Raw genomic sequence first — 60,948 nt, 5'->3', positions numbered from 1 at the left:
TCTTCCACATCATTAAATTAATAGGCATTTTGTTTGTCCAGTCCTTTGGTAAGTTGATCTCCACACTAAGAATTTGAAAGTCCTATATATTGAGTTTTTTCCCAATGCATCACTAATTACCCTGACAAAATAAAACAAATGAAACATTAAAGTAAGTAGGCAAGGTATGGGACAATAGGTGATATTTCTATTTGGCTTTTGGGAAGATTGGCCCAGGTGTGAGTGTGTGTATGTTTGTGTCTGTGTATCTTTCCTGAGTCCTGTCCAAGGTGTATCCTGCCTGTGTCTTTTGCTTGCTGAGTTAGGCTCCGGCTCCCCCTGAAACCCTGATTTGGATAAAGTGGTTAGAAAATGGATGGATAGATGCTTTAAAAGATAAGAGAGAAGATTTCCACTATTATCACTGCTAAAAAATGATTAATTATTACTTGAACATAAAGACACCCTTGTTTCTTTAAATACAGAGGTGTTTGTTTCAACCATGTATGTTCGGTTGTTTTATATTTAAATCATTGCATTTTTTTCTTGCAAAATGAAAAACCTTAAGCTGATTAATATGGAACAGTTGAAAAGTTCATGAAAGAACAGAAACAGAACTTATTTTTAGTAAATGCAGCAAAAGCAAGTGTGCATTATATCAGAAACACACACCATGTTTGTACTTTGTCGAACAGTATAATTTCAGAAGCTTAATTTTACAAAGCCTACCCTTTGCCATTTCTTCCTTCTTCCCTGCCTGACCTGCACTCTGAAACAGAGTTCACAGTCTCTCGGTAGCAGCTCTGACTTCTACCGCTGAAAAAGAGTGTAAGTGACACCAGCCTTATTAATTAATGGCCCCTGAGGGACGGGTCCTGGACCCTGCCCAGTGGAGTGGAAAGGTATTGCTCTGTAAGGGAAGGAAAGCAGTGCGACAGATGCAAGAGTGCTGTCAGCAGTTTGCTGACTATCAATCACCTGGACCATTGTGGTCCTCCCTTCACAGATTGCTAGAGGGGGAGCGGGAGAGGGGAGAGAAAAGAAGATGGCGTGGGATCTACACCCTTGCTCATTCATTTCGCTGCTCGGCTCTCTGTCTGTCCTGCTTTCCCTGTACATGTCGGTTGTGGTTCCACAGATCCCCGATCCTGAGGTAAGAATAGACTTATTGTCTTTCACAAAGGTGTCATCAGATTACAAGAAACATTGCAATGCCTGGGTTCATTACTTGGGTATTTAAGGTGGCACCTAGGGTCTTGTGTTGATGCACCATTGTGCTAAATAGCAAAATCTGAACAATGACCTTAAAAGACACAGGTCTTTTTGTTTGTTTGTTTTTGTCTATTCTGTTTTTTGTCTGTCTGTTCAACTATGGTTTTATGTTTTTTATTAAATACATAAAAAGCTCAAATTTATCCTTATTTTTGCTTTTATATAGGTATTTGCAATAACTTTAACAAATAATAAAGACCAAAACCATAGAGTTCAATTGTGATACAAGCAATCTTAATTTAAATGTTAAGTAATTACAGAAATGAAATGTATATGTCACCCTCATGGATACTGATGCTCAAAGTAAACAATAGAAGTTACCCAAAAAACCCTAAAATGTTTATTTCGTTCTTAGCTGCAATGGTATTGACCACAATAAAATAATGATGAGGTATTAATAAAAACCTTTAAATGCCTTGGAAAAGTAAAACAAAGTGAATAGACAGGCCTTGGACAATACCAAATGAACAGTTACGAAAATAAATTACTAGACACTTTTAAATTAAATCTAAAATTTTAATTTTTAAATTTAGTTGATTAGGAAACTTAAAAAATAATGGGCAATTATAAGATAAATCACACAAAAGACATGCATCGAGGTGCTTATTGAGGCAAAGTTCTTTTGATTTTGACACAGAATTAGATTAAGTTATATCCAGAACACTTATACTTGGTGTAGAACACTTAGTGTAGAAATTGTATCTTACCAGAAGCAACTGAATTCAAAGGAAATAGAAACAATAGGTTCATTTTGTTCAGTAAAAATGTGCAGTATAAGTTTTTATTGTCCAAAAAGTTTTTTCATTGAATATAAGATGAGAAATCTATTTTCAATTTTGTGTTTTCAAAAAAATAAATCGGATTTCCCAAAAAGAGATTATATACTCTTCATGAACAAAGCTGTTTTAAGACAATTCCACAGAATTGTAAAGATAGCAGAGACAGTAAACACAATCAGCAGCCTTGGTAATAACTAACAAAACATTTCTTGGTTCCACCAGGAATTAAAAGGTGTTAATAACCCACAATAACCTCTATATCTTGCAGGTATCTATTTTTTTATATTTTATTACATTAAAAATTAGGTCAAATTAAAGCATGTGATAAAATCATAATGACGGCAAAGCTTTAGTTGTTTTTGAATGTGCATTTAAGTTCATTTAAAGATATTCTTCCAAAGGTGTGTCTATGGTGACACCTAGAATTTACGTCAAGAAAATCAGAATAAATTGATATAAAAATGCATTAATTTTCTATCTATCATTGACCGTTAGAGCACAGTGTCTGTATTTTCTAGACGAGAGGTTACTAAGGAGTTGCAAGCACAATACAACAAATGAAATGCTGATACCTGACAAATGTAATTTAATGTAGAGGAGTACTAACACACAAATGCAGAGGCTAATGTGCAATCATCACTAAGCTAATAATGCAACTGTCACGGATGTTGGAAAGGACGAACCGTGGAATGACAGGAGAGTGAAAAGACCCTATTGCGTAGCGGCGAGACAGGGGTTAGCCCGAGCTCAGCTGTTCAGGGAATGCCGTATAGAAACCTATGCCCTCAGGTAGCGGACGTGGGGCGACCTGGTGCTAGGTGGGTTTCAGGACAACTGAATGTCAATGCTGAGCGAAGGCAGAGTGAAAGACCTGGAAATATATAGTCCCAGAGAGAGAGAAACACCGGAAAGACAGCAAAGAACCGGAAATGAGAGACAGGACAGAGAAGGAGCACCCTCTGGCTGCAGAGGGCATGACAGCAGTCTGTGAAAGAGACTTGGTAGTTTCATCGTTGTTCACTTCTAGGTAAGGATCAAAAGGAATGATAGGGTGTATAATTGAAATGTCGTGAATACTGAACATACATATACAGATGTGCAGATACTGTACATTAGTTAGACTTAATTGGAAGTTTTGGCTACAGCTTAATTCAGCACATTATGAAAAGGGTAATGTTGCCCCAGGATGAGTTTAAAAAGATAGCTTAAATAAAATGAATCTATTCAGCCTCGATCAGAGGTGATTCTGAATCCCAAAAAAGCATATGAAAAAATGTAATTATGATCGGCAATGAAGCAAGAACCCAGGGTTACAGATGGCTTTTACGATGAAAGTATAAAGAGAACTGAGAACAAGAAGCACTTCTTTTCAATTAATAGCGGTGATGCAGCAGCTCTAGATTCCCTCAAGAAAAGCCATACTATTTCCAGTTTCTGGAAAAAAGAGTAAAAGGGGTCAAATCACTTACTTCTTATGTTGTAAAGCATTCTACATCTGGAAGCAAGGGCTTATTTCCAACACAATTCATTTAATTTAATCTAATCAGGCTATATTCCTTGAGTCTACCAAGTAGCTTTTGTTACCTGCCTGAAAAAAAAAAATTCTGCTCTACAAGAAAATTAAGAAACATTCCATACAATGTGACTTTATTCAAGAACGTCTGGGGTAACAGACGTTTCACTTGCTGTACCTAGCCAACAATTAACCAATAAATCCACATCTACGGTATAGAGCAAGCAAGGTTATCGCTTTGAATCTGCTTTCTGTAATCACCTTTCAATGATAACAAATAAGTCTAAAAAAATACATTTTCTTTGTTAAGGAAACTTCTAATTCTTTTAATTCAAACTAATTGCTGTAGGCTTTGGAAAAAAACAACAACATGTTGACTGTTTTCAGTTCCTGTATTGCACCTGGTCTACCAATGTGCTATAACAGTATATCCATTTTGCCTTTGACTGACTGCAACATGTAATTCTATTGCTTTCTCTCAATTCTCTTTTTTTCAGCCCTCAACTGTTTTACTTACTCTTTCTGCTGGCCTTCAAAATACTGTACCATCGTTTCAATAGTCACTGAACATCACCTACTTATTGTGCTGTCATTTATTTTTACAGTTATTACTTGTTCAGCTGATCACCACTGTAAATTGTCTGGTGTCCATTTGAACTCCAAGCATTTAGATTCTTTCTTATGGCCACCCAAAAGACTGCCAACTTTAGTTAAAACATCGAGTGTGCCTTATTCATGGGAAAATGTCTAGGTCTTCTAGTAGTATCTACTAGTATCAAATTCTATCATCCTTCCTTCCACTTGGACAGTCTTAAAAAGCTCTGGGAAACAGCCCAAGATCATAATGCTACTACCTCCATACTTCCTATAGGCACAGTGTTGTTTTTAATGCTCTACTGATTGTATTAAAATAAACATATGCTTGATGATTGTTACCGTATAACTAAATATTGTTCATATGTGTCTTAGAATTAAGAATTAATATTAGAATTAATTAAATTTAGTTAACAAACTAAGACTAGACTTTATGGTGTCAAGATTTAATAATAGGTTTTGTCTTGCTACTCTGAAATGAAGCCCATTTTTGACTAAATGTCTCTGTGGGGCCGATGGACATGTATCCAGTCTGGACTGATCAGTTGATGTCACTTTCATGGGGAAAATATCTTCCAGGAGAGAGAAATATGGGAAATCTTCAGCATTCTAACATTCTCTGACCAATGTTTTAATATTTAGAAATACTTGCATCTGTTATGTATCTTGGTCTCTTATTATACCACATTACACATATTCTTCATTTGACAAGTCATGAGTGTGTACCATATTTTAGGCCTCTGTCTTGATCCTCCAATAGTTATTTTTCTAGCTGCCCTAAGTGATTTTTTATGTATTAAAATAATGACCATAGAATATAAAAATGTAGATTTTAAATGATGTTCTTTACAAATGAGATTGTTTTACCAAACCATTCTTTTGTATATGTATCTCCTGCCTTGTGCATGTTTATAGTTTAATGTCTGAGGTCATTTCACAATTCCTTTGACTTAAACACTGTGCTAACCTAGGTTATGAAGTCAGGATTATCCACCTCAAACAGGATCAAATAATAAGAATTAACATTTTACGAAGGACAGCAACGTCAAAGATTTGAATGCTTTGTGAATGTTTTGAAAACTCTGTGAGATACAGTTGTGAAAGAAAGTTTGTGAACCTTTATTAATTATATGGATTTCTGCATTAATGTGTCAAGTGTTGCAGCGGGTCTCCAAGTCAACTTCCTGTTTCTCCAATGTAGAGAGAAACTGGGCATTTACTGCAAGAGATACAGTAAATAAGGTTGCTGGAGGTACAAGATGCCATCTGGGTGATCCGGAATTGTCCTGAGGGGCCTTGAATGAGTGTGTTGTTGGATGTGTACCTGCAGGTGATACAGCGAGCTCTGTTGCAAGGGGAAGTACCTGGTGTGGATGGTTGCTGAGGGCAGTCAAGGGAGCTGTGAACAAGAAGGTTGTGCAGATTAGGTGATCGGCGATATGAGATGATGGGGTGGTCAGAAAAGAGGGCCCCAATGGAGGGATCATCCTGTAGGATGGAAAAGTTGTCATTAATAGTCCTGGGGATAGGAAGTGTGATAGGGTGGTAGGGAAGCACCAAAGGAATGCGGTTGTTACGGCAGGAGTACCTGATTGGGTTGATGGTCCGAGGGGTGTTTTTGGCTCGGGCAAGGGCCCTGTCAATAACACTGCTGGGGTATCCTCTGTTGATGAAAAAGGAGTACATTTTGAGGGTACAGTACATTACATATTTATTATATTATTATAATTAATAAAGTCTTATTTAACAAACAACACACCTGTTTTTTCATTTTACTGGTGTAGCACTGTGTAATAGTTAACAGTTCTCTTAAGTAACATTTTACATTGCCAAATCTTTACTAAACAACTAATTTAATCAATTTCATCAATTTCCCTATGGGATTAATAAAGTATTATCTATCTATCTAAACAATCAAGCTCATTGATGGAAAAAGTACAGTATGTGAACCCTTACAGTATATTTAGTAACTAGTGGAACCTCCTTTATTGGCAATAATCTCAACCAAATGCTTTATGTAACTGCTGATCAGACCTGCACAGTGGTTAGGAGGTATTTTTGCTCATTCCTCTATACACAACTGTTTCAGTTCATGGATATTTTTGGGATGTCTTGCTTGAACGGCCTGCTTCAGATCATGCCACAGCATTTCAATGGGATAAAGGTCAGAACTAAAATACGGAATTTCTCCTGTTTGAGCCATTCTGTTATTGCTTTACTCCTGTGTTTTGGTTCATTGTTGTGTTGCATGACCCAACTTCTTTTGTGATTTAGATCACAGACAGGCGCCCTGACATTCTGCTGTAGGATTTCCTGATACAACTTGGAATTAATTGGTTCCTCAATTTCTCCAAACATAACACTGTACATTTACCAAAAAGTTCAACTTTTGTCTAATCTATCCACAGAATATTGTTCCAGTAGTGCTATGGAACATCGAGGTGGTCTTTAGCAAACATGAGACAGGCAGCAATGTTTTTTTTTGGAGAGCAGTGGTTTCCTCCATGGAAATTTGTGATCATGATATTAACATGAATGCTAAATACAATGTATGTGTTATTTTTGGGTAATGTCAAGCATACATGGAATTGGCAAGCATAGCACATGTTCTCCCATTCAGCAGTGATACAGAATTGCCTTTTATATACTGAAATATTGTAAACTTCAAAACTTTGATAATTGGAGTGTGTATGCGTCTCAAATACTTCTCTGAATTGAAAGGTTCAGGCTGTTAATTGAGAGTGTATGACTATTATGAACATTTCAGCTCTATGATTTTAATATATTAGTATTATTTAAAATATACAAACAATACACCAATGTATTTGTATTAAATTAAATGGACTTAAGATGTATGGTTTTTATCCAGTTGACTTGAGGAGCAAGTCGTATTTGAGAGGCAGCCAAAATGCCATGTAAAAGGACCCAAAAGGTTTTGTATTGCCAGGAGCAGTGAGGATGGTGCTCTACTTCAGGGGGTAATTCAGAAAAGAATGATGGAAAGGAAGTCTGAAGTTCCATATTTGTACCCTAATGAAAAGGTGATTGGTACTGTAGTTTTGTAATTGTTTTTTTTTTCTCAGGAAATGTTATTACAAAATTAATGAAACTTTCAATGAAAAAGGGCTGAATGATTATGAACAAATTTAGATTTCTTAGATCTCTCTCAGTTCAATTTCATTGTTAGGTTAAAAATTATAGATTAAAAAAATAATCTACATAACATATTGTAATGCTTTACACTTTTTATCAGTCTACAGCTTTAATGGGAAAGCAGAATTAAACTGTACATTTTCTGGTCTGTACCACTATCATTGAATAAAAGCAAATATTGTATTTTGATAAAAGGAAATAGTGTGGTATCTGTTTCAGGTAAAACAGCATGGAAGCATTAAAACAAACTAAATTGTTGTCAGATTTAAAGATTAGATCATCTGTTCATATGATATGTGATTATATCTGAAAATGCATCAAATGGACCTTAATAACTGGATTTCCCTGCTGCAAGAAGGGAAATAATCTGTAGTATCGGTTTTATTCAAACTAGTTTGACAAAAAATTAAAAAGTCCAACTTTAAGAATGCAGATTTAAAAAACAATTATTCTTCACTTAGTATGCAATCATGCTTGTTGCTTGAAAAGTCTCCTAAAGTATTTTACTATTGTTAAAAGCTTAATCCAAAGGGCTCCTCCAGATAATTCTTAAAGGATCCAAAAGATTCAGCTTTACCATTGCAACAGGGGAGTTTCATTTAGACACCCACAGCTGCTTGTGTGAAAAACTATATTCTATTTTCATTTCTAACTGATTTTTATCTTGCTTTCCACTTCTTTCCCAGTGTCCTTGTATAATTAAGGACCTTGAAGACCAGTTTGTTGACTGTGTCAATACCTGTCAGGACTCTGAAATGTTCAGACCTGTTAATAATCTCCTTCTCTCAAGACTGAAGTGATTCAGTTTTTTAATCTGTAATTATACCATCCCATTTATCATTGTAAAATATGTTTCCAACATCATCAGCTGAATTTAATCTCTTAAGACATTGTATCTCATGTATTAAAACTTATACATGTATTAAAACTTAACTTAAAAACAAGTTTTTTTATCCAAAGGATTATGGGAGTATGGAAAAAGCTACCTAGCCACACTGTTGATGCCAGGACTCTTTTTAGAAACAGCTGGATGTACATTCTTGGATCAGCAACTACATTACCAAATAGGCTAGATGGACTGAATGGTCTCTTCTTGTTTGTGTCTGTTCTTATGCTCTTATTTTATATTTAGCATACAACTTTTATTTTTTATTCCTACATGTCAAATTTCGTTTACTAATGACATTGATAGAATTGAATGTATTTCTATCATGTATGTCATTATGGTATACTAGCTTTGTGATATTCTTCTTCATCAAAAATGATATTATATCATGTAATGGGTAGAGAAAATTGCATCCAGAGAAAGGATTACAAGTACAGTATGTAATTGATTTTCTGCCATACCAAATTAGATTTAGCCACTTTCTTCTGTGTCAATTGGATATCTGATAGCACTTTCCTTGTGCCTAGGGAAATATGACATTATCATTGCTTTGACCTGTGCTATCCAAAATTTATTTTAGAAATGAATGCATTGCACAGGTCATAGTCAGGTTCATTTCTCCAGTTTAAATAATTATGAAGGTTTGTGAAAGGTTTTATGAAAAACAAAGAGTGCACCTAGGCAAAAGAATTTTACTCTTAATGGGGTGTAAAAGATAAGAGAAAGTGATGATTCAATTTTTTTCATATACAGTACAGTGTTGTCAAAATCTTCCATATTCAAAAAAAAATCCAGCATAAAGACTTTGCTTTTTATGCAGATAAAAACTCAGCTCAATTCCAAGTGAAAAATAATAATGAAGGAATAAAGCAACTCTAGGCATTATCTTGCAATGTTTTAAGTGCTATTCAGTCGGCGTAAATGCTTAAAATAACATTTGTTTTTTTTTCTATAGAAAATACTTAGCTCTTAAATAGGACATGGAGTTACACAATAATTACAATGATTACAATAACATGCCTTTTTATTTCTTATATTTTATTCATAAGGTAATGTTAGGAAGAATGCCATTTCTTCCAATACAGTTGTACTGTGTTCAAATACAGTCAGTTTTGAAAAAAGGTCTCTAGTGAAAAGGCACATTTAGGAATACATATGAAAGAATTATTTTTTCTTTTGAAGTGAGTTCTCTTTCATGACATGCAAATTAAAAAGCAGAGAAATAATATAATGCCAGGAGCCTGGACCAGAATATGAACAGTTGCAAGAATCTAACTTGCACAGTATGTCATCCCACATAATCCTACCATATTGAGATACTGTAGTGTTGGTTACTACAGTATCTCCAGATGAAGGGCTGGAAGCATAGCAAATATTTTACCTACGGAAATGATGTAGTCCCAGAAACATCAATCTTTTTTTTATTTAGTTGATCGAGGTGGACATTTCATTTAATTTGGTTTACATTACTTTTTCATTGTGCATTACATTACAGTAGATCATGCAATAAACGTTATTCATAAGATTTAAAAAGATTTTTCCAGATTCTCATGGATTTCCTCTTTGGTTTTTCATTTTAGATTTGACCTTACATTTCATTTGAAAACAGTTTAAGAAAATCCCTTACACAAAAGTCTTACAAAAAATAAAACTTATTTATACATATATACCATATACAGTATACTTCCTAAAAGCCACAAATGTGGATTCCAGGCATGGAATTTAATACAAGACCCAACAAGTTTGAGACTTGTTATAGTGCTGTAACATCTTTATAATGCCATGACATAAAAATAAGCACATACTATACATGTTTTCTAAATTTAAAACTATAAATGTTTTTCCTTTCATTCATCTATACTGTTACCTCCACAATTGCTGACACCCTTGACAAAGATCAGAAAAAAAGCTGTATATAATAAAAAAAAACAGGTAATGAGCTATCAGATCCATAGGTAGCAACAGCAACAGCAACTGTTTTTTTGACTGTACTGTACAGTATGTTCCATATTAATAATGGAAGCCAGAGCCTATCCCAGCAAGCAATGGGTGCAAGTCAAGATACACCCAGGATGCCTGTCCATTGCAGGGCACACACAGACACAAACGTACGGTACATACACTCACACCAGGGTTAATTTTCCCTGAAACAAAATATAATGAATCTTCACTATTTCCTTTTACAGACAAATAGTGTACCATTTTCAGTTTTGAAGGCCTCCAGATCCTAGAGACCTAACCAGTTCTTGACGTCCAGATGATCATCTTAATAAGATAATTAGCTGTTTTTTTTTCTGATGGTGATTTCTCACTCACTTGAAAAAAAAGTTTAAGTAAAAATATTATCTTGCATGTATTTTCTTCTTAGGCGTGGTGGTTCTTGCAGCCCTAGCCTGTGTGGTCATATGGGATTAACAGTCTATAGTTACTGTAATATCTGTAGAAAAACACTATTCCTTCCTTCCTATTTTATATCTGAAGTTTAATATCTGATTAAAATAAATCTTAGTGTAATAGTAATATTTTATTTTTTAGCTTATTTATTAGTCAATAATGCTGCATTTTTCAGAAATTATGCATATGTTATAGAGTAATTTGTACAAAAAAGTTTATTAGTCCTACTGCTTCTAGGGTGAAATTGTTTGGACTTTGTGAGTTAATGCTGACAGTAATGGAGAACATAAGGCACTGAGAAAAAGATTACAGTGTAACAGCGTAAATCATTACAGATTACAGTGTACATTTTTTGCTTAAATAAAACATGCTCCATATTATTTGAACCCCTTATTATTTTAACCTAATTTCAACAAGTTTTTGAAATGTTTTTGCACTTTGTCTGTGCCCTAGGAATATGTTATGAATATAGTCAAGAAATCATGATAAGATTTTTTCCAGCCGTTACAGGAGAGTTACTTTAAAGTACTGTATGCATAAAATAGTCAATTGGACTCAAGTTATTCTTTTCATGAGTTTAAATACTTGGATCAAGTCTCTTTGGAATTTTCTCTGCTTGCTTTTGAAGAAATTCAGTTCCTACAGTACAGTACAGATACTGTATATCTGTGTACAACTTTACTTTTAACAGAATTATACTGGTTGCTCTGCTGCGTTGTGCTCTTCTTTTTAGGGCAGCAATGTTATTTTTTCACCAGGCCACCAGAACTCTGTGAATATTCTAAGAAAGATCTAACTTTCTAACACTGGACATTGCTAAGGCTAAGGTTGTCAAAACAACAGCCTGGAAAAATGCCACAGTGGTTAGCAATGCTGACTTGCAGCCCTGGGGCTCTGGGTTGAATTCTTGGAGTGCTATCTGCATGGAGTTTGTATGTGTCCTCCCTGTGTCTGCATGGATTTCCTCCCACAGTCCAAAGACAGATTGGTAAATTAATTCTGGGAAAACTGGCTCTGATGTGAACATGTGCCTTCTAATAGGCTAGAATACTATCCACAGTGTATCCTGACCATATCATCAAATATGAATGTGCTACATGTCTGGAAATTGCAACTTACTCACATATTAATTCATTAATATATACAGTACAGCATTCACAGTAAAAGTGAGCATACTCATTGAACATGTTTCTAGGGCATAAAATAATTTATATGTCCTTTTTCCACTTCTGACATCCACTTTTTAGATTTTCTTTACAATAGCCCCAATATGAATCTAGACATCATGTACAACTATATATTGCATTAAGAGATATGAAATATACTGAAGATATTTAGGTAGCTTATCAAAAAGTGAATTGCCATTGCTAATAATAATAATAATAATAATTGCTTACACTTATATAGCACTTTTCTGAACACTCCACTCAAAGCACTTTACAGGTAATGGGGACTCCCCTCCACCACCACCAAGGTGCAGCATCCACAAGTTGATAGTTCTGTACTATTAAAATGTTACTTATCCTAATATACTGTAACCGTTGTTTTTGTATAGTAAAACTCCACTTGGTGTTTGCCTTAAATCCTATGTGTCAGAAGATGTTCTTTGCTGAAAAGAAAACGCAACTAAGAAAAATATCTAGAGGTCACCACACAGATAAAGTAAGACAAGTCTCGACTGGTGTGTCAACCACATGCCGTGAACCCAGCAGGTTCTTAATTTGTGAATGATTCTAGCCCTGTCAGTGGATTGCTGGCAGATGACCTCCAGCCAGTTTACCACATCCTTGTTTGTGTCAGAATCCCAACGTGTTTTCCTTATCATAGACCCATTTTACCAGCATCCCTATGGAAAAAAAACTCACAGGAGCTTAACTGAACCAGGTCATTTTCAGTTTGAGGCAGAAGAATGACTCTTATACTCTTTCTGAGTGCTTTAATTAAATTACACAAGTGCTTTGCTGCCAGTGTCCTGTTTTGCACCCAGGTGAAATTGTGAAACTACCAAGCCAGCCCATGTTAAAGAGGGAAGTTGATGTGGATGTTGTGAGAGGTGTGTGAGTGAGAAGGAATGTAGTTAATAAGGGAAGCAAAGCATAAAGTGAAAGAGAAAGAAGCTGAAAAGGCAAAGGAAAAAAAAGAGAAGAGGGCAAATAAACAGTATAGTTGTGAACGTTAGGTAACAGAGAGCACAAACTGGAGATCAGCTTTGTTTCTGTGGTGTGGTCCTTGACTCAAATTATGTTCTTTGCTTTTAAAAATTCTTGGTCACTATAACAGTCAGGAGGGAGGGAAAATGTATAAATATAAATATAAGAAAAGATTCTGATGCTTCTACATTCACTTACAGCAAAGATGCTAAAGTACAAAGATGTAAAAAAGCAGAGCTACCACTATTTTAAGTGATGTCCGATATATACTATATGTGTTGCACTTGTTGATAGGGTCCCTATGGACTTTGTACACACTTTTCCTGCAGAAGATGCAATATTTTATAAGGTGGACATTCAGAACTGGTTTGAACTGGATTGGAATAATGCTGGAACAATGCTGGCTACTATGTAATTCTATACCATTATATAGGAATGTTTGCTATTAACCTAAGTGACCAATTATATTTAAAAAGGTATCTTTAGCAAATAGGAAGGTAGAACAGGGAAGCTTGTAAGCACAGGGAAGTATGATAGATAACAGAAAAATATTTAAGGACTGTTCTAGTTAAATCACCTAGAGAAAAATACACCATGCATCTCTGTGGTTTGCTCTCATGCGCATGAAATAAGAACTTCTTTTAACTTGTGAGACAGACTCCTGACTGTCTTCTAAGGGGAAACGGGGAAAAATTTCTCTAACACACTTATTCAGTACTGCCAGGCTAAGGTGCTTGGAGAGATTGTTACTTGCATGAAAGGACTGTTACTTATCTTAAGTCATACAAATTTAACAGAAACCTGTTGTAAAAACTGTGATTTCATCTAATTCAGTCTTTGAAAGATGAGTTCAATGAGTTCAAAAATCTCATTTTGAGAAAATACTAGTTCATGAACTTCAATACATACAGGACACTTTGGCCAAAAAACTGATTTGCCAAGAAAAGGGACATTTTGAAAGTGGACATTAAAATTGACAAAAGAATGGTTGATTGAACAGAAAATAAATGTACCTAACTGGTCATTTCAATCATCTCAATCTCCACATCTCAATACAATCAAACAATCTGTAGTTTAAAACAGGATGGCAGTTCATTTAGCAATTCTGCATGGTGAAATTGTCAAAAAGCTCCCTTCAGGAGTATCAGAACATCATAGCATTGAACAGTAGGTGTTTTATCAATATAATTCACACCATAGAAAGATTTATAAAATAGTAATTACACGTTTAAATAAATATGATCCTCATGTTTTCTTGACTTACAGTATATATACTGTATATAAGTTTAGGGATGATAAGGTAATACATTTTATAAAACATTTTTCTGATCTTTAGAATCGTCAAGAATGTGCCTTTTTAGATAATGTAAATCAAAATTTGTCACTTCAGTCATATGCTACAGTAGCTTAAGACACATAAAGACATACAGTATCCTTAGAGCCTCATGGGCAATTATGTCCTGCTAAGAGCAGTCCTCTATGCCAACCAGATGGTAGTCACTCACCGCTGACAATGTTTGACCTTTCTGTGCTCAGCCAGAGACAGGGGCTGTTATTGCATGACAACAGGACAGTCCTCTGGCCAATTGTGCCTTATCAACTCCCAGCACGACTTGGCTGTGTTTGTTACCATTAGTAAATTCTGGCTAGAAGTAGGCAAGTGGTTCATCTGGGGAATTGTACTCATTAAGCTTCTGGCCTCAGATTTGTAATTCCAGAGCTCAATATTTATTTTTCTGAGTCATATTTATTTTAATGTTAATACATAATGTTACATATTTTATACCAAAGGTACTTTTGGTTATTTATCAACTTTACTTGCAGATAGAAAGCAAATGTAATAATTGATCAAAGTGAGAGGCATTGGCTTTTTGCTGACAAAGTTTCTTTCAAGTTGTCCAGTGTCGCAATTGTATTCACATAAAAAAATGGGTCACAAATCATCTGTGAAGGAGGCTGTTGGCTATTAGTATCAGGTCATCCCTGAAGTACAGATGTAGAGACGTGTTAGGGGACACTGCTGATGCTTACTGACATCTTGCCAGACTGTTACTTCTCTTAGTCTCAGCTTACAGTTAGAGGGAAGAACTGTGAAAACAAAATGAACTCAGTTATGAGACAGAATAGAAAGAAGGTTCACTGCTGATATGATCATTAATAATAATAATAATAATAACAATAATAATAATAATAATAATAATAATAATAATAATAACAATAATAATAATTGCTTACACCTATATAGCGCTTTTCTGGACACTCCACTCAAAGCGCTTTACAGGTAATAGGGACTCTCCTCCACCACCACCAATGTGCAGCATCCACCTGGATGATGTGACGGCAGCCACACCACACATTAGCTATCAGTGGGGAGGAGAGAAATACCTTCAGACTGAGGCTGAGGTACTGTATTTTGGATTAGAGGTTGAGGGATATATACTGTATCTTGCAAAGTTTTGACAGGTTATTATTTGCAGTTTCAAATTGTAACTGCCTTATAATACAGAAATGGTAAGGTAGAGCTAGGTATAACATGCAATATAAACTGTTTGAAATAAAAAAATAAAACCAAAGATGATAATAATGAAATTATTTTATATTAGTCTTTGTTGATGCTTGTTGTTTTTGTATTGATGGGTTTTGTTAAGTTTATGAAGTGGCTGCTGTTTTTTTAACAAATAATTTGACTGCATTAAATACTATATATAGAGGAGCATGGAAAAATAAATAAATCGTGTTTTATTCTGTTGAACTATTATGCCATAAATAAATCATTTTTAAACTCCATTCTGAATTGTACTAGGAAATATGAACATAGCATCTTTCAGTCAGTGTATGATGAGATAGAGTAGCTCACTAGAAGACTCCTTGCTTAACAGCAGATGTATATTATAACATAACTATTATAACTTAATATGAAACTTATATGAATATATATGAACTACAAATTTCAAATAATATTTTCTATCTTTATCTTCCAAAAGTTGTGCCAACACAAAATTCAAGGCCAATAAAAAATGAAAACCCATGAAATTCTGGAAGTAATCTGATCTGATCTAGTTTATAAAATTATGGTACAGCACATGTATTGTATCAGTTATCATAGTGTCATATACAGTACAATGAAATGTCCAGGAGCTTTTTAAAACCATTGCTTATCCATATTCCTTATCTGTGGGTTCACTGGCAAAAGTGGAAGTTGTTTTTTCCCACTCACATCAGCATGTTGTAGGTTAATTCCCAGAACTATAAATCAGGTGCTCATTGCAGCAGAGTGAAATAAGGCAACAAGAACAAAAATAAATTGCCAAGATACTAATTTCCAGCCGAGTGCATTGAATGCTGAATGAAATTACTTCAGTCTCTAAACCTATGAGTAGTATCAAAATTTCAGTCTACTTTACCTCCTCTTAAACACAGATACAGTACAGTATGTGAGTTTCCATTTTATCAGCATTTTTGAGGTTGAGAATCTTTTCCCAGTTTCAGGATTTTTGCTGAAAGAGAACTAGTAATTGCACATTCATCTGTATGTATGAATGCAGCCTAAAGAAAATAAAAACAATATGCCTTTTATAATATACCTTGAAATATAATAGTAATGTTTTGAAAGTCTACCACAGTCTACAGTAAATCTACTGTATTAACAGTAAGTCTACAGTAAAATTACTGTATCGTCTTAGGATGTCAATCTATTTCCAGATCCTGAAAGGAATGCATCGCAGCAGCTTGGCTTTGACAATTGCCATAAGACTTTTGTCTTTACATTAATTAAATGCTTACAAATAATGCATATATTAATTCAAAAAACAAGTCTGTCGTTGAGAGAAGAGAGAAGGTGAGAACCAAGTTTCAGGATAATTTTGGTTTCTGATGTCTTTCTGCTAAAAGAGTTAAGAAATCCTTCTTTGAGAATGCAGACGGAGAGATCATTGTGATCATGGCTGTTTGAGGTGAAATGAGAAACTATGGGCTTGGAGAAATCTTTAATCTTTACAGCCCTAACATGTTTTCTGAAGTGGTCTCATAGTCTTCTTCTGGTTTCCCCAATGTAGATGGCTGGGCATTTTCTGCAAGAGATACAGTAAATAAGGTTGCTGGAGGTACAAGAAGTCATCGTAGTGCCTCTAGTACAATTTGATGTTTAAACTTTATTTTCTGATAAAATAGAACAAAAATATCAATAGAAACCAGAGTGTGATTTTACAAATTTGGAATAAACCACATTTTTAAATTATTTTTTCATAATGAATGTTTATTATATAGAAATGTCAATTCATTTTGTTTTACCTTTTTTTATTATGATAAAATTAAACTCTATAGTGTACTTTGCACTAATGTTCTGTATGAATTAATTCATTTTCAATGTACTGTAAAAAAGTAAGTACAATGAGACCAAAGATTGTTGTTCAAAATAATAATAACATAATGTATCATGGTTTGTTATTGATTTACAATGACATGCTTGGGCATAAGCATAATACAATGTTTTTTTCTTTATCTAGCTGTATTTTCCTATGATGTACTGTAATAAGGTATGCATGTGAGATATAATGACAAGACATATTAAAACAATGAATTGGTATTTAATGATGTTTACTATAGTTTACTCAGAACCCAACACAGTTTACAATTGTAAACCATTGTGCATTTGTAGGAGGAAAATGCTCAGAAAAAAAACTATAAGTTGGAATTTAAATAAGTTCAGAAAGACTCCATTAAACAAACTTGCATTCAACATGTTGCAACAATATGCAACAATTTACATGTATTTATAAGGAATGAACCCAAACTGTGGTCAGACAAAAATCTGTGGCAGTTGCAGTTCATTTTTACATGTTACATTTAAAATTGAAAATTCTCTCTCTGTTCATTTTCAGTTTGGTACAACGAGTCCTCCAAGGAAGAAACCAGATCCAGTGACATCAGAAACAGTTGTTTTTTGGGGGCTGCGGTTATGGCAAGTCATAGGAGTTTTTTCAATTTTCATTCTGGCAGTTAGTAAGTCAAATTTTAAGAAAACTTTCAACATAATGAATCTATGTAAACTTCATTTTAAGAACTCATTTGTTTGCCAATGATAACTCTGTCAACACACAAATATTTTGCAGACTAAATTTTCTAGCTTTTACACTGTCATTTACAGTAAATGTCACTATAAAAATGCACTGTTTTATAGTGAGGCTGGTGGTGCCAAATTGCTGTATCCAGTATATAAAATGCTTTGGGATCCTTTGGGATAAAAGTACTGTATAAATGCAAGTAATCCACATAATTATTATCGTATTTTTGTCCTGGGATTAAGAAATATAATTTAAAATACAATGAACTTTATATTATTATACTAATCTAATGATCTGTGGCTTTATACAACTTTATCCCTAACTTGCTGTGAAAGTTATTTGGTCTTCATGACTGATTTTTTATTTGTAATTCATTATGACTGAGGGACCATACAGAGATGCTGTAGGTGTTTTATTCTGAAAGCATGTGAACCACTATTGTTCCACACAGACAGAGGTTAATCTATTTTTAATCTATTATGTGGCCCCTTAAGGTACAGTAATTCTGTGCACCTAAGTTAATTTAGGTTTGCCACAGCAGAGGGTTTGAATGCTTATGCAATCATGATTTTCTATTTTTCTTTCAGATTAATCATCCACAGTATTTCTTTCTGTGTTTTGCTTTGTGAATGTGCGGAGTAGGTTGTGTATATACAGAAAATATTGATTGCTAATTCAAATTTTAAAGACTGCAAGCTTTAAAGCAACAAATGTGAAAACTGCAAAGGTCTGATTTTCTTTCATGGCACTGTATAATGGAAGCACAGAATTTAAATAGTTATTAAACTCCATAATACACTAGTAACACGTCATTTAGGGTATTATGTACAACTATTTAGACAGGTTCTTTATCAACTTATCTTGCCAAATTTAATTAAATTGCAATGCAAAGCACTTATTATTTTTATGGAATCCTGACTTTTGGGGTTTTTAGATCTCTTATGGAACATATGTCATCAAACAATTAACAGAACTGTCAATTAACTATTTAAAGTGTTCTGCATATGCTGTTAGCTATTGATGAAAAATGTAGAAAAGTGTTTTGTCAGTTCAAAACTTTGCTTTACATTCATAAGTTTGTATTTACATTTTTTACAGACATTGGTAATCTAATATAGAAGTAAACAAAGCCTCCTGCATTATTTTCAGATATAAAAACTAAATAGTCTAAATAATAAAGTGATAATTTTTATCCAATATTTAAAAGGTCACACATGTCTTACACAACATGAACAAATTCTCAGAATTTTCTCAATAACAAAAGTGTTACAATAACTACTGTATAAGTCACAGTTACTAAAATAAATTTGAATGTCAAGCTTTCATAAGTACAGTATAACTTTTAAAGAATATGGAACCCACTCTCCTCTAGTGGTTAAAATTCACTGTTGTATCACTGTACATTCTAATTAAATTCACTCAATACTGCAACATGTTTTAACCATAAACTTTTGGTCAGTACAAGACAAATTTTAAGTCTCCAACTACTTATGGTAGCATTATTTAAGACATTGAATTTAAAGACCTTAAAAGTCATATTGTTCTCTTAGAAAATATGAATATGTTAAATTAAGAGAAATAAGAGACAGAATGTATTAAAGCATAGTCTTTCCCATATTTGCTACTGAAAAGTAGCACCTCCACTGCAGTATCACTATCAATGCTGTCCTGTGTTCTGACTGCTCTCCCTACAGAACCCCACTGGTACTGCAGTTAGTGTATTGTGAATCCCAAATTGTAAGCTCAACTAACATTTCTTTTTTTGTTATATAAAACAAACGAAAAAGAGTACACCTGATAAAAAAGTTATATTTTGAACAAACACTTGAAAGTCTTTCAGGTTTTGGTTGTGAGAGAAGATTATGCAAACTGTTCATGCAAGATATTCCACAAATATCAATGAACTTGCCACGCCCCTCTGCAGCCAGAGGGCACTCCCACTCTGTCCTGTCCCTAGTTTCCTCTGCTTTGCTGTCCTTCCGGTGTCTCTCTCTCTGGGGCTATATATTTCCGGGTCCGCTCAGCATTGAAGTCCTGATGTCCTGAGACCCACCTAGCACCAGGTCACCTCACGTCGGCTGCCTGGGGGCATTGGTTTCTATTCGACTCCTGAACTGCTGAGCCTGGGCTAACCCCCATCCTGCCATTCCACGGGTCGTCTCTTCCGACATCCGTGACAGAACTGAAACAGTTCTGTAAAGAAGATTGGGCCAAAATACCCCCCAATCCAATGTGCAGGACTGATCAGCAGCTACAGGAAATGTTTGCTTGGGGTCACTGCAGCTGAAGGATTTTCCACCATTTACTAAATCTAAAGGTTCACATACTGTACTTTTTCCAGCATAAACAGTGAATGGTTCAACAATGTCTTATAGGCATGATAAATTACATAGGCATGATAAATTACAATTGTTTGTATGACATTTGTTTAATCACATTGTGTTTATCTATTATTATGACTTAGATGAAGATCAGATCACACTTTAGGAGCAATTAACGCAGGAACATAAACTTGTTCTCGCCAGTGTATTTTCCAAAATTTAAGAACATAACAAAGTATACAGACAACTGAAGTTGTCAAGGACAGGGGGAAGCAATTTATCCTTTACCTGTGATCACTGGTAGCAAATTGGCACAATTATGTTATTAAGTTATCTCTTGAAGGATCCTAGGATCATACTGAAAATGTTCTAAAGAGGATAATCTGAAAAACACATTTTAGAGGTCACAAGCCAGCTCTGTTGGCTCGTTCCAAAAATTAATTTCTTTTTCCAGTAGTGTAGGCCATTAATGACTATTAGGGGATTAGGGGAAATGTATTGATTTGTTGTAAAAATTGAATTGAACACTGTATTGATTTCTTAGCACAAAACTGTCTTTATTTACTTGATTATTTACTTGTTTATGCTGAACCTCTTGATAGATATCTTAAGTAAATACAATTCAAGTTGCCATGGGTTTTATATGCCACAGATATTCAAACCACATACAGTAGTACCAAGAACACTGCAAATGTATCACTTAGGCTTTTACTGCAACAAAACTGCAACACTAATTTTATCTTTTCTGTTGCACAGTCTAGACTTCCTACCCTTTTTAATTACAATAGGATCTCAATATCTGCAAATGTAACATTCACAAATTGGCTTTTTCGTGATTCAGTTTGGATGACAGGGTCTTGGATGGAAGAAGTGCCGAGTGGGATGAAACTATGACAAAGGATTTAAGCACAACTTTCAAATTGTCACGACCGCCAGCCAGCAGAGATCAACGTGTAAGCGAGCTAATCAGCACCAGCAGCGAGTTACTATTAACAAGCACCGCAGCACGAGTTAACACACCTGCAATTGCTCTACCGTGCGGCATGCCGGGTTATTTATACTATTCTAACCTGCTTCCCGTTGCTCGGTATTGAGTTCACTTCTTGTTGCTCTGCCTAGCATTTCTTTACCTTTTGCCTTCCTGGAATTCTGACTACACCTTTTGCCTTCGGACTTCGGATCTCGTCTCGCCCCTTGGATAGTTTGCTATCTGTGTCTATTTCGGACTTGACCCTGCCGCTCTCTTTTCGACCACGAGTCTGTCTCACGTTTTGGATTGTTCGCCACCAGTGCCTTTACCGGATCTCAACCTACCTTACGCCTTCGGACTACGACTCAGCTCCTGGTTTTGCTCTGTTCACTTACTTACCTCCCAACGACTCCTGCATCTGCATTGGATCTTTTTCACCTCTTCAGAGCAGCGTTACAGAAATTAGCTGTGCAATGGACTAGGATTGTTAAACAAACCTAACTAGGAACTGAACCTGTTCTTGCCTAAGTACCTACTACCCAGCATCTGTACCTTAATATGGTCTTGGTTTTGTATTGTAACAAATGTTCCCAGGTGTGTGTCAGTGGCACCAAATCCATGCGAATGTTTAGACCCTATTGTAGTATCAATTCAATTCAGTTTTATTTGTATAGCGCTTTTTACAATGGACATTGTCACAAAGCAGCTTTACAGATTTTCAGGCCTGAACCCCAAGTGAGCAAGCCTGAGGTGACATTGACAAGGAAAAACTCCCTTAGACTAAAGTAGGGGAAGAAACAAGTTTTGAAAGGGGGAGCCTATCCTTCTCCAGCTGGATTAATTAAAATGAACACATATGAGAGTCGTCCATATTCTATTACATGGTGGGAAAAGCACAATCATGTATGGTAATGTCCTACAGTGTCCAGAATGTTTAGTTAGTTTCCTTCAGTTGAGATTTCTTTGGGAAGGGCTTTGTAGACGATCGGCTGCTGATTTTCCGACTGGTAAAAGGAGCTGGATTCTGGACCTGGGCCTCCAAACAGTCCACCTCAGAATGGATGGATAGAAAAGAGATACAATATTAGTGAATTACAATGAAAACAGAAATTGGTATTTTGAATGTCTTGCGATTCCTAAGTATTTATCTAAAAGCATGACTAAACAAATATGTTTTACCTAGATTTGAACATTGAGAGTGTGTCTGAATCCCGCACATCTTTGGGGAGGCTTTTCCATAATTGGAGAGCTCTATAAGAAAATCCTTTGTTGCCAGCTGTGACTTTTTTAATTCTAGCAACAACTAGGTAACCTGCTCCTTGTGATCGAAGTGTACAAGAAGGATTATAAGGGACTAAAAGATCACTCAAATATTATGGGGCAAGACCACGCAGAGCTTTGTAAGTGAGCAACAGCAATTTATAATTAATGCGGAATTTAGCAGGAAGCCAATGCAGAGATGACAGAACAGGAGTAATATGTTCATATTTTCAAGTTCTTGTGAGTATTCTAGCTTTAGCTATAGCTTCGCATTCTGAACTAATGAGTCTATTTAGGGACACTGAAGAGCAACCAGAGAGCACAGCATTACAGTAATCCAACCTTGAAGTAATAAATGCATGGACTAATTTTTTGGCGTCATGGAGAAATTGCAGCCTCCTAAGCTTGGCAATGTTTCTTAAGTGGAAGAAGGCTAAACTAGAAAGATTTCTAATGTGAGTATCAAATGAAAAAGCACAATCTATAGTAATACCTAGGTCTTTAATTACTGTACTGGGAGCAACAGAGAAGCCATCAACAGTCAAGGTGCATTCAGCTAGCCTAGTTTTAACAGCCTTAGGACCAAGCACCAGCACTTCTGTTTTGTCAGAATTAAGCAGAAGGAAGTTGCAAGCCATCCAGCTTCTAATTTCTTTCAGACAGTTTTCTATCTTGGAAAATTTAGATACTTTGTCTGGTTTGACTGATATGTACAGCTGAGTATCATCTGCATAACAGTGGAAGTTAATGTCATGCTTACAAATTATATGACCGAGGAGTAACATATACAAGGAAAGCAGCAAAGGACCAAGCACTGAACCTTGATGGACTCCATATTTTACTCTGGTAAGCTCAGAGTATTCATTATTTACATGTACAAATTGATAGCGATTATTTAGGTAGGATCTGAACTAAGACAGTGCCTGTCCACTTATGCCAACAATGGTTTCAAGTCTGTTTAATAGAATGTTATGATCTACAGTATTAAATGCTGCGCTTAGATCTAATAACACAAGCATAGAAATGCAGCCACGGTCAGTGGAGAGATGTAGGTCATTCACTACTTTGACTAAAGCAGTCTCTGTACTGTGGTGCGTTCTAAAGCCTGATTGAAAAACTTCAAAGACTTTATTTCTTTGCAAAAATGTACATTACTGTTTTGCTACAGCTTTCTCCAGGACTTTAGAGATAAAAGCAAGATTAGAAATAGGTCTATAATTTGACAGGTCACTATGGTCAAGATTTGGATTCTTGATAAGAGGTTTAATGACAGCCACTTATAGAGATTTTGGTACATATCCAAGGTTTAGAGACGGATTTATAATATTTAAAAATGGTTTACCAATAGTGGGTAGAAGTTTTTTAATAAATTTTGTGGGGATAGGATAAAAAAATCAAGTAGTTGATCTAGAAGATGTCACTATAATGCACTCAATTCTGAATATTCAATTAGGGCAAAAGATCCTAATCGTTCAGGTAAACTCTGCAGCTAACTCATGTTGTTACCTCAGAGATTGAGGTAAGCGGTAGATTGTTATACTGTAGGCTGAGCTAGATGTTTGAATTTTGTCCCTTATTTTTATAATCTTCTCATTGAAAAGAATCATAAAGTTGTTACAGCTAAGCCCAATTGGGACCTGCAGGTCAGTTGTTTGATTTCTAGTTAGTTTAGAAACTGTATTAAATAGGAATCTGGGATTATTTCTATTGTTTTCTATCAGGCTGAAAAAATATGATGACCTAGCAGTAGTTAGAGCTTGCTTGTTATTTAAAAGGTTATCTTTCCAGGCTATTCGAAATACCTCTAAATTAGTAGAGCGTCACTTGCGTTTCAGTTTATGAGAGACTTGTTTGAGTGAACAAGTATAATTAGTGTACTCTAACTCTTTTCTTCTTAAGTGGTGTGACTATGTCAAGCATATCCTGTAGAGTAGTTTCTAAGCTTTCAGTAATCTGATCAAGTGTAACTGCATCAGCAGGCCAGTTAATACATGTAAGTGAGGCCGGGAACTTGTTTATAAAGTCTGTAGCAGTAGCAGAAGTAAAGACTGGACCTAAACGATAACCTGGAGAACGAACATTAGATTGGCTCAGCTGTAATTCATAGCAGACAGGAAAGTGATCTGATAGAAGAGGGTTCTGAGGGAGAATAGTTACATTTTCAACACAGATACCATGACTTACCACTATGTGTGGGTCTTACTACATTCTGAGTATCAGTTTCCACAGCATTCAATCTGAATGCAGAATGAACACTGTATAACAAAAGAAAAGGCATTAGATCAGTTAAAATGATGGTTAATAAAAATGAGATTTCAAGGAACAAGATTTTTTGAAAAATGATCGTTTATGTGATAGAAAATACAGCAAAATACAAAATACAGCATTTTTAAATACCACTGGGCAGAAATGTTTCATACTGTTAGTGTATGTCCTACACTGTTAGTGCAAGTGGTATGTCCTGTGGTAGTATGAGATTGTCATGGTGATATTACTCCACAGGTTCTATATATTGTAACATTAATTCCCTGTGCTGTTGGACTGTTTCCTATTTCATTGTGACATTGGTGTATGTTTGGGATATAGGTTTACCTGTGATAATGTGTTGAATTTGTGGGTCATCTTTGCACAACATATTCACATAAATACTATAGCATATATATATAATTTTCTAAATATGCTCAGTGTACTTTCATAATGTATTCTTCATGCCTCATTTTAACATGGTTTTCAAAAAGTACTAAGTATAAAGATAAAATATATTACTAAATGTGCAATGCAATGTTCCTATTTTTTATCTCCAAAGTTTGACTTTAAAGTCTAGCTAAAATTTCATATTTTAACCCTAGGGGAGATCTCTACAAGCGCTATATCTTCTTGTGGTAGAAAGAGTTCAAATTGTTTTTTTCTGTTTTGATATTGTAACAGAAATGTTCTCAGAAAAGCAATATAGTAGGTCTGTAAATGGTGTTGTTCCTGTGCAGGCTTATTGTTAGAGTAGCTATATTGTTATGTACACCTTCTGTTCAAGCACTGGTTCTTTACACAGCTTTTGAGCTGTCTAGAACTAAGTTGGCATAAAATGTCCTGACAATCCACTGAAATTACTAGTTTAATGTCAATTTGAAGAAAATTCTGAGCAGAAAACATTGAGATGTATCATTTGTTTGCCAAGACTGACTAAGATGAGAAAATGAATAATGTATAAATCTGGTTAAAACTGCTTTGCTGCCATGCCCCTAGGATATTGGACAAGTTAATGGGGGAAACATGATTTTTTATGGTATTTTTTATCGTATTTTTTAAGGTGCTATCTTTCAAGAGGCTGCTGTTTTCTTGCTACAAATGGAAAAATGAACAAAAGGCAAAATAAAATGCACATCAATCATCAGTGTTGTAATTATTTTCACTTAAGCAAAGATCTTGCACTGAATGCAACATGCTTAGGTATGATAGTGACTGGAGCAGTTGTCAGAATGGCAAGGGCAGATATGTTTTACGGTTTGCTTCAAGATAACAATCATCAGAGTGTATTAGGTGCTGTAAGCCAAGGGAGAAATGTCTGCCAACAGAGACAGTCGTGAATGAAAACTGTTAGTGACAGGCAAATGGATAGTACACCTAGAGAATCTTGCCAAATATGACTACTATTAAACATTAATTTAAATATATTCATTTACATCATTAAAAAACAGAGGACCACACTAATATGCACTTACCTGAATTCAGAAATTTTAATTAAGAGTCAATTAAACCTAGTTTTCAATAACATTAATTTTCTATACTGTGTATATTGTAGTACTGTATATGCGGGAAACACCATTTCTTTGTTTATGTCGTGTTGTGAAGCATCAGCATTTTGATCTCTGTATTTACATTATTCTTATTGTGATATTGGAATGTACTGGATTAATTTTCATTTTTCTGTTCTCTATTATTAGAAGATGTCTTAGATGTTTTTTGTATCTGCCATTTTTTTGTTTTAGAACTGTAAGTAAACCATTCATTATGTCCATCATGATGAACAGAGATTTGCAAACGTATTCAAACCTGTCCTATGGCATCACAATTTATAAAAACTACAAAATGATGCATAAAACTTTTTACGCTAAATTAAAAAAAAATCAGTTCTTTTAAAAAAAACCTGAAATCTCACACTAAAGACTTCTTAAGGTAAGAAAATAATAGTAAATGTCAGCAAAATGAAAAAAATGAAAAATGTTGATCACATAAATATGTGCAGGTGTGAACTTAGTTAGGTTGGGCTTGCATTAAATTTAATACTTTGTCTTTAGACTTAAAAGCTCTGGTATTGTCTTGTCTGCCCGTAAATACTTTGGCCATGTCTGCTGTATCACATAGGTGCTTTGTTGCAAAACAAATGTAGGATTTCAGATTATTTTATAACTGCAGACAAGCTTCTTTTGAGGACTGACCCATAGATATTCCCTCCCCTCTGAGCCACAGGACCCCCCCAGTGGCATCCTTAGCTAGTTTTCTCCTTGCCCAGCTGCTCAATGTGGAGGGATAGCCTGATTGTGGCATTATCTGGGTGTCTTACAATTCTTAATGATCCATTTCACCATGTCAAAAGAGGTATTAAAGGTCTTTGAAATGTTTGTATGCCCTGCTCCCAATCCATGCCTTCATTCATGTCAACTCCTAACATGATTTGAAAGATTCTTGGTCTTCATGGTGGAATCTTTGCTTGAAATTCAGTACTTGATTGAGGGACCATATAGATAGGTGTTTTTACTCTGAAATAATAAGAACCACTAGCATTGTACACACAGGCGGCTCATGTATTAGTGTAGCTCTTTAAAGAAATTGTGTGACCTCTGACTTTTCTACAACAAGATCACAGGCAAAGAGTTCACATATGGCTCACAGTTAATCTGAAATGCATATAAAAAGCTAATGTTTTAACAATGTTTTAATCTAAAATCACATTCAACTAGATGTATCCTGGAGGGGTTCATGGCATATTTGTCTTCAGGACAGAATCATGAATTCTAGAGTAACAAACATTTTAAATAATAGAAGGGTTCCAAGGTGACAAAGCCTTATTTCTGTCTTAATGTAAGTACAGGAATTTCTGTGTAATTTTTTTAAAGTGACCCAAGCTGTTAGTTTGTGGAAAAAAGAAAACAACTATCAATAAATTATGGACACCTGCTTTACATAACATGCAGCAATTCTAACGTTCTTTGGTGTATAAAACATCCATGCGATTTCTTCTATGAGACACTAGAGGGAGAAGTGTACGAAGTTATGAGGTGGACTGAATGGGTGTTTGTAATGCAAGTACTGTGTATAGCATTTTTAATCTTGTCTGTAGGATCAGTTACTTTTTAATTTGTATCAGTTAATTAGCATGATTCATTTAGTTTACTACTAATTGCAGAGATAATAAATAACCATGTTACAGAAGACCTGTAGCTTCAAAAGCAAAATAATGTTAACTGAAGTTTGCTTCATACTGGATTTCAAGCAAAAACCTAGGAAATTTGATGGACCACTGTTCCATTCAAATTGTAATCCTTTCTTTTACCTTATATTTCTGGGTAAGATTGTGAACTTTACCAGGAATTAGTGGCTAACTAATAATGGATAGATGTGTTTATGTAAATACATATATAATGTTTATTGTTAGTTAATTTAAGTTTGCATAAAAAGCAAAAAGCATAATATTCTAAAATTTGAGAGCTTAAATTAAAGGCTAACATTGTTTATTGTGCCTGGCTAACATACTGTGTACTGTAATAAGAAAACATAAGTAATTCAGAGGTCTTCCGTACTTACATTATTTTTCAACAAAACTGAGAAGCATATTCTATTATTTGTGTTTTATGACTTTACTCAAATTAAAAGACCTCTCTTGTGTAACACGTTTATTTGAACAGTCACTGTGACAATTTGAACACTTTTCTATTTTTGATTTTGAGAACAATGCCTTCTAGAATATTAGTATTTTTTTTCAACATTACACCATGACTGGGATGTGGGTGATTTCGTGAGATTCCTTCTTCGCTAGATAAGAAAGAGTTCAATAATGTTTGTGCAATGATCATTTGGGATAAAGTGCTTTCTACAACAAAACTGCTGGCCTATTAATACTTTTCAGATGTGAGTCATCAAAGCACAGTCATGTAACTTACCCATACTGCAAAACATCATGAATGCTTGTTTTGTACTGGAGCCACCAAATACACATACAATTTTCTTTCTAAAAATCAGCATTTTAAATATACAGTATACTGTTTACAACAGTGCAAAGTGAAAATGTATTAGATGTGATCTTTATTAGTCTTCTGATCAATCAATCAGATGTTGCCTGTATGTTCTTTCAGTTTTTTTTTTGCTAGTCTAGATATTTTGTAAATGTCAAAAATCATTGATATCTGTAGACATGTGTGGGCGACATTTTATTATTCCACAGGCTATGAGTATAGTATTTTATTATTTTTTTAATTGTGTGTTAGTGATTTCTTAAAACTTTTGTCTCTTAGGCAAATAACAACCAAAACAAAGAATATTTCTAGAAATTTGTATCATGAAGAAACATTTTACCTTTTGAAAAGGATATGTCTGTCCACCTTGCATTGTTTGCATGTTTTCTTACTATTTTCACATGTTTTGGTCGAATTAATATATATTTCTGATGTTATGTGTGAGTTAAATAAACTGAGTAGTATCTGTATCTATAAATATGAACAAAACAAGGCTGTGAGTCCAGATAGTTCCTTTGTTGTGCTTTTATACTGTACTCTTTCTGTCCTTTTTAAAAAATATGGATAGTTCTGTATTTTGAGTGCTATTCTTCACATGCATCTTTGTTGCTTTGCTCTTAATTGTTTTCAAGGAGTGTGTGGGATTGCCTGACAAAATTGCATTTCTGAAGTTTCTTTTTTTTACTTCTTTGTAGTAATAACTTTGTGCTGCATCTTCAAGTGTCGAATCCCAAGAACAAAAAAGGAGATTGAGGCACGACATGCACAAAGACAGGCAGCAAAGAAATATGCAAACACACTGGAAACGGTACCCCCTCTAAATGAACTCACTGAAATACCGGGAGGTAGGTAACAAAGTTATTGTACAAACAATAATGAAAAATTATTTAGTATCTAGTAGTTTTTTTTCTGTGAAGTTCTGTGTCTACACCCCTTTTCTTTCACTATGAAGGATTTGGGGTGTCAGCAAATCACCAGTACAAATGACCAGTATCCAGTTTGAATTTTTTATCTTCCCTTTATTCGATAAAATCAATTTCAGTAAAAGATTTATCAAGACAAAAAAACTGAATATGGAATAAAAATACAAAAGGAAAAAATAGAAGCAAGTTAATTACATATCCATGGGTGTTACCAGTGTCTCTCCTAACATCTCTGTATATTGTTTTAAAAAACTTGTTTCCACACCATTTTCAGATTTGTCTTCAGAGCCTGACTGCTGTGATCGTGGCTTATTTTGTCAATCTTCCTTAAGATTGTTAAAGCCTCAGTAAAACCTCAGTGCACCCTTTGCTCTAGGCTGAGATGACTCAGTTCTGTCAACCCAGTTGTGTAAATTCCAGACTATAGCCTAGGGATCTGTCTGACAAAAAACAGAAAAACATTTAACAAAATTAAATGTTCATGAAGAGCGAAGTTAAAGGTGAAAACCAAGAGAAAACAATGGGAACTCTACAATGAATGAAAATGTGTGTGGATCTTTATAAATATTTTGAAATGTTTGATTTTTAGTATGTTTCAGCAAGAATAAGTTTATTTATAAGCATCGTCAGAATAGAGCTGCATAGTTAAAATATACCTGAAGTACTTGTCTTTTTTATTAACTGGATATGATTTAAATGATCTTATCTTAAAATCATCGTGTCATGAAGCGTTCTTTCTGGACCCCATGCAGACGACACGATCCAGGGAAAAGTGAAGAAAACACGGGGAAAAAGTCATGCAGGATTCGGGAATGAAAACAGGGGATGCTGGTGGTCGGGGAAGGTGTGGCCGAGGCAAACAATCCGGGGATGAGTCAAAAGTGGAATCCAAAGACAGGGCAAAAGTCCAGAGCCAGGCGATCCATCCAGGACTGACGATTAAAAACCAGAGCCGGGTTGGGACCGGCAGGGGAAACAGGAACGGGAACAGAAACTAAAAGCATAACGGAGCCAGGCGCATCCAGGTCCCAAAACCAATGCAGAGCTTGATTAGCGTCAGTGTCTGGCTTTTAAGGGGGAACTGAAAAGGGGCTGAAACAAGGAACAGGTGCGGGGAATGAGGCAAACAAGGAAGGGCTGGAGCACCCTTAAGAGGATGGGTTTGCGATCGTGACAGTCGATCTATCACAACCTTCTTTAGAATACTGTATGAATGATACATTTTGTAGGTGAAACTACTAATACTAAATACATCATTTAGGGCACAATTGTGGTCACAAAAATACAAAACAGATATTCTTACTCTGGAACTGATCCGGTGAACATCTACCAGATACATTACTGGGCCTAAAGGAATATCCTACATTGGCAGATAATAGAAATAATAGAACACTTTCAGTCTTTTTGCACTGTGTTGGACTCTTGTCCCATCCAGAGTGTATCTTGCCTAGCACCCTTTTTTTTCTGGGATAGGTTCCGGCTCATATTGCAAAAATACAATATATTTTATTAAAAAAACTCAGAAGATGATCTAATGTACTTGGCATGTAAGGAGGGAGTGTATTTTTCAGACTTAAATATTAATTAAGTGTTAACAAGTCCTCAATTGATAATGAAACTTTGATTTGATTTGCTTCTATATTTGTGGCACCACAGGGGTCGTGGCCTCCATCCTGGACTCGAACAGGCATGTCCATCTCTTCTAATATGCCTATCAAAGACTATTTTTTGCACTCTTCTCTCCACTTAATATTCACTCTCCTCCAAGAGTGGTGCTGTATATGGCCATCTCATCAGTGCAACCAGGACATGTGGGCTCAGGATCTCTGAGCCCTCTGCTTGTGGAATTTCGGGCCCAGAGTCTCCAGTTTCCTCCAAGATCGTTACATAGGTCCCTTGCACCACCGAGTCCTTCACTCGTGGACTCCCGGGCTTGACATCTTCACTTTTAAAACCCGCCCTCTGGCTCATCCATTTCAGGGAATAGCAGTAGAAGGCCCTCGACTCAGTCATTCCTATTTGGCTGGACCCACTCTACTGCCTTCTTTACCTTACTTACTGGTGGGGTAACATGGCAACAACCAAGGCGGCTACTCTTCAAGGCCTTCCCTACACCTCGATGACACTACTCTCATATGGAGCCTGCCTCCCTGTTCCTAGCCACCACACAAGGAGCCTCCTGCTTCTTTACTCTAATCTGGATCCTCCTGCTCCCACATGATTTATGTAGCCTATTGTTCCAATGCAATCTGACAGAGCCTAGTGTTTCTACTTACTGTAACTCAGGAGCCTCCTGTTACCAAATGGCTTTCACTCCAAGACGGCTATTGGGTGTCTCACCACTAGTCAAGCCCTGGACTTCAAAGTCCATTTCCAGCCTTTGCTGTCCTTCCGATGCCACCAGCACGGGTCTCATACTCTCAATACACACCTTCAGTGTCTTACTCTCATACTCAGGCACAAGACACACAGTCTGCAATACCTCACACTTATGCTGAGACTCAACACACCCAAACCACACAGCCTCTCTGATACTTCACTCTCACATCCTTGCTGTGCACATGAAGCTGCCAGCACACCTTTCCCTGTGCCCAGTCACCATTGCCATTACTTACAGATCAGCATGGGTTTGCCCTCCATCTTGTCACCCCCCCATATGCCTATTCCAGAGATATGTGGCTAGATGAACTTTTCACTCTTCCCTGATAATTTGTATTCCCAGTGTGAGGGTCCCTCTAACACACTTCCCTCTCTGAAACATAATCTACTCACACTACACACTAACACTGTAACTCCAATCTCACTAAACTCACACTCGGCAGACTCACTGGATTGTCTTAATCACTCACTTCAAAACAGGTTTCCATCCCTTTAAATAAACAAAAATATTTTAAATAAAAATCTATTCCACAATCCTCTTCTCCACAGTCTCCTCCTAGAATTGTCTCTCTGCTTTCTTTCTCATATAAAGCAGATTTGCTCTTTGCTATTGAGGATACTAGCAGTGTCTCACACCTGCAACTAAGCCTTCTTTGGCCCAGCTCTCTCACTACCAAGTCTCAGGACATGGGAGACCTCATCTTGATCCTCTTCTGGTCTTCAGCTACGGCAGGACTAACATCCTGGTGGTTTCCCCTGAGGGACATACTCTGCCTTCTCTTAAATGTTTCTCATAGCTGTATCTCACTATTACTGTGACTCAGATCAGCTGCGGATACCTAGCGCCCCCCTCAGCAAATGGGCTCCACCTTAACCGTGCCACAACTTGGTCAGCATTATATCTTACGCTTCCAGAACACTGGCATTTTTTTTCATTTTAAATTAATCTTTCCACCTGAGCACTCTGAAAACAGCAATGTACCATATTTAGTCAAGTTTTATTCAAATTTTGTTTTAAAAATTTAATTTTCTCTTAGGTGTATTTTACAAGAAGATTATTATATCCCTGTACATGTACAACTACATTTTCTGCATTCATTATATATTTATTTTTGGAAGAGTTTACATTTATGACTTTTAATTTGTTGCAACCTACTTATTTAAATTCTATATATAATGACATATTTTAAATTTCACACTACTTTCAATAACTGATTTTTTTTAATTCTGGGTCACAGTGGAGCCTACATCACAAGCAACAGGTGCAAGGTGGAATACACCTTGGATGGGACTCCAGTCCATTGCAGAGTGCACACAGAAGCAAACATATACAGTACACACTCAAACCAGGGTAGTTTCTACAAAACCCTACTGTATTAACCTACTAGCATGCCTTTACTTTGGTCTGTGGGAGGAAACTGGAGCACCCAGAAGAAACCCACATGGACACCCAAGGAGAGAACATGAAAATTCCAATGCATCACCATGTCACCCCACTACTTTGAACCGATTCTGTTAATTAATGTTTCTGGTAATTTAACGTATAAAGAAGGAACTGACAGCTGCATGGACTATGTAAAATTGCCAAAGATGTAAAAACATAATAAAATACCTACACACGATTGAAATCACTATTAAAGTTAGAATCATGTAAACATTATTTTAAATTCAAATCACAGGAGTGTAAAGTAAAAAAAAGTAGTGTAAAACATTTTTAAGTACTACTATAGTACTGTACTACTAAACAAGCTTAAATAGTTTACAAGATAGCAGAGGTTCATACAAAAGAATTAAATAGAAAACTATGTGTGGGATGAATATTTATATTTTATTTTCCACAGGTGTTTACAACAGATTATTTCAATAACATGCCCCATACTACTGTATATAAATACATTTCTAATTAAGGGGTAATTTTAACATAGCTTACACTGAAGTTGTGCATGGGCTAGATTATCTCGAAACTACCACCGGGGCATGATGGTAATTTATTTTTTTTTTACTTAAGGAAGTCAGAAGTGTTATTTACAATAGCCAACCTAAGATATTTTAACTATCAGTTACAATGGGAGTCGTGTTCACAGATTGGATAACAGCAGATGCAACCACAGTTCATAGTAGGGAGGACAAAAGTGAATCAGAAAATTACAGTCTCACTTCTTTATCTGAAACGATCATGGCAATGATAGTTGGAACTAAATTTGAAGGACATTGTAATTGCTGTGTACTGTGGCCAGACTGTGTGGAACACAGAGATTCTGAGGCTTGACTGGCCATTTAGTTAGCATGCACAAGATACACAAAATGGGCTGTTTCTTTTCAGAAATAAAGGCAAATTATTAGGTAGTGGGAGCTAAGGTGTCTGACTTCTGCCCATGTATTTTTTTATTTTGTCCCCCTGAAAGTTTACAATAAGGGGACACCCCTTCACAGACAGTGGTTGTCTGTGAAATCTTGGTCTTGTTTATTCATGGAACAAGCAATCTCTGAATTAGGGTCTCCTGGAGGACCTACTGACCTCTGGTATTTGTTTCACCCATGTTCGCAGTTAGATAGTTGATCTAATCATTTACATACCAAATAATTATGACACTTGTAATTTCTCTGAAGCTCCAAGGTGTTTATAGGGACAGTAATTGTACATTTAATGAAGTGACTGTTTTCACTAACCTTAGACCTTATGTAAGTCTAAGCAAGACCATAATTAGAATCACTCTTTATTTGACAACTCAGAATAGGACAAATTCAAAAAGACAGAAAACCCTGCAGGAACTGATTCTGAGAATCCTTCTCAAAACCATATGATGTTTAGATTCCCAGGATGTATTTAATAAGGTCCTCCATAAGAGATATTTTTTTAAACAAAATGTCATGGAAATCTATGCAAATATGGAATATTCCATAGAAATATATGAAAATAATGTTATTGAATAAGAAATAGCAAGTCATATTAAAGGGCATGATATGCATTTTTAAGAATGATTGCTCTGCATTTTTATCAGTTCTTTACATTCTGGTATAGCTGGCAAATGAGTTAAATTTGCATAGAATATACTTTACACAGGGGAAGTGGCAAAGCACTAAAAGGACTGGGACAAAATCAAGGATTAGATAGACATTTGACAAGTGTAAAGCAATTCATTCAGGAATTAGACACATATTGTACATTATACATATTGCATGGATGATTCTGACCTGCAGGAAGCTGTGTATGAAAGGGATTGGATCATTTAAGTAGATTCCTCTAACAAACATGAAAAGCTGTTTTATTTCAGTTCTCTACAACAGAGGAGTGGTATGGCAAACTACAGTATATATTCATCTATTTGGGAACTGAAGTGCATTAACATTTAATTTATTTTAAGAATGAGAACTATCTCCATGCAGATTTTCAAATAAATAATGATAGCCTATATTAAATAAACCACAATACACCAATAAGTTAACAATAAACATAACTCTAGTTCAGATTCAGAGTCATAGCATGATGCATAATATTAGCCTTCAAATGCAATCATACACTGGATAAAGTGTAACTAAATTTGTTGATTTAGCAAATTCACATATACATTTAGTATTTGTGATTATAATTAATTTATAAATTATCAATGTGCTATGAGAAAATAATTTGTTTTTGTTTTGATTGACACAGGTGTGTGACATTCAATATTCTATATAAAAAACGTTATATTCTAAATGCACAATGTTTGGATGCTTAACTAATTTTGTTTACTTTAGTGCTTAACATTACAGTTTTTGCTTCCACTTTGGGAATCTGGAATTTTATTGGGAATCAGTCAGTAGACAGCAGCGTTATGTACTAGTAAACCTTATATTCAATCAGTTGCTAGTTCCAGGACACGAGAACCAGAAGATACAAGCTAAACCTAAAGCAGGACAGTTACTTTTTTTATTTCTTCAAATAAGTGATGGCATTATTTTCAAAATGACCTTCAGCATTCTGTGCTAATGGTACTCCCAGTGGGATTGTCCAACAACTCAATATGTGTTTCATCAAGAAAAAAAAAAGCTTAGCCTTTTTTATGCTGCCATGGAACTCTGCTGCAGACCCCAAATTATTGAATCCAACCTCAAATGACAGTCTTGGAGATCTGATGATACTACAGTTTTTTTTAAGTTTCCCAGTTGTTTTCCTTGGCTCCCAATCCTTTTTTCTGTCTGCCCATTTTGGTAAAAAGCTCTTATATTCTCTTATTGAAAGGATTGCAACCATTACTTTAGCCATGAGCGTTTTCGTTAGCTGAAATTGCAATGTCTAATGGAGTTTTTTACAGAGGTGTTAAGGTCTGTAATTTTTACCTGAAATCTTTGGACAACTCACCAACTTTGCTTATTTGTATGGTACTATTTTGTTTCTGTATTCAATCTCTTTTAATACCCAATTGCAATCAAGGTGACTTCTAGTAGTTTCTGTAAACTCTGAAACTTTGTCAAAATGTCATAAGACTAAGAAGCTGCTGTGGACTATATTTACATTACAAATCAATTTTTCACGTATTTACAGATGATGAATAAAGAGGAACATTGCACACTTCTAAATGTGTGTAATAAATTTATGTGATTGATATATCCCTCCTTATTTTCATACATTTTCCTAAGTCTTTGTCTCATAAATGTAGAAAAAGGGCATTTATCACTTTTTTGCTTACAGCTCTTGAGTCTTGGGTTCAATTGCTATGGAGTTTGCATGTTCTCTCCATGTTTTCTTTTACTCTAGGTGTTCCGTTTTCATGTCCGCTTCCAAAGACATGCTGAATATGTAGGCTGAGGACAGGAACTTTTGTGTGTTTATTGTGTGTGTGTTTCCTACAATAGCCTGACATCCCATCCAGCTTGTAGTCAAGGACAGACTCTTGGCTGCCGTAGCCTTACCAGGAATAAGTAGCTTTCTGATAATGTATGGATGAAAAATATGGATATGCAGTTGTACTTTTCTTCATTAAATCAGCTTCAAGGGAATGAATAAATCAGGAGGGTACTGCATAATATACAGATCTCCTGTGTATATATTTACATATAAAATATGTGTATGTAAAGCAGTGCAAAGAATTCTTTCATTCATGTAAAGAGTAAAGGGTTTTTCATGTTGCTATCCCCAATAAACCACCCAAGTGAATAACGGCAATTCAGCTATTTTGATTTGGATATTATAGTCTAGTTTTTGAAATCTTGAAACCTTTGGCAAGAATGTGAGCAGGTTCAAAATATTTCAAAAAGATCCCTTGTAGTAGCAAGGCATTTCTTGTGTCAGTTACTGGATTGTTCACCGTTAGAAACAAGGCATTCTCAGCTGTACTGACTCCTTATAAGTAACAGGTTTGAAAGCATTGCTAGTCAAGAGGTCCTGTGGATATTCTGTCTTCTGGGGTGGTCGATATTGTACAGGAAATCTCGATGTAATTGCTTGAAAAATAAATATGGCACTATGACAGTGAGCTAAGAGCATTACGTGATAATACCATTATTAATAGCACGTATAGTGTTCTTGTACACATTTATCATACACGAATGAAAACTGTTTTCATACAACAATGTGTTCTTGACACTTCTTCACTAACAACATCAGCTGTAAAATCACTTCTTATGGTACAGGAACAATGTACTGCTGTCAGCTTTATACTTTGTGGTGATTTCTCATGCACTCTTTGGGTTTAATGTTTCTCTTTTAAAATGTAACTTTATGTCTCTCAACCTCTGTTTCTCTCTCTCTTTCTTTCTTTCTCTCTTTCTCTCTCCATTTTCTTTCTCTTTGCAAAACAGCCTCTGGAGACACTTCCTCCCTCCAGACAGTTTCTGGTCAGGTACAAGCTCGCAATGTCAACCCTCTTCCTGTAGTGAAAGAGGAGGATGAGATGACCCTTCATGGAAACTAAGGGAAAGACCTTTCGTCTATTCTTTGCTGTCCTCTAACATTACTCTTTCACTTTACTGTTACTGTTTGACGGATCCTGAAAATATTAAAAAAATGTATACAGAATACAGTAAAAAAAAAATTACTGCATCAGGAACTGATTGTTTTAATTGATAAGAAGTGATCTGTATTCTGCAAAGGAAAGGGAATTTATTTTCAATAAGCCTACTAAGCCTACTGTATATTGACATAAAATACAAAGTATGCTAAAATTAAGAAGGTTATATACAACTCTACATGAAACAATGTTAAATGTGCTTTCGAACCAATTTTTTTTTAAACTTACAAAATATAACTCTTTGGGATACAAAAAATACATGGCAACAAAATTATCTTTGTGTGCATGCTTCAGATTTTTTTATTGCAAGAATTGTAACACATAAAGCACTTTCTGTGAAATGGATCATCTTATGTGTATTTATTAGGCCTCTGAGTCTTTTGTAACTGAGAAATCTGTTCTTTTCCTTAAAATAATAAATAAGAGCAGTCTGGTACATAAACATATGCACACATATTTAATGACTTTTCTTTATATCTCTGTTTTTTTTTCTTTCAATTTCTCCAGCTGTGGATGTTATACCTTTTAAATGCTATGAGAAAATAATTTGTCTTTCTATATTTCTCAAATATTTTGATATTCAATATTTCTCAGTTTAAAATAATTGAAAATTCTGTTTAATTTCTTTTACACATTTGAAAAAGAGCATTGAACTTGCTGGCTTTTAATGAAATGTTCTAAATGTTTTAATGAAATGATATTACTAGATTAACCTATCCTTTAAATTTAAGAATGTACATTCTTAAGAGTGTAACCACAAATTTAGTTCAATCTACACAAGGTCCTCAGATCTTATTCTGTATTTCATCAAACGGCTCTTTGGCAATATTATTTTTGATTTATGCTTTTATACTCATACTCTCATCATTTGTTATCCAAGAGGAAACCCTCAAGCCTTTTTACTTGCATATTTCCTTAGTAATTACTATCAACTCAGCCCATTTAAGAAATGAATTAAACTCTTCAAACTCCTTTTGTGGTATATTGCTCTAGACGTTTGAAAATTACAAATAAATTATATATGTATTACATTAATTCATGAGTTTTAAATTTTCTACAGGAATATATCACTCAAGAATAAAACATATTACACTCAAGAATAAAACATATTATTTATATTCAAATATATATTCAATACTAATTTCAAAGATAAAGAAATAAACAGCCTCAATGATTCAATTCATATCACAGCCATGGATGAATGTTTAAAACATACAGCACCCTTCAAAAGTTCAGGGACAGTGAAGTCTAAACTGAGATTTTCATTAAGAACTCTAATGATAAATTTTTCTCATTAAAAAAATGATAAATAAAAATAAAATCCCAAGTACAGTATTTTGTTACAATAAAGTCAATTCAGTTCTACCCTCTCTGGTCAATTAAATGGACAGAGCAGTGGCACTGTGTCTAAGGATCTACACCTGTGGCTGGAAGGTTCGTATTCTGCAGCCGGCAGATGAATCCTACTCTGGTAGGCCCCTGAGCAAGGCCCTTAACTCCAACCGATCCAGGGATGCCATATAAATGGCTGACCCTGTGCTCTGACCCCAAGATTCTCTCTCCCCATCTGTGTCCCTGTGGGTCTCATGGAGAGCAAGCTGGGGCATGCAAAAGGACAAATTATTATTGCAAGAAATTGTATATGGCAAATAAAGTGATCTTATCTATCTTAAATACGTTGGTAGTGTTGAACTTCATATTGGGGTAAGGGTGTCAAAACCATAGTTTACACAGGCCAACAGCCATATCACCCTGCGACTCACAACTGGCAACCCACTGAAGCTAAGCAGGTGTGGGCCTGGTCAGTACCTGTGGGTCCTAATGCCCCAGTATAGTGACGGGGACACTATAATGTAAACAGGCGCCATCCTTCGGATGAGACGTAAAACTGAGGTCCTGACTCTCTGTGGTCATTAAAAATCCCAGGGCATTTCTTGAAAAGAGTAGGGGTGTAACCCCGGCTTCCTGGCCAAATTTCCCATTGGCCCTTATCAATCATGGCCTCCTAATAATCCCCATCTATGAATTGGCTTCATCACTCTGCTCTCCTCCCCACTGATCGCTGATGTGTGGTGAGCATTCTGGTGCACTATGGCTGCCGTCGCATCATCCAGGTGGATGCTGCACATAAAAACATGATTTTGAAATTATTTTGTAATTAATGGCTGCTTAGTGTTTGACTGCTTTATATTTAGTTACAAACACTTTAGGAAAGAGTATATGCATCATACCTGTACATGTGTTCCAATTTCCTGGGACTTTTGGTCTCTTTCTTTAGAAAGAGAGGCCAAACATTGATAGATATGGAGCTTTAGAATTTCTCTCACACATGGGGGTTTCATATGGGACAAGCACATTTGTACCATGTCTAGATAGATCAATTTAAAAGCTTTCAGTCATTTATCTACAGTATGTTATGAGCAATTGAAGATCTTGTGTCTTGGGGAATTCATCGATCAGCTTTCATGATTGCTAGAGTACAAAAATATCCTACACATACAGTACAGCAAATGATACTCTTCTCCAAAAGAAATAAAAATAATTTCCCCCCAAATATTTTTTTTTATATAGGTTAAATAAAACTTTGTAGTAGATTAATTGGCATAATCTGACAAGTTTTTATTTTTTATTTTGACTTGGAAGCTACAGCCTTAGTAGCCTTAGCACAGATGAAATATGCATAAGTCTGCATAAGACCCAGAAAACTGCTTCATGCTGTGGCTGGAGCTGTGTGTAAGACTTACATGAAGAGGACTACTTTTGAAGAGCTACAGTATTTAAAAAGCCAGAAAAAAAATGTGCATCCCAAATGCCAAGTTGTCAAATAACAACCTAGAAATTGATCAGATCTAAAGTTTAATAAACTATTTTTCAAATAACTTTATCTCTGAACTTAATAGAATTATAACATAAATTACAGTAGAAATTTGGGAGGAAGGTTAGATCCTAATCTCACACAATTCCACTCACCTCCACTTCCAGCTTTGAATAGGCTGCCATTTCCTCAGGCAAGGCACATCAAATACTTTATACATATTCGTCTCCTTATAATATTTATAAGGATGTAATTGAATTACCAAACTAAAAGTATTAAATTGCTTAGTTAAGGGAATAACAGTGAGGATGACGCCATTGGAAAGACTCCAAAAGATGGAATGAGACAAGAAGCTGCTGCAAGGGTGAGGATGACTGTGCAGGAGATTGTGGGAATGGTGGGAAAATAGGTTTTTGTTACCTAAATGTGTTTTTAATTAGATGTGACTAGATCAGCTCTTAAATGCAATTTTAAAACTTCAATTCTGATCTTTCTTATACAAAATGTTACAGATATGTCTTTTGTAATCATATCATGGCTTAGGAACATACAGCAAAATGATCAGGCAAATAGTTCTGTAGTAGATGTTAACGACTGCAATGACTGTTGATGGATGGTTGATTTCAAGGAACATCAGGGTGATGGAATGTAATTTGAGGAGATGAGTTGAGGGAACTCAAAACAAAAATAATTAGAGATGGAGTTGTCCTGATTTCTGAAACTATCTGGTTCTAATACAGAAGTGCAAAAAAGAGCAAGAATAGACATGAAATGTAGAAGAGAGATGGAATGAAAAAAAGTCTATTATTCACTGAGAAGAATTAAAAGCAAAGAGAGAGTGGTCAAACAGAAACTGTTTGACATGATAAATATGTCAAGTTTTAGATCACAAGAGAAATGTTTTGGTTGTCAGGTTGTAAAAATACTGGTCCTGATGCAGATCATAAATGAAGGGCCTTGTCCTAACCTCCTAGTGTACTGTTCAGTTTCTTAGTACTGTTTCATCAATGTGTTAACAACCTTAAAAAACAGCCTCATCGTTCAGGTACTTCCTACTGCAAGGCACCATGTAATATCATGATTAGCTCGTCCACTGCCCAGTACAAATAATGCCTAACTCATTTCATGACCATAAGAAAACAGCAACAATAACAATGTTCATGATAAATATCCTTATTATGGAGCTGATTTCACAAACTGGCAGATGAAGAAGGCCTTGGATTACAACCTTATGCAGGAGTACCAGTACATGGCCAGTATTTATTCTATTTCAATTTTATCTGCCTAGACCAGACCTCCTATTACTCTCCAAAGTCAACAAGGGATTTACTCCTGAGCTGTGTATTCCACATTTTGTCTACTTTATCATCACTAGAGCCAGATTTATTATTTTGAAAAGAAAACATATTTAAGTTGTCACACCCTTATCAGTTTCTGAGATAATGGGTAGGATTTTTATGCACTTTTATGGTTTTTATGGTTCTTATATGAAACTTGAAGAATTGGACAAAGTTTACATTTCAAACCTTAGATTTAAATACAGCACATCAATAATGAAGAAACACCAGTCTTCTGAAAATATTAAGGGTCTTACATTTGTGTGTTAAATGAACAAATGAACAGAAATAACTGTCAGTGTGATTGTGATTTATAAATACTATTGCTGTATAATTTAAAGTGTAATTTAAAGGGGAGTTAATGATCTAAAAATGGACTGTAAATGAATCCACAACGCAGATGTTTAGCCTGGCAAAGAACGTCATGTAAAACAAAATTCAATTGCCATTAAAAATACAGCTGCAAGCATTGAAGTATTTTCAAGGTAAAGCTAAATATCAAATGGCTCATGAAATAGGCAAATGCAGATATTGCTGTAAACTGGTAAAAATGAACTCAGGTTCAGTACCTGCATGGCCTAAATATAATGTTACGACCTTAATGAAAGTACTTAAAATAATGTCTATCTACCATATACATTGGCCACATTGCTAATCATCCACCTAAATAGCATATATTTTGGGACACTAATTAACACATGTAATGCATCATTTACTCACCGTATTTTAATGTACATCATACATTTGTATGTTTTCTATCATTCTCAGCAGACCTGTAATATTGCAAGCAAAGTACATCCCAATATCTCAACATGTTGTTCTCAGAAAATGTAATGACAAATATTAGTATTTAATATTGATATTTGTTGTGGAAGTTTGTTATGTAATAAAAATGAAAAACACATAATTTGTCCCTAAAATACAGTGCATCCCAGCATATATTAGATGACAATTATATGAGAAATATTCAAAATAGCAGACATATAACTTTGATCATAAATATTCATGATGAAATACTTTAGTCTGTTGAATTCCAACTTCAATAAAACTAATCAAAATAGGAAATACCTTCAGAAAAAAATTGTTGCTCCTATGATTGTCTCATTCATAATTAATTCTTTAATATTTATTTAGCAAGCCAAGACATTCAGTATAAAAACAGTATATTTTAAAGGGGATCATAATGTCTTTTAAAGGTGAGAAAGAAACAGAATTTTTTTTTTGACAGAATTAGTTTAGTACTGGATATGTCTTGTCTATAACAATTGTAAAATGCTAAGTAAAATAGCATTAATTGAAGCAAGGTCAGATTTCTATTAATTGAATTAATTGTAAGAAACACAAGATGCATATTTACTCAGACCTCAAAGTACCACTTTAAGTAAAATAAAATAAAAAATACTCGACATCATTATTCTGCTCTTTGGAATTTTTACACAAACTTCCTGTTTCCCTTGGGTATAAAAGGAGCTGACACATGGAAGATATTTAATTAGAAGGAGCATGCATCATCACTGTTAAGATCAGAGAGATCATTGAAAACTGAATTTACCAATTGACACTGTAGTGCCCATTACTGAGAAATGTAAGGCTACTGGTATAATGACAGTTAAGTCAGGATGAGGATGAGAAATTTGCCATCATACAGTAGCCTGTAAGTATGTGAAGCAAACATAAATTCAGAAGCAACATTTGGAGATCATCAAAAACTGGCATCTTAAAGATACAGTGCCTAGAAAAGCAATAAACATTTCTAACGTGCATGTTACTTTCATGGTAGGGCTAAAAGGACAAAGTCTTTTTTGAGCTACAAAAAGAGGTGACTAAGATTTTCCAAACCATCTGATTGACCATTGGAATCATGTGTCATGGTCAAATGAAATGAAAATTTAGCTTTTTGTACACACTCATAAATGTTGAGTTTGGCATAAAAAAGCTCAAGCTCATGTTGAGAAAACCCTCATGGTCACTGAGAAATATTATGAGGGGTCTATTATGTTTTGATTTGTATCTATGGGTCCTTGAGCTCTTGTTAGGCCCTTGCTAGGAGAATTCATGACCTCCAAAACATTCAAGGACATCATAGCCAGCCACCTGGTTCCCTGTGCCAAAAAGCTCCAAAATTTGACATGCCAGCAAGAAGCAATAACAGCACACAAAATAAGTGGTCTTGACTGGAGACTCAATCTCCAGACCTTAACATAATAAAACACTACAGTACAGTATGTACTGTATGTGGTTTAAACTCAAAAAGGCACTTAACAAAGCATTTCAATCTGGAGGAATAGTCACAAAGCATTTTAATCTGGAGGAATGTTCAAACAACCCCCTATCAGTAGTGCCATTACTACAGGAGGTATCTTGTCAGTGTGATTTATAGTATGTCAGAGGAGGATTTACAAACTACAAACTACAGAGTTATGAACAAATGTGACCCATGCGATTTCAGGACTTAAATTATTTATGACAAAGATCACTTTCCTCTGTGCAATGCTATTAAGATTACAGTATGGCATTTCGATTGTTTTGTCCTCCAGATAGGAGGACACTATCTGGTCTGTATAGATTTTTGTTATAAACTATTTCTTGTTCCTATTTCTGTGGGATATGAATAAATCTGTAAGGCACTGTAACTTTACATGATTCCAAATGTGAGAGGAAAATCATTCTTAAGCTTCTTCAATGTAAACAATGAATTTAATATTCCTTCATTAGAGAAAGGCCTTCATCAGTACCCCATGCTAGAAGATACAGTACAGGCTCACTATCTTAGGTTTAAACACTCTCTCTAAAATACACATAGTTACTATATCAACAAGCATAGAATGTATAGTATAATAATAATACATGAGATTTTGTAAAAGGTTTAATAATTTATAGATACAGAACAGGGTTCATACAAACCATATTTTAATTAAGTTAAAACAAATATTTATTACAATAAACTACACAAGACATACAGTATATACAGTATTTACAGACAAGGTATTTCAGAGGCCTAACAGTCTGGTCAACCAGAAAACCCCAGACCGCTGCTTAGCACTGAACTCTAAATATGCCTACAGAGGCCACAAAAGAGATGAGCTGCCTTATAACTAAATACAAAGCAACCTGAAGTTAAATCTCTCTTCACCCTGGATGCCACAAAATAAATGGGAGCGTATATCCCTATCCATAAAATGCACGGGAAAGATAATCGGGAAAGACATTTCTAACTGAGGTATCTTTTACCCAGGAAACCCTAGTTTCCTAAAAACACAGAACAGCACTCGCTCTCTCTAACAAGGTTCAAATTCTTAGCTCCAGTCAGGTTTGATTTGGATGAGCAAGAAGTAGGGGTTCTCGCCTGGCCCAAGCTCTGGACTGCTCTCTCTCCTCCCTGCTCTCCTTGTTTCTTCCTTCTTCCTCTCTCCTTTCTGCTCTTCCTCTCCTCTGTCTGTGCTCTTAATGTGATCTTATATTGTCTCTTTCTGTGCTGCTCCTTGCCAATCAGTAATCCACAACCTCCCTAGGTACACTAAGGTACACTTTACCATTGTTTCTGCTTAAGGGACCCCCCCAGACCTCAGCAAACATCTTCTCTCCTTTGAAGTTAGAAGTATTTACTCTTCTCAGTGCCACAAACTTGATCTAAAATCTAAGAGACACTTCTCAGTCACCCAAAGCTGTAACTATAAAATATATCAATGATCTTGAACATATGCTGAATACGAGACAGTAGAAACTGTGTTTATTTAAATGATCTGTCTTCACATTAGACCTGTGCTATTTGTTATTGAACAAGAGGAAGATGATTCCTGTGTGATGCTATCATCCTATTCCTTAGAGTCACTTAGTCTCTGTTGAATATTTGTCAGCATTCAGGCAACATACTGTATGTATGAGCATAATTGTTTTTTCATTTGATGTTTATGATTAGATTGAACTTTTTTCCTCATAAAAGAGTCCCAATATTGTATTCAGGTATTGATTAAAGACATTTAATCTAAAATACCTACAGCATAAATTATTTGTAACTAGTGCCTGAAGGTAAGATATTCCTAAATCACTGATAAAGGTCTTCTGCTGTGGAAGGAGATGCTGGCCTACATTACAAAACAAGGACCACCTTACACAGTCTGTGTGATATTTGTCTTGTATTTGCCATACTTTTTCTTGGCCATTGGCCAGTGAACATGGAATCTAGATTAATTAGAGACTAAAACAGCATTCTAAAATTGTAGGTTCTATTTATAGCATTGTTGAAACCACTGAAGCTGATTATAATGATGTAGTAGAGCCTGGATTTTCGACATTAAGGTTTTTTCCTTAATCTGCACCTTACAGTTGGACCATAAGTACAGTACCATCTAGCTTGTGATTCTCAAATCGTTTGATAGTAGTTCACCATGTGTCTTGCAAATACAGATGAGTGATCTGATAACCTCATTTAGGTGTTGTCATTCATATTCACTTGGTGACAATGCTTGCTGCCTAATATCAACTGCATCTGTTTCATTATTTCCTTAAACTAGCCTCTTGGGAGGTGGCTGCGAACACACCATACATCATGCTATCCTACTGTTGGTCACTTGTGTCCTTACCATGCATTGTGAATTTGACAGTCAGAAAATGTGGCCTTTTTCACGGCTTTATTGAACACACCTGCCCTAAATTAGCACTCATTCAGCACCCAATCACAATTCACTACATTTAGCTTTCAGGGGGTCTATCAGTCATGTGTACTGAAGTGTTTCAGCAAACAGAAGAACTGCTCATCAAGTAATGTGCTCACTGAAGTGAACAAATCCACCATGCAAGACCGGTCATGCATTTGTACTGTAGCATTAAGCTATGTGAATTAATATATCCAAATCTTTCTGTTGACTGACAGTTTTGAAAGTTCTTTGAATATTCTTTAACAATTTTACATTACACTACATTTCTGAACTATATGTAAAAAAAACTACTACTATAATAGTGGCAATTAATTTTGATCAACTCATAATATTAGTTACAGGTCATAGAATTTTTTAAAAAATGTATAACATTAAAAAAACAACTTAAGAAAGAATAATACCACTTTAATTCTAAAGAATGTAAATGTTTATAAAATTGCAAGCTGGATTGTATTACATTGCTGAAAAGTTCAAAAACAGGAGGTTTATAACTGAAAATGCTTTTGGGATTACATGTACAGTATGCTAAAAAACAAGTCATAATTTTTTTCATTTTGAAAATGTGATCTTTGTAACAGTATTTGGAAACATAAACCAAGCACATCTATTTTAAGAGACTGCTTTCTGGCTTGCAATGTCAATCAACATAGGGGGTTACAGCATGCTATATCAAGGTCACATTTAAAAAAGATGGAAGATAAAAGATAATTTTTTTCTTGATTTCCAAATATCAGTGAAGATTTAAGAAGAAGCTGATGTTAAATTCAAATTCATTAATATTAATAAATTAATTGTTGAATTTTTGCAACTGAATAATGAACAACAATTAAGTTTGTCTTTTGTTGCTCACTTTTTAACGTGGTTAATTAAAAGAAAACGTCTAAATGCTTGAATGTACAGTATTCATCTTTCCTATTTTGTCAGTTATTAATGTCAGATTAATAGAAAATGAACTAAAACACAAATGTTAGACTCAGATGGGAACTATTCAAAACCTTGAAATTGAAAATAATAAGTAATTTAAATCTAGCTTAAGCATGAATTATAAATTTCTGTAAGTTGTAGTTTGTTACTCATTATTGTTAGACTAAAACTTAACATAAAATATACTTTTTTTCTACCTGTACTGGCAATAATTCTGCAACTAACCATCTCCCAATGTTTATAGACAGAGGATCATGTTTCGTTTCCTTCTAACAGCTCAGTATAAAAATGAGACACAGATATTAAATAACATAAAAAGATTCTCTTATCATTTTTCCACTGCAGAACTGAAAAAATGTCATCATTTATTATTGCCCTGTAGTTACTGAAACAGAAAACTTTTACCTTTAGAACAAGTCAAAGGTTCCAGAAAGGACATAATTTAATAGAGTATACTGTAGATGGGTTCCTGGAAGTATCCACAGTAACTGAGGATCTCAAACATACTGAGGGTTTACTTTAGACTTTTAGGAGAGCTCAGAGGTCACACACAAGCACCAATATTTTTCTGGAATAAGTTGAATGAAGTAGCTTGCTCAAAGGCACAGGAATCTTCAATTTAAAGTACTGAAAATCAGGAGTCTTTTCTTTCTCCTTTCAGCTGCAAAACCAGAAGAGGATAAAACGGAGGTGGCCACTGTGTCAGGAAAAGTAGACAGTGAAAAGGGAGATGGACACAAGAAGGACAGCAGTAAAGGTGGTAAAGGTGCCAAGGAGACAAAGGGTGAAGGCAAGGATGGAGCCAGTAAGAAAGGAGGCGATAAAGGTGGTAATAAGGGTGCTTCCAAGAAAGAAGGAGGAGGAAAAGGAGAAGCGGATGGAGGTGGAAAAGGCAAAAAAGCAGGAGAGAAGTCTGGAGGCAATGCCAAGGCGGAAGGGAAAGGAGGCACTAACGCAAAAGGTGGAGCCAAGAAACCACCAGCTAAGAAATAAACCTTGAACCCTTACTTACGAACTCAAACTTTACCATTATAGACTAAAAAAGGAAGATGACAAGAGGAAACAGGGATTTTCCACAGAATCAAAGACAAATGAAATAAACATTCTTGTTAATATTGATTTTAATATTAATTTTGATTTTTTTTCTGTTTAATTCAATATACTGCATTACCTGACATTTTTTCTCAACTACCAACATTAAAATGTTGACATTGAGACTTCAGGTTAACTCTCATAATGTAATGTTGGAACCAAAACTATTTGCTGAAGATTTAATGCTTCTGAATACTGTACATATTTAGTATTCAATACATCAAATACATCTTGGTGCTTTAAGAATATCATATTGTTAAAATACATAATATAAGCCAAAATAGCTCTTTATAGTATAAAAAGTACTGAATAAAATAAAATGGCATTGGGGAAAATATCAGTATTTTACTAGCTCACAACCAAACTTAAATTGCTTCAGTTACGAGTCACTATTCAGTTTTAAAAGTCTTCAAATAATTATTAAAAATAGAGGTACTTTTAATTTCTTTACATATATGCCTGCTACTGTACAATAAGCAAATAAGTAAATATGTATTAAACTAATTATAAATTAAACCCAATTACAACAAATAGTTTTCCTTCTTTCACCAGTGCACTGTTTAAAATAGTGAAATCTATCAATTCATATCACCTAACCCAGAAAAAAATATGTGATGTGAAAAACTGCATTTTTTTACATTATGTTTTAGTCTTAAGGCATTACTACAACTACATTTAAAAAACAACTTAACAGTGCTATGCTTCCACAAAAAATTCTGTAACTAAAATGATGCTTTTGTACCTGTATTGTTAAACACAGTATATGAAATATTTCATTGCTTATATTGTCCCTATCAGTTAAGTCATAGAACAAACATAGATTGAAACAACAGGGATGGCAGAACAAGATGAGGAAAAGATAAGAAAGATGAAAAAATTGAACAAATACAGAATATACAATATAAACTATTTTTTCTCCAGGGACAAAGCTACAGTACCAACAATTCCTTATTATACATAATTTTAATATCTTTTTTCATTTGCAGCCTTTCACATTCCCCCTATGTCTAGTTGATGTAATTTTATTTCTTCTTTAAAGCATTACATCTCAAGCAAGTATCTTGGGCCCACTGAGATACCCTCAGAAACTTTCCAAGGAGGTCTGCAGTCAGTATAAATAAATAAAATCAAAATCCTCACACAGTCTTTTTCACGTACTCTGGTATTAGATTTTTATATCTGCTGATCTGCAATTCTTCTATTCATGTTTTACAATTGTCAAGAGTTTTATTTACAATTCTTACATTCCTTTAGGTTTAATTTGTTTAAGTTTGTAAAATGGGATTTCTTAATAAAAGCAAAATTCTTAGAAAGTGATTCTTTCAACCTATGGAGCAGTGCTGTGGCTCTGTGGCTAATGAGCTGCACCTGTGGCTGGAAGGTTGCCGGTTCATATCCTGTGGCTGGTAGAGGAATCCTACTCCATTGGGCCCCCGAGCAAGGCCCTTAACCCCAACTGCTCCAGGGGTGCCATATAAATGGCTGACCCTGTGTTCTGACCCCAAGCTTCTCTTCCTGTCTGTGTGCCTCATAGAGAGCAAGCTAGGGTATGGGAAAAAAAAAATTCCTATTACAAGAAACTTTGTATGGCCAATAAAGTGATCTTCTCTCTTAAAAGGTTGAGAATGGCTAATCGTAAGGATCAGAGAAGATTGTAAAGGAAGTGTTATGATTCTTTAAAATTATTTACAAAATGAAAGATTATAGAAAGCATTTACAAATGCAGATCTGATAAAATATTATTTACAATACTGTAATCTATATAGTATACAGTAATTTAAAAAATAGTTTAACTATTTTATGCAGTAGGACAAAACTCTGTACAAATGTTCTGTATTTCTGACTATTGTAAAATGGCTTTTTGTGGCTTATACAGTACTTGTATGCCTTGTTTGCTTCTTAATAGTGTCAAATTATTTTCATTTAACATTTGTAACATTTTTTTTTGCTTGAAGAACTACCTCTGAATTTTTTCCCTTGTAAAAGCAGAACAAAAAAGAAAGACATGGTTTGGAGTGTTCTTCAAATGAAATGTATGGCGCATTAGGAGAATACAATCAATAATAGATACAATTATAATCAAATTAAATAGCATTTTATTTGTATTTACTCTCAAACATATACAGGTGACCAGAAGGAGTCTCCACATTACAGCATGGCTAAATGTTGAAACTTAATGTTAATATTGAGAACAATAATTCATACCATGCCAGGGGCATATTGTTTATGTCATGTAATGTTAAAAGACATTGGGGAAAAAAGTTAATACATACATGGGAAACAAGTTAATAAGTATTCATGCTAAAATGAAGTAGCTGTTAATAATGTACATACACAGGAAACAAATAAATGTGTGTTTATGATAAAATAAGTAGTGTGTGATTAAATCACAAAACTGTATATATCTCCATACTGTATTCACCTCTGAAAGCACAGACACTTCTGATACATTAATACCTGAATAATTAATGGTAGCACCTTGTAAGGGTATCTTTGCAAAAACAATCTTCCTGTATCACATCTGGTTAAATGTGCTATGTGCTACATACCATTTTTGGTGAAAGTTAAAGTTTGTAAGCCATAACAAAGAGGGAGAATGACATTTATATATTTTTTGAAAAGATACATCTCTGGGGAAGATATAGATGATGTATAATTTCTCAGGACATGAAGTACTGTAATAGCTAATTATGCAATGGATGTCAAGTACATGTAGTTCATTAAGTGATGATCTGTAACATTCAAATAGATAATCAACATGCAGACCCCGATAGTAAAATGCACACATTTTTGTTATGCACTTTGCTACTTTATTATAAATCTTCTGACCCCTTCATTCATCTGGCATAAGAGGTTAATGGATACTGAGCATCAAATTAACGTTATCATTTATAACTGTAATTAATTCATGAAGCTATTTTCAGGGATCATGGCAGTCTCCCTTTATTCTACTATGACAGGTAAATTCATTAAACTGATTAAAATTTGTCATCTACAGGATTGATCCACAAGAGGTCTACTGGGAAAGCAGTGTGTGGTCACTGTTGAAAGGAATACTACCGGTACATGCTCTGCACCACACTGCAGATGTTGTCTGGTAGAATTCTACCTCATTGCTCTTGTAGAACCTGTGCAATATTGTGCCTGTTCACTTTTCTCTGAGTCTTAGATGCCACACATCATCCCAGCTCAGGGGAATCCTCAGCATAATAGCCACATTCATCACATAAGAAAGCCATTGTTATACAAGCAGCATGAAAATGAGCATTGACCTGATGGAATGTTATCATGTCAGGATGAGCCCACAGGAAAGGCAACATGTGAGGCTCCAGAACTTGATCAATGTACTTCTGTGCAGTCCAGTTGTAATCAATCACTACTGGTGAAGTTCTCTAGTGTCTTGACTATCCCCTAATGGCCTAAACCATCACACTTAGACTTCCTATCGATAAGACAGTTGCATACAACAATTAACTTATGTCTGCATGCAGACTCATGTCTATTACTGTGGTCTACATAAAACACTGACTCATTACTAAATTGGACTCCAGATGTTGCTCCAATACTGATTTATTTTCACCAGGCTTGATATTCAACAGGATAAATCATCTCATCACCTATGTCCATTCAACTATCTCTCTAATGAGATGATTTAGTTCTTAGGCTACAATCAAAGTCACCTGAATCTAATTAATTAAAGTGCCTCCAATAACAATTAATGCTCAACCATTATTTGCTTACATACTTCATTTTTTTAAAACCATACATGCATAAATAGTTCTACATTTATTTTGATGCTCAGTATATGTCTTCACAGACAATGGAACCACTTATTTGTTGATCAGAATTAAGCAATTAATTTATTTTGTTGTAAGATTTACTGTTTGAAAATACTATAATGTTTCTGACTGCAATCCTGTGTGACCTCTACAATGGATAGAGACTTTTAAAGATTATTCTCAAAATGTACAGTATGTATGGCAATAAATATTTATATAGATAAATGATAAACATTTGTATAGATAAATATCATTTAATTAAAATACAAAATGTTTAACATAGAATTAATACTCCTAAGGAACAGATGTTAATATCAAACAGTTCAATAAATGTATTTTTATACATATTGTTTTCTTGTCGGCTGTTGTCATTGCCAGTAAAATTCATACACACTTCCATGGTTACCACCTAGGTGCAATCTCTTCATATTAACAACAATTCTCTTTCTATATAAGTTTTTACAAAAGATTATGGTGCAATGTTTTTTTGTACAAGATCATAGTATGGTTTGAAAAGATTAATGTAATGTTCCTTTATTAATTTACATTTTTTTAATTCAGTTATCTCCTACACCATTCTATAAATAGAAGTTCTGATTAAATCAAATACATACAGAATCTGATATAATTTTTACATACTGTACTAATGCAAACTAAGTATTTTGAATAATTGGACAATGAAAAAGTATTCTAAAAGGAAACAAAAATACATTGCATTGTATGTTGTAAAACAGTATTATATGATCTATTTAAAATATATATATTTAATTAAATGTCTTGTTTTCTTGATAATGTTGGCAAGGCTTTAATGAATGCTGGCAGGAGGAGACTGCCAGTTATGTTATGTATTCTAAAAAAATAATCATTTAAGCAGCTTTCAGCAGCTAATAAATATACATTTTGAGAAAAGGATGACATGCCAAGTTAGCAAAAGGTGTTTGATTGATTATTCTTTTGCACTCCATCTGTTAAGATTTCATAAGCACACTCCCACCCAACATCACAGTAGCAGATTTTATTTTTTCAACTTTGTTTTATTTTTCAGCCTTAAGACCCCCATCATATGTTTTGCAATATCTTTACAAGTTTGGTATATATATATATTATGATACGTGTGGATTTCGTGAAAGACTGTGTAAATATTCATATACCATATACTGTACATAATACACACCATAATAGCATTGTCTTCTTTAAATGTACATTCATGAATGCAGCTGATCAGATCAGATTTCTGTAATAATAAACACATGAGTTTCTCCAAGCCATTAAGCATTGCAAAAACCCTGTAGGACAGTGGTATTTAGCTCCAGTTGTACTGTGGTGTGAATGACCACAGTCCAACTATTAAATAGTGTGAATGGAAATACCAAATACCATTTTTTTTCTGGTCATAAAAATGTCATTTGGCAGTGACACTAATCACCAAAGCCATTAGGTATTTTATTGATTGAGGGCCCTGGCAGGTAACACATTTCCTTAAAAACCATAGCTGTCTCAATGCCATCATGTGCAGAAAGGCTGAATGAGATAATATTGCTTTTTATTCATTATAATTCTTACATTTAATATTAAATATATATCAAAATGTAAAACTCTTTTATAATACATTCGTAGACATTATTTAATTGTAATGACAACCTTGCAGGGACAAGACCTATTATTTCATTTAGAATTAAGTGATATTAAGAATTTCTAACAATCTTTGTGTGTCTGGACCAAACAGCCTGTTGCCTATTACAGGAATGCAGCAATTGAGGCCCCTCTCTGTGGTCAGCCACAGAATGACCTAGCAGTCTTTGCGTGTGAGCCAGTGAGGGAGATGAGCTTATCTTTTGGATGAGGGTCTTTTCCATGACAGTCCAGATCTATTATCAATACTTCATTAAAAAGTGGTGCATCTCCTCTAACTTGGCCACCCTCCTCTCCCCACTGAACCATCTTGGCTGACAATTGAACCATGTGCCTGCCATACTTGTTGTTTGAACTTAAACTTTTTCACGTAGTGCAGAGTTAGAGGATGAGTCTGTAAGTAAACACAGAAGCCCGCAGCAGGACCTCACAACCAAATACTGTAGCTACCACCATGTGTCCGCTTGATCACCAGAGCAATACCATTGGACTAAACACACCTGAGTAGAGCATTATTCAGGAATAGCCACTATGCAGGTAGCAAACCGAGTTTCTCCCCTTTTCATGTGACTCACCACAATTAAGCAGTCACTACCTTGTGCACAGACCTTGTTCCCAATTCAGCTTAGCACCGATGTTATGACCCAAGTGTCTAGGGGTAAAGTTGTGTAACATTTAGGATAATTCTTTTGGAAGCAGGTGGGTTCTGGTGAGGGACTAGGAAGTGCGATAAAATGTGGGTGCAAAACTGATTATTTTAAGTTGAATAAGTGACTGGTTAGACACGATAACATACAGGGCTAAGGAACTAAAGTGGTGCCAAAGAAAAGAAAATAAACAAAATGGAGCTGGCTAGGAAAGTGAGGGAAAGCTAACCCGACTACAAAAGAAAACCTGAAACACAGTCTTCGGAGTCTTCAACACCCTAGCTAACCTCCACTGACTACCCAAAACCATACAAGACAATGGCACTCACCTGTACTAAACTAGTGTTACTAATACAAAAATCAACTAAGTGTGTAGAATGTACCCAACAACCTAAACTAATCTTATACACAAAAGTTCACACAAAAACACAAGTGAACTAGGAATATAAATAAGAGAACACAAAGGTTGAACATGTAACACATTAGGGCAAGGTTATGGCAAAACAAGGATAAACACACACACAAATGAAAGTACAAAGAAACAAACAGAAACCAAAGCAACAAAGCAACAAAGCAACAAAGCAACAAAGCAACAAAGCAACAAAGCAACAAAGCAACAAAGCAACAAAGCAACAAAGCAACAAAGCAACAAAGCAACGCAAAATGAATCAAAGCAAAACCAAACAGGACCAAAGTCAAACAAAAAGCCTCTCCTTCCTGAAAACCTCCATGTTATATACTGAATAAGATGCAGTCTGATTGGCTGAGAGGCTGATTGATGATGATGTCATATGGAACAGTGGTGTAATGGTGGGCCAATGGGGAAGGGAGAACAATCAAAGGTCAACAGTGTGGTCAACATAACAAAAAAAACTGGTCAATCTACTGTCAGTGTGAGGCTACAGCAAGATCCTTCTCTTCCTCTCTTCCCAATACCTCAAGCTGCCAGATTACTATTATTTTAATAGGACTGATTATAAAGTGAGTGTAATCAATGGTATACTAAATTTAGTATTTTTGTTTTTTATGTATCTTTTGTGTATCATTTATATTATATCTGTGCATCATACAGTATATCTGTGTATCATATTTTGAATATTTTATGTACAGATTGTTTCTATGTATTAATAAATGTATTCCGTGTGTTATAAATCCTGGTGAAGACTTCTTGTTATTCTGCCAATTGATTCCTAATAGCCAAAGCAAACTCAAGCAATTTACTCTTACAACTAAATATTGTGCCAGTAAATTCACAAAACCCATACAACATGATTTGCACTTCTCCAAATAACAAAGCTACAGTATATAGGTGAGGATGGTATGTGCAGTGCTGAAAGCATTAAGCAAAATTACGCAACTTGTTTATGAACTTTATCCTCATTTATTGTAAACATTTTAAAATGAAATCTTTACTATGTAAGCAGTGGTTAAATTATTCACCACGGCAATTTACAAAGAATGCATCTCTCAAGTTATATAGTTTTGCTTGTATAAAGACACACTTAAGAGATAATATCCTCATCAATATTGCTAATGCATTTGTGACAGGATGCCAGCAAATTACACCCCTGAGGTGATCACAGCTGTGTTAGATTAAAACAATACATCTGCCTACACCTCCTCATTCTCCTCTGTCTGTAGTCACAGGGTTTGTACCTAAGAGAAGACACACTGTATCAGGAACACACAACTAACTATTTCAAGTTGGATGAGTATAACAAAAATCATTCACAATTCAAAATTATATTAAAAAAATATTACAAAAGTGACAGCCAATCCAATTAGATAAGCGTGTTACTTTTCCTCCATCTCTCTTGGAAATCAAATCGAAAACCAAGTTATTAAGCACAGTTACAGCTCCTTGGCCTCCCCCAGTAGCTTTAACCTGAAAAATATGTGGAATATATCATTTCTGTATTCACTAGAGAAAACTGAATTATTTTACTATCCTCAACTCACATTGCCCTCCTTGATTGATGATACCCTTGACACATTAGCTGGTGCCTATTTTTTCAGCAAATGGACCTGACCAGTGGTTACTGGCAGCAAAGATGGAATAAGCTGACAAAGAAAAGGCCAATTTTACAACGAAGGATGATCTGCTTTGAGGTTAATACCCATGGGCTTCTACAGTACATTGCCTACTTTTCAGTGAATTATTGAATTGTTTTTTATGGAAAAAAAAAAATCAAAACTTGATTTAAGTATCACCTGAGTCACCTTCAGGAACTGCCTTTAAGGTTTCAAAATGCGAACCTGAAACTTAGGTCTGACAAGTCTGGTCTAGTCTTGTCTTTCTCTTTAAAAGTGAAGTCTTGGTTCAATGATGCAATGAAAGACCAGCTGGTAAACAACTACTCAAACGGAAAACGCCCATTACTTACACACGTCTTAAAACACAATTACATTTTTGTGCATATGAATGTGAAGCTAGTTTACACTTTCCTTGTATGCTTGGAAACTCATATACTTTAATATTGTTTTCTTGTAAACCTGCAGGATATTCCTCTGCCTTGATTTAAATACTTAAAACTCCTCAGTCTCCTCTTGTAATACCATCTGCTTGGAATGGCCAATAAGAAACTCTGCAACATATGTACTACAAGGAGACAAGCATGTGGTATCAAGCTTACACTGAATGGAAGTTGATGTGACTTGACAATGCAGCTTGCAGTTAGACCAAATGTGCACCACCTTAGAATGGACCTTTCTATCTGATGTAGTGAATATTTCTAAGGATACACATTCTGTAGTTCTCTAACACAGTTCATATAACTGCGAACAGCACATATTTAAGAGCAAAATGCAAAGAACTATACCACAACAGGCTTAATCTATAGGCTGCCAGGGGTGAATTCTATACCATTACCTGCAGAAACTCTGCACTGTCCTTAAACAGATAAACTGGAAACCTTTGACAGCACTGTCAAGAGCATTGCTGCCATCACACATGCACTGGCCCTTTCCTACATCTGAATGGAGTGTAAAAATAACCTGCAGCAAAGCTGGTCACCCTTACAACTAAAAATACCATCTGCTTCTGCTTTGCTTGTTCCTCACAACACAAGTGTTCTAGGATCACTACCACAAGTTACCAGGGAAACAGATGGTGGCTGAAAAGTTATTATGTCTTTTAATCTATTAATAATATATGAGACTTTATGAACGTGTGTCCAAGCTACCAAATAAAACTGAAATTGAATAATTATGTAATATTTGAATTATTCAGGTGGGTAGCTGTGTCAGCATGCGTAGGCTGCAAAGGAACAAGTAATAGGTTTATTCCATGCTGAAAAAAAGAAGAAAGAAAACACAATGTTTTGGCCGTGGAGCCTTCTTTAGGTGTGAGGTTTGCTCACACCCGAGGAAGGCTCCACAGCCGAAATGTTGTGTTTTCTTTCTCCTTTTTTTCAGCATGGAATAAACCAATATTTGAATTATGTTCTTTTGCTTAAAAAATATACACTATTATACTGGATATGTTTCTCAGAAGGCGAGGAATGTACCTGTAATGTTGCAGCTGAATACTATGTGCAGGTGGTGATTTGTCAGAACCCAAGCACAAGAGACCATAGAGTGAAAATTGAAAGGAAATGTTAAAGAAAGAATTGATTACTGGCCAGTGGGGCTTAATCAGCCCAGGCCGGTCAGTAATGAATAGCGAGACCCCTGAAAGGCTTTGAAGGGCAGCCCTTCAGAGTACCAGGGGTGCAGGTCGGCACACTGGAGGGTCGAGGTGGTGACCAGTGAAAATAAGTGTAAGATGGAGTAAGGGTAGAGCCCAAGGCTGCTGCGCCGGATGACACTGAGAGCCTGCTTGACCTAAAGCTGCTTCACCGGGCGACGCTGAGAGCTGGTGCTGCTCTGCAGGCCAAAGACTGGCTTGAAGCTACTGAAACTGCTGCGCAGAGTGAAGGACTGGCTTAAAGCCAAAACTCCAGGGCAGAGTGAATTGCTAACTGAAGATATTAGAGTGTCCAGTACAATTAAAGTAATATGGGACTCCATGGATTCTGAGAAAGTAATGAAAACCCAGAAATAGATATGAAGTTTAGGCTCCTAGCAGCACTTGAGAAAAGACCATGGATTAAGAATCTATTTCATACTAAGTAGCTGTTTCTGGTTGTACTATAAAAGTGAAGTACCAGAGATAACTGCTTTTTCAAAGGTGGCCTTGATCTAATTTCGATTTTCATTTTAGAAATTTTTATGCAGTTATGTCCTGATACCTGTGAAAGCCCAGCTGTCTCTTTGAATGTAGAAAATGACTTCTGAATGTAGAAAATGGCATGGTCTTAAAACCATGTAGGTCCAAGAAAAGTAATAAAAATGAATTTGATGTTTTTCAGTAGTTCGCATACAAAACACTAGGTTTGACTTATTAATGATCGATGATATGATTTATGTTAATAAAGTTAAAAAAGATTAGGAGTAAACTGCAAGTTGTGTTCAGGAAGAACAAGATTTTACATTGATTTTTAAAATACTTAAAAACGTCACTTTGTTCAGAAGCATGTCCTTATTCATTTGAATCACTAAACTGTGAACAATCCTGCTATAGAGCATGATTTTTCATGATTTTTTAATTGAGCTCTTTTATTTTGTTCTTAAATTGCACAGTGTGATTTATTCGTGTTAGAATAAAATTTGGCTTGCACATCTTTATTTTTGAGAGCTTTTACATGCATTTTTGCTTAAATGATTATTAGTGAGTCTCATTCAGATCTCATCCTAACTGATGTAGCTCCACTTGTGTGACTGATTAATGAACCCGAATAAAGTCAAGAAAAGATAAGAGCAAGATTGCCTTTGTGTAGCCACCACAGTTGTTTGAGGTGAGAGACAGAAATTAAGAAGACAGAAAAAAGTGCAGCCTGTCTTTGTGCCACTATCTTATTTGTTTTATACTGTAACTGACAAGTTACTCTTCGTCCTACAATAGGTCCTACGTCCTGTAAAATTTCTGCTGTAGAAGAGCACATACAATACTGTATGTTTCCTACAATCTGTTAGCATTTACCAAACAGATTTGCAAGGCAGATGGGTTGCAGGGAAACGTGCATTGATAAATGCAATCTTTTTACTGTTTTCTCTTTTTTCAACCAAATGATTCCAACCAGTCTGACTTTTGAAGACTTGTCTACTTGACATATGCAAAGTTATTGGATATTATAGAGTTACTGGATGGTTGTCATCATCTGTTCTGTTCCTTCTTTGTGTATGGATTCCAATCCTGAACTTGGGAAGGGGAAGACAGGGCAATCACTACAATTCACTTGTTTGACTGGTGTGAAATGACATATAATGATTATAATTAGAAAAAACTGGATTGATTAACCCATTAAATTGCCATCAAGTAGTTCTAAAACCAATAATTACCTGGGTATCACAATGCTGATCGTCATGTTTTTTTTCGAAACACCTTCATTTTATTTCTCAAAGTTTTTTCAGGCTGGAAGTCATCTTCAATTTGCCAATTAAATGCTTTCCAAACCAAACCGATTGTATAAATGTATTGTCAAAATCTAACTAACAATGTTAGATTCAAATTTTAAAAAGTTAGTCATACAATAAAATTTAGACAGTACAGTAATAATACATTTTTAGCACATCCTACAGCAATTCTAGTAACAATTGTTACCCATGACCTTTTTATTCCAAATGAAAAAAAATGTACTGTACAGTATATATTTAAGCTGTGTGAAGAAATCTGTGCTCCTATCATTATACATGACAATATTTTGAACATTTCTAATAGATACACTAAATCATTCGCATGTATGCCTTTCTTGTAAATGTAATGTTTTATCAGTCCATTCCAACTTCACACTAAAGCCCTGAAAACATAAAAAGAAAATGAATTGCTCACAGCTGTAGAAATAAAAATGAGATTAAATGATAGTATTATATTCCATCTAATGCATTGTAATGTTTCTGGGGGCTGATATGAATTAATAGAGGGCAAATGACAAAAGTTAAACATTAGTCAGTCCTGACATAAGCTTTATTACAAGGAAATTATGAAAGTTAAATAATAAAAAACCCTCACAAGCTTAGGCACACCACGCAATGTTACATGGTTTCTTCCAGTTTAGTTGGTGAACAGGTTGGTTGTTGGTAATAAACAGGCAACTACTAAAAATATTTTATTGAACTACAGTTTACAATATATACAACATAACCTGGTATTTACAGACTACTGTATGTA

The 60,948-nt window shown here is 35.1% G+C and overlaps 1 protein-coding gene across 1 annotated transcript; it reads left to right on the top strand.

Moving 5' to 3' along the window:
- The first annotated feature begins 833 nt into the window (after window positions 1-833).
- tmie (transmembrane inner ear) lies at window positions 834-48,583 on the top strand. The gene is made up of 5 exons (XM_088918141.1): window positions 834-881; window positions 986-1,132; window positions 17,601-17,721; window positions 29,260-29,409; window positions 48,252-48,583. Exons 1-5 carry the CDS (start codon window positions 834-836, stop codon window positions 48,581-48,583), a joined length of 798 nt encoding a protein of 265 aa, XP_088774267.1.
- The last annotated feature ends 12,365 nt before the right edge of the window (window positions 48,584-60,948 follow it).

The sequence above is a fragment of the Atractosteus spatula genome, chromosome 6 (assembly GCF_055471065.1).
Source record: "Atractosteus spatula isolate fAtrSpa1 chromosome 6, fAtrSpa1.hap1, whole genome shotgun sequence".
Taxonomy (NCBI): domain Eukaryota; kingdom Metazoa; phylum Chordata; class Actinopteri; order Semionotiformes; family Lepisosteidae; genus Atractosteus; species Atractosteus spatula.
The sequence above is the reverse complement of the archived record's forward strand: the minus strand, read 5'-3'. Positions and strand labels throughout refer to the sequence as shown.

Excerpts from the sequence above, each read along its gene's own strand:
- tmie (XM_088918141.1), top strand. The coding sequence starts at position 834 with ATGGCCCCTGAGGGACGGGTCCTGGACCCTGCCCAGTGGAGTGGAAAG. Across the intron at positions 882-985 it reads CTGCCCAGTGGAGTGGAAAG|ATTGCTAGAGGGGGAGCGGG; the intron begins GTATTGCTCTGT and ends CTCCCTTCACAG. Across the intron at positions 1,133-17,600 it reads CACAGATCCCCGATCCTGAG|TTTGGTACAACGAGTCCTCC; the intron begins GTAAGAATAGAC and ends GTTCATTTTCAG.